This window comes from Pseudophryne corroboree, chromosome 3 (genome assembly GCF_028390025.1).
Source record: "Pseudophryne corroboree isolate aPseCor3 chromosome 3, aPseCor3.hap2, whole genome shotgun sequence".
In the NCBI taxonomy this organism is placed as follows: domain Eukaryota; kingdom Metazoa; phylum Chordata; class Amphibia; order Anura; family Myobatrachidae; genus Pseudophryne; species Pseudophryne corroboree.
The window spans coordinates 161,094,915-161,167,003 of record NC_086446.1 but is presented as its reverse complement, the minus strand read 5'-3'; the positions used below and the strand labels follow the sequence as shown (position 1 = coordinate 161,167,003).

Sequence of the window (72,089 nt, the reverse complement as noted above, 5' to 3'; positions counted from 1 at the left end):
ATATAAAAAGCAAAAAATATTGCAGCGCACATAAGTTGGGCAAAGAGTTTTATTTTCAATTTCTATTATTTACTGATAGTACTATTTCATTCTAAAATGACATTCAAGAATCCAAAACCACCGGCCGGTGAATTTAAATAGCTGATATGCTAAAATTTTTAAAAAAACATAACAGTCTGTTCTTCTAATAAAATATCTTATATGAAAAGATACACTAAAACTTAGTTAATACATCCACAAGGAATCACTCCCACCTAGAATATCTGTCTGAATAAACACAGGAATGTGTAGAGGCTCAGTTAGACATTAGTATCACTAAATCGCTAAAAGAATGTAACAATATGGCACTCTAAACAACTTTCTTTTGTAACTAATAAGTAACAGTCACACTTCTCATGAATAACTTCACAGACACACTAGATTGATCAAACCATTTTAGCACTGGCAGTCCATTAAGTGCTTAATAATGTTATGTCACTATAGCAACATGACATAAAACACACTGATTCCTGCGGCTGGTTAGTGTCCCTGATAGCCGTAATTAGATATTTCTTGAAAACCACGGAAAATGGAACAGTCCGTTTAGCAGTCAATAATCGTCTATAGTGAGCATGAAGAAAATAGACTTATTTAAATCGTCTGGCCAGACAGGATAATTATTCTCACCGCACTCTCCAGCTAGATGTATACACAGGACTCCTCCCGGCTGCTGGTGCTAATAACCTTAGATGGCAGTCATCTCTGGAGGATCAAGTCCATATGTAGATGTGGAACGGCTTGGAGCTGCAATCGTCGGTGAGCGTATCCACTAGCGGTGGTATGGATAAAAGTAACGCGAGTCCTTTTACGCGTTTCTCCGCCTCCCTCCGGGTTCAGCGGCTTCATCAGAGAGTTTTCTGATGAAGCCGCTGAACCCGGAGGGAGGCGGAGAAACGCGTAAAAGGACTCACGTTACTTTTATCCATACCACCGCTAGTGGATACGCTCACCGCCGATTGCAGCTCCAAGCCGTTCCACATCTACATATGGACTTGACCCTCCAGAGATGACTGTCATCTAAGGTTATTAGCACCAGCAGCCGGGAGGAGTCCTGTGTATACATCTAGCTGGAGAGTGCGGTGAGAATAATTATCCTGTCTGGCCAGACAATTTAAATAAGTCTATTTTCTTCATGCTCACTATAGACGATTATTGACTGCTAAACGGACTGTTCCATTTTCCGTGGTTTTCAAGAAATATCTAATTACGGCTATCAGGGACACTAACCAGCCGCAGGAATCAGTGTGTTTTATGTCATGTTGCTATAGTGACATAACATTATTAAGCACTTAATGGACTGCCAGTGCTAAAATGGTTTGATCAATCTAGTGTGTCTGTGAAGTTATTCATGAGAAGTGTGACTGTTACTTATTAGTTACAAAAGAAAGTTGTTTAGAGTGCCATATTGTTACATTCTTTTAGCGATTTAGTGATACTAATGTCTAACTGAGCCTCTACACATTCCTGTGTTTATTCAGACAGATATTCTAGGTGGGAGTGATTCCTTGTGGATGTATTAACTAAGTTTTAGTGTATCTCTTCATATAAGATATTTTATTAGAAGAACAGACTGTGTTATGTTTTTTTAAAAATTTTAGCATATCAGCTATTTAAATTCACCGGCCGGTGGTTTTGGATTCTTGAATGTAATTTTAGAATGAAATAGTACTATCAGTAAATAATAGAAATTGAAAATAAAACTCTTTGCCCAACTTATGTGCGCTGCAATATTTTTTGCTTTTTCTATCTGATTTTCTAAGGTTGAGTAGCCTTAATTTGCTGGCAGCACATGGGTTTGGAGTGACTGAGCGCTTGGCTATATATATTTTTATTTTTTTCTATAATTAGAATCTTCACATATATACAGAGAGCCCGTACCTCATCCAAAGACCTCTCTTTGAAAGACAATTCAGGATAGACAAAAGGCCAGAACCACAATCTCCTGGTCAAGTCAGACAGAAGACACCACCTTAGGTATCTAACCAGGGCGCGGTCTAAGAACCACCCGGTCACAGTGAAAAATCATATAGGGGGACCTACAAGACAAGGCACCCAAATCTGATACCGTCTAGCAGAGGCAATAGCCAGCAGAAACAAGACCTTAAGAGAAAGCCACTTAAGGTCCGCAGATTCAAGAGGTTCAAACGGAGACTCTTGCAAGGCCTCCAGAACCACCGACAAATCCCAAGGAGCTACAGGTGGGACATAAGGAGGTTGAATCCGTAAAACACCCTGAGTGAATGTATGATCATCAGGCAATGTTTCTCTGAAACCATACCGACAAGGCAGAAATATGAACATTGAGGGAGGCCAGCCGAAGGCCCAAGTCCACGCCTTGTTGTAGGAGGTCCAAAAAACTAAATTTATGGTAAGAACTTACCGATGTTAAATCTCTCTCTGCGAGGTATACTGGGCCCCACAGGGAATGACATTGGGTTGTAGAGTAGGATCTTGATCCGAGGCACCAACAGGCTTAAAGCTTTGACTGTTCCCAGAATGCATAGCGCCTCCTCTATAACTCCACCTCTGCGCACAGCAGCTCAGTTTTTGTTAACCACTCCAATGTAGTAGCAGGTAAAAGAGACAACAACCGTTAGTAGCCACATACACCACATTCTCACAACAGGAGAAAGGGTCAGCAGCTAATGCCATACCAACCCAAAGAAGCCAAGTGCGTCAGGGTGGGCGCCTTGTGGAGCCCAGTGTTCCTCGCAAAAAGATTTAACAACGGTAAGTTCTTACCATAAATCATGTTGTTTTCTGCTGTGTGGTACACTGGGCTCCACAGGGAATGACACTGGGGATGTCCTAAAGCAGTTCCTCGTGGGAGGGGACGCACTGTAACGGGCACAAGAACCCGGAATCCAAAGGAAGCATCCTGGGAAGTGGAAGTATTGAAGGCATAGAACCTTATTCACTGAGGACCACATAGCCATCTTGCACAATTGTTCAAGGGTCGCACCACGGCGGGCCACCCAAGAGGGTCCAACAGAATGGGCCTTGATGGTAGCAGGAGCTGGAAGGCCAGCCTGTACATAAGCATGTGTGCAATAATCACCATTCTAATCCATCTGGCCAAGGTCTGCTTGTGAGCAGGCCAGCCATGTTTGTGAAAATCAAACACTGCCTTAGGTAAGTACCCGCGACGTGTTCTAAGTAATGCCCGGTCGCGGTGAAAAATCAGATATGGGGACCTTTCAGACAAGGCACCCAGATCAGACACCCGTCTAGCAGAGGCAATAGCCAGCAGAAACAATACCTTAAGAGAAAGCCACTTAAGATCTGCAGATTCAAGGGGCTCAAACGGAGACTCTCGCAACGCCTCTAGAACCACCGACAAGTGCCAAGGAGCCACAGGCGGGACATAAGGAGGTTGAATCCGCAACACACCCTGAGTGAACGTATGTACATCAGGTAAAGTCGCAATTTTTCTCTGGAACCAGACAAGGCAGAAATATGAACCTTGATGGAGGCCAGACAAAGGCCCAAGTCCAGACCCTGTTGTAGAAAGGCCAAAAGTTTGGCCGTACTAAACTTGTAAGCGTCATGATTAGTGGCGCACCAAGCAAAGTAAGAATTCCAGAACCAATGATAAATCTGAGCACAAGCCGGCTTACGGGCCTTCAACATCGCTTGAATGACCGCCTCAGAAAATCCTTTGGCCCTCAAAATGGAAGCTTCAAGAGCCACGCAGTCAAAGCCAGCCGGGCCAAATCCTGGTAGACACAACGGCCCTGAACGAGGAGGTCTGGTCGTTGTGGAAGCAGAAGAGGACGCTCGAACGATAGACCCTGAAGGTCTGAGAACCAGTGCCGTCTGGGCCATGCTGGAGTGATCAGAAGTAGGATTCCTCCTTCCTTAAATTTCCTTAGTATTCTGGGCAGGAGTGACACCAAAAGGAACACGTAGGGCAGCCGAAAGTTCCATGGAATTGCCAGTGCGTCCACGAACACTGCTTGAGGATCCCTTGTCCTTGCTCCAAAGACTGGAACCTTGTGATTGTGTCGAGACGCCATCAGGTCCACATCTGGGAAGTCTTACTTGTCCACTAGGAGTTGAAATACTTCTGGATGGAGGCTCCACTCTCCGGCATGTACATCCTGATGACTGAGAAAGTCCGCTTCCCAGTTTAGGACCCCCGGAATGAACACTGCCGATATGGCTGCAGATAGCGTTCTGCCCACTGAAGTACTCTTGAAACTTCCCTCATTGCCATGCAGCTGCGAGTGCCGCCTTGATGATTTATGTACGCCACCATGGTGGCGTTGTCCGATTGTACTTAAACAGGTCTGTTCTGTATTAAATGCTGGGCCAAGTTCAGAGCATTGAACACTGCCCGCAGTTCCAGAATGTTTATTGTCAGTAGAGACTCCTCCTTGGTCCACCGACCCTGAAGGGAGTGTTACTCCAACACAGCGCCCCAACCTCTCAGACTGGCATCCGTCATCAGGCGGACCCAGTTGGAGATCCAGAAGAGACGACCCCTGCTCAATCGTTGGTCCTGAATTCACCAGCTCAGTGACAGACGGACCTCTGGAGACAAGGAGATCATGTGAGACCTGATCCAGTGAGGCAGGCCATCCCACTTGGAAAAATAATTAATTTCTGTAGAGGGCAAGAATATAATTGAGCGTACTCCCCCATGTCGAAAGCAGACACCATGAGACCTAGCACTTGCATCGCCGAATGTATCGACACTTGTGGATGAGATAGGAAGTATCAAATCCTGTCCTGAAATTTCAGGACCTTCTCCTGAGACAAGAACAACCGTTGGTTGTGAGTGTCTAACAACACCCCCAGGTGCACCATGCTCTGAACAGGGACCAGGGAAGATTTCTTCCAGTTGATGAGCCACCTGTGGGCTTGCAGAAACTGGAGCGTCAGATCCAGATGGCGTAGGAGAATTTCTGTGGAATTCACCAGGATCAACAAGTTGTCCAGATACAGCAGGATCCTGACCCCTTGACGGCGGAGTACAGCCGTCATTACCGCCATGACCTTGGTGAAGACTCGCAGAGCAGTGGTCAAACCAAAAGGCAACGCCCAAAATTGGTAATGGAGGTTGCCAACCGCAAACCTTAGGTACTGCTGATGCGACACTGCAATGGGAATATGCAGGTAAGCATCCTGTATGTCCAGGGAGACCATATAATCCCCATGTTCCAAGGCCAGAACAATAGACTGAAGAGTTTCCATACAAAACTTGGAGACCCTCACAAATTTGTTCAAGGACTTGGTTGAAAATGGGCTGAGAGGACCCATTCGGTTTCAGGACTAGGAACAGCGGTGAATAGCACCCCTTGCCTCTCTGAGCCAGAGGGACCTCTACTACCACTTCTGTGTTCAGGAGGGACTGTACACCCGAATGAAGAGTTTTTGCCTTCACCTGATCCGAAGGGACGTCCGTCAGGCAAAATCGATGAGGGGGGCGATTCTTGAAGGATACGGCGTAACCTCGAGTGACGACTTCCCCTAGCCAGGCATCGGAAGTGGTCTTCAACCATTACTGGGTAAACACTAGAAGTCGATCCCCCAGAGGGAGCCCCCCCCCGGCATGCAGTAGGCTTGTCAGTTTTGGGAGCAGGCTGACGGGCAGCCCAGGACCATTTATGTTTGGGCTTAGTGGGTTTCGAAGTGCGAGCCTGTTTCAGGTACGCCTGACCCTTTGCTTTCCCTGAAGAACGAAAGGAGCGAAAGGAAGTATTCTTAGCCTTCGGCACTGAAGGAGCAGTACTGGGTAGACAAGCTGTTTTAGCAGAGGCTAAGTCAGCCACTATCTTATTAAGGTCTTCTCCAAAAAGAATGTCTCCCTTAAAAGGGAGCACCTCCAGGGTTTTCTGAGTCCAGATCTACAGACCAGGACCGCAATCAGAGAATCCGGCGAGCCAAAATGGACGTAGAAGCTTTGGCTGCTAGAATACCGGCATCAGAAGCCGCCTCCTTAATGTAATGAGAAGCTGTGATAATATACAATAGACATTGTCTAGCGTGATCAGAAACGTTGGAAGGCAGCTTAGCTTTCAACTCCTGAGCCCACGCTTCAATAGATTCTGCAGCCCAAGTCGCTGCAATGGTGGGCCGATGCGCAGCACCTGCTAAGGTGTAAATCGCCTTTAAACAACCCTCCACACGCTTATCCGTCGCTTCTTTCAGATGGTAGTAACAGGCAGAGCTGAGGATACCACCAGCCGCACCACTTGTCAATCCAATGTCTCCCAATTTTTACTTAGCTCCGCCGCGAGGGGATAGCGATCCAGCATCTTCTTGTGAGGCATGAAATTCTTTCCTGGATTTTTCCAGGATTCCTGACGTATGTCAACTAAATGGTCAGAGTGAGGAAAAACTTGTTTAACCACTTTCTGACATTGAAATCTGTCCGGTTTCTTAGGGGCAGTATCAGGCTCTGGGTCATCAGTAATTTGAAGAATTATCCTGATAGCCTCCAACAAGTCAGGAACATCCACCTGTGAAACAGATTCCAAATCTGTGGGGTCCGTGTATATACGCCATCCTCATCAGACGAGGTGTCTGGGACGTTGGTGGATTGTGAGGAAGTAATAGCCCGCTTAGAGGACCCCTTGGTCTTAGGCAGACGAGGGTGAGATTTGTTTATTCAGTGATTGGTTCAATTGCTGTAACCGAGTAGACAGTTGATCTGCCAATGGCGTATTAACCACAGGGACCATAAGCGGTTGCACTGGCACAGGAGGTCCCATAGGGGCCATAAGTCTAGTTACCAGCATATTCAATAACGTGGTGAGAGTAGCCCAAGGTGAGTCATTATGCACCCTTGTTGCTACTGTCCCACTGGGGGGTAGGGAACGCCCAGAACCTGAACCCTCTGCTGCTACATTTTCCTCAAATGCGTCTGCAGCGTCACCACCACGCACTGTGGGATCAGCCCCAGCTCCGTTGCCCCTTGAAGCGAACATATCTGAAAGCTCAATTCAGGGCAACCTAGTACAATTACAGCAACACAACACCTGACAAGAATACATGTAGAATACTTAAGTGTTCTGTAAAATGCACAGCGCTGACATGCAGGCAGCTTTACAGAGGAGGATTTGCCCAGTCTCAGAATCAGCTCAGCTTGTCCTAATGGTGCCCAAACACAGACAGGGAGTGAGGGAGAGAGAGAGATATGTAGCTCCAGGGCGGGAACATTTACTCTAAATGGCACCCTGGGGCTGGGGGAGGGGCTACAGGTCAGAGCCTTATTCCCTTGCTGGACTTCACCACCGGGTACTGCGGGCCTTAGCAAACGGATTTTTGAGAGAATCCGACCTGTGTCCTTGCCCTGGTGGTCTAGTGGGGCCCTGTACTGCCAGTGTCCACACCAACCGCGCCAGATCGCAATTTCCAGTGGGTCCCGCCTGGGGGACCCACTTACCTCCTCCCTGAGTGCAGCCAGGTGATCCTGGAGAGCTGCGGTGGGGTGTGTGACTGACAGAAAGAAAATGGAGCCTCTGCTGTAAAGTACCCAGCAACCAGGGCGCGGGAGTATACAGCGCCGCTGGGGGAGGTGATTGAGCTGCAGCAGGAGATGTCTGACTAACATCTAACACTCAGTGTCTCTGCTACAGCCCTTGAAGTCTTCATTTTTCACTTAGAAAAGCTTTTCTGAGGGCTGCTGGAGCAGCCCACCTGTTGCATGCCTGCACTGCACTGCACTGCACGGCACCAACTACAAAGCTGAGCTCCTGTGCACGGAGGCAGGGTTATAGAGGAGGTGGCGCTATGCATTCTGGTAAGTCAAAGCTTTTAGCCTGTTGGTCCCTCAGGTCAAGATCCTACTCTACACCCCAATGTCATTCCCTGTGGAGCCCAGTGTACCCCACAGCAGAAATTAGGCCGTACTAAACTTGTAAACGACATGATTGTTAGATGCGCACCAAGCAAAGTAAGAATTCCAGACCCTATGGTAAATCCGAGCAGAAGCCGGCTTACGGGCCTTCAACAGTTTGAATGACCACCTCAGAAAATCCTTTGGCCCTCAGTACGGAAGCTTCAAGAGCCAAGCCGTCAAAGCCAGCCGGGCCAGATCCTGGTAGACACAAGGGCCCTGAATGAGGAGGTCTGGTTGTTGTGGAAGCAGAAGAGGACGCTCCAGCGGGAGACCCTGTAGGTCTGGGAACCAATGCAGTCTGGGTCACGCCTGAGCTATCAGAAGTAGGATTCCTCCTTCATGCTTTAACTTCCTCACTACTCTGGGCAGGAGTGACACCGGAGGGAACACGTATGGCAGCCGAAAGGTACATGGAATTGCCAGTGTGTCCACGAACGCTGTTTGAGGATCCCTTGTCCTTGCTCCGAAGACCAGGAACCTTGCGATTGTGTAGAGATGCCATCAGGCCTACATCTGGTAGACCCCACTTGTCCACTAGGTGTTGAAATACTTTGGGATGAATGCTCCACTCTCCGGCGTGTACGTCTTGACTACTGAGGAAGTACGCTTCCCAGTTGAGGATCCCTGGAATGAACACTGCTAAGATGGCTGGCAGATGGTGTTCCGCCCATTAAAGACTATTTGACACTTCCATCATTGCCATGCAGCTTCAAGTGCTGCCTTGATGATTTATGTACGCTACCGTGGTGGCATTGTCTGACTGCACATGAACAAGCCTGTTCTGTACCAGATGCTGGGCCAGTTTCAGAGCAGGGAACACTGCCCACAATTCCAGAATGTTTCTCAGGAGGAGAGGCGCATCCCTGGTTCACAGACTCTGAAGAGTGTTGCTCCAACACCGCACCCCAACCCCTCAGACTAGCATCCGTCGTCAGGACCCCCCAGTTGGAGATCCAGAAGGGACGACCCCTGCACAATTGTTGGTCCTATAGCAACCAGCTCAGTGACAAATGAACCTCCGGAGACAATGAGATCATGCAAGACCTGATCCGGTGAGGCAGGCCATTCCACTTGGCAAGAATTAGCTTCTGCAGAGGGCGGAAATGAAATTGAGCATACTCTACCATGTCGAAAACAGACACTGAGGCCTAGTACTTGTATCGCCGAGTGTATCGACACTCGCGGGCGAGAGAGGAAGCATTGCATCCTTACCTGAAGTTTCAAGACGTTCTCCTGAGACAAAAATAACCACTGGATGTGTGTCTCCAACAATGCCCCCAGGTGCTCCATGCCCTGAGCAGGGACCAGGGATGATTTTTTCTAGTTGATGTGCCCCCCCCCCCGTGGGCTTGCAGAAACTGGACCGTCTGATCCAGATGACGGAAGAGAACGTCTGGGGAATTCGCCAGGATCAGCAAGACGTCCAGATACGGTAGGATCCCGATACCCCGATGGCAGGGTCGTCATCATCACCGCCATTACCTTGGTGAAGATTCGCGTAGCCGTAGTCACCAAAGGGTAAGGCCCGGAATTTATAATAGAGGTTGCCAATAGCAAACCGCAGGTATAGCTGATGCGACACGGAAATGGGTATATGTAGGTAAGCATCCTGTATGTCCAGGGATACCATATAGTCCCCTGGCCTCAAAGCCAGGACAATAGAGCGAAGGGTTTCCATACAAAACTTGGAGACCCTCACAAACTTGTTCAAAGACTTGAGGTTGAGAATGGGCCGAGGAACCATTCGGTTTCGGGACTAGGAACAGCGTTGAATAGCGAGAGTCAGGATTTTGCTTAGCTAGGTGACTGATGTAATTGCTGTAACCGAGAGAACAGAGTATCTACCCACAGCGGATTAACTGCAGGGACAATATGTGACTAATGGCACAGGAGGTCCCACAAGAGGCGCAAGTCTAATTACTAGTGTGGTCAGTAAATTAGAGAAAAACAGCCTAAGGTGGGTCTTGATTTGCCCCCGTTGCTGCAGACTGACCATGGGGTATAGAACCCCCAGTACCTGAACCCTCAGCTGCTACGTTTTCCTCTGAGAAATCTGTGGCATCAACACTGCATGGTGCAGGATCAGCCATGGATTCACCATCCTGTGTAGCAGACATGATATGCAAGTGTAACCCTAGGGTGTAACACAATATAAGCAGACAAACTACCCGACAAAAATCCCCTGTATGGTGTGACTGCAAGGCAGAGCACAAACAGGATTTCTGAGGTAAAATGTGACAAAAAAAAAAAATCTTGTGAAATACCTATATTATCTAACAACCCTGACGCACGGAGTCCCCTCAGGGTACAGGATATAGGGATATATACGAAATATATTATATATTCGATATATACGAAATAAATACATTAATAAATAAATACAATAGGGATATATACGAAATAAATATATTCGTGAGATACACGAAAGAGAGACCACACAGCAGCCATTGGCACACACTCACATATACAATGCAGAGATTACCAACAATGAAACTGCACTGGACCAGCAATACTGGTAACTATACCACTAAGTAAAGCTATGACATACATACTGCACAGTAAAGACTGTATGTATATCACAGGGTACTTGTACTAAATAACCCTGAATGTATGCACTTGTTCTTAACCAACACTGTCTAGACGACATGTAGAATACTTAAGTGTCCTGTAAATACACAGCACTGATGAAGCAGGCGGTATTACAGAGGAGGTATCGCCCACCAGTCCCAGAATCAGCGCAGCTCTGTGTAATGGCGCCCAAACACTGACAGGGAGTGAGGGAGAGATGCAGCTCCAGGGCAGGAACATTTACTCTAAATGGCGCCCAGGGGCTGGGGGAGGGGCTACAGGTCAGAGCCTGATCTCCTTGCTGGACTTCACCACTGGGTACTGTGGGCCATAATAAAACAGTTAAAATAGCTGACCTGAGTCCCTGCCCTGGTGGTCAAGTGGGGTCCCTGTACCAACACACAGACCACACCAGCACGTGCAGCCCACCTCCTAATGGCTGCGCCGGATATCGATTTTCGGTGGGTCCCATCTAGGGAACCCTCTTACCACCTCCCTTGATGCAGACACACAATCCTGGAGAGCTGTGGCAAGTGTGTGCCCTAGGTGAAGAACCAGAGCCTCCGATGTAAGTGCCCGGCGACCAGGGACATGGGAGTATACAGCGCCGGCGGGGGAGGTGATGGAGCTGCAGCAGGAGATGTCAGAATGACATTTAGCACTAAGAGTGCCTCTGCTGCAGCCCTTGATGTCTATCTTCTTTTAAGAAAGCTCTTTTCAGGGCTGATGGAGCAGCCCCTTTTCCAGAGAACCAACTTACAAACTGAGCTCCTTTGCACAAACGTGGGATTGTAGAGGAGGCGGCACTGAGCATATTGGGAACAGTCAAAGCTTTTAGGCTGTTGGTGACTCAGATCAAGATCCTACTCTACACCCCCAATGTTTTTCCCTGTGGAACCCCAGTGTTCACTGCGGCAGAAAGGTATTTTATGTAATAAAATTTGTTCTACAGTTTATGGCAAGTGTGCTCAGGGAATTAGCTCTCATAAGGTACATAAAAAAGGATTTACCGGTAAGTTATCAAAATCCTATTCTCCTAGTCCGTAGAGGATGCTCGGGACGACCTCAAGACCATGGGGTATAGACGGGATCCACAGGAGACATGGACACTCTAAAGACTTTTCATTGGGTGTGAACTGGCTTCTCCCTCTATGCCCCACCTCCAGACCTCAGTTGTAGGAACGGTGCCCAGGGAGCCCGACATTTCGAGGAAAGGAATTAACTAGTGGTGAGATATCTACCAACTCACACCCTCAACCATGCCGCACACATGGCATTCAACATAACACAACACATGCCAGGCATGAACTAATTGCAGCAACATGCTGAAACCAAGATAACACAACTTGTGTAACTGTAATAACTAAACTGCAGCTAAAAGTACACACTGGGACGGGCGCCCAGCATCCTCTACGGACTAGGAAAAAAATAAGATTTTACTCACCGGTAAATCTATTTCTCGTAGTCCGTAGTGGATGCTGGGACTCCGTAAGGACCATGGGGAATAGCGGCTCCGCAGGAGACTGGGCACAACTAAAGAAAGCTTTAGGACTACCGAGTGTGCACTGGTTCCTCCCACTATGACCCTCCTCCAGACCTCAGTTAGGATACTGTGCCCGGAAGAGCTGACACAATAAGGAAGGATTTTGAATCCCGGGTAAGACTCATACCAGCCACACCGTATAACTCGTGATACTATACCCAGTTAACAGTATGAAATATAACTGAGCCTCTCAACAGATGGCTCAACAATAACCCTTTAGTTAGGCAATAACTATATACAAGTATTGCAGACAATCCGCACTTGGGATGGGCGCCCAGCATCCACTACGGACTACAAGAAATAGATTTACCGGTGAGTAAAATCTTATTTTCTCTGACGTCCTAAGTGGATGCTGGGACTCCGTAAGGACCATGGGGATTATACCAAAGCTCCCAAACAGGCGGGAGAGTGCGGATGACTCTGCAGCACCGAATGAGCAAACTCTAGGTCCTCCTCAGCCAGGGTATCAAACTTGTAGACTCTTGCAAAAGTGTTTGAACCCGACCAAGTAACAGCTCGGCAAATTTGTAAAGCCGCCCAAGAAGAGCCCACTTTCCTCCTTGGAATGGGCTTTTACAGATTTAGGGTGCGGCAGTCCAGCCGCAGAATGTGCAAGTTGAATCGTGCTACAGATCCAGCGAGCAATAGTCTGCTTAGAAGCAGAAGCACCCAGGATAAGTACAGTATGTTTATGTGCAGACGAGTCTCCTGACTTGACCGCAGCACCTGGAAGTTTCTTCCCTGAGTGACTGCCCCCCATCCGCGGAGGCTTGCATCCGTGGTCACCAGGACCCAGTCCTGTATGCCGAACCTGCGGCCCTCGAGAAGATGAGCACTCTGCAGCCACCACAGAAGAGACACCCTGGCCCTCGGGGACAGGGCGATCAGCCGATGCATCTGAAGATGCGATCCGGACCACTTGTCCAACAGATCCCACTGAAAGATCCTGGCATGGAACCTGCCGAAAGGAATGGCTTCGTATGACGCTACCATATTTCCCAGGACTCGTGTGCAGTGATGCACCGACACCTGCTTTGGTTTCAGGAGATCCCTGACATGGGTCACTAACTCCTGAGCATTCTCCTCCGGGAGAAATACCTTCTTCTGTTCTGTGTCCAGAATCATGCCCAGGAAGGGCAGACGCGTCGTAGGAATCAGCTGCGACTTTGGAATATTCAGAATCCAGCCGGGCCATAGCAACACTTCCTGAGAGTGTGCTACGCTGATCAACAACTGCTCTCTGGACCTCGCCTTTATGAGGAGATCGTCCAAGTACGGGATAACTAACTCCTTGCTTCCGGAGTAGTACCATCATCTCCGCCATTACCTTGGTAAAGACTCTCGGTACCGTGGATAGACCAAACGGCAACGTCTGGAATTGGTAATGACAGTCCTGTACCACAAACCTGAGGTACTCCTGGTGAGTTGGATAAATGGGGACATGCAAGTACGCATCCTTGATGTCCAGAGATACCATAAAATCCCCCTCTTCCAGGCTGGCAATGACCGCTCTGAGCGATTCCATTTTGAACTTGAACTTTTTCATGTAAATGTTCAAGGATTTTAAATTTAGAATGGGTCTTACCGAACAGTCCGGTTTCGGTACCACAAACAGTGTGGAATAGTAACCCCTTCTCTGCTGAAGGGGGGGTACCATTATTATCACTAGCTGGAGGTACAGCTTGTGAATAGCCGTCAGGACTATCTCCCTCTCCGTGGGAGAAGCTGGCAAGGCGGATTTTAGGTAACGGTGAGGGGGCGTCACTTCGAATTCCAGCTTGTATCCCCGAGATACAATTTGTATAGCCCAAGGATCCACTTGTGAGCGAACCCACTGGTTGCAGAAATTTCGGACACGCGCCCCCACCACTCCTGGCTCCGCCTGTGGAGCCCCAGTATCATGCGGTGGACTTAGTGGAAGCAGGGGAAGACTTTTGTTCCTGAGAACTGGCTGCGTGGTGCAGCTTTTTTCCTCTGGCAAGAAAGGATGCACCTCTTGACTCTCTTGCTTTTTTGAGAACGAAAGGACTGCATTTGGTAATACGGTGCTTTCTTTGGCTGTGAGGAAACCTGTGGCAAGAAAGTCGACTTTCCAGCCGTCGCTGTGGATACGAGGTCCGAGAGACCGTCCCCAAACAATTCCTCACACTTATAAGGCAAAACCTCCATGTGTTTTTTAGAGTCGGCATCCCCTGTCCATTGCCGAGTCCATAAGACCCTCCTGGCAGAAATGGACATTGCATTTATTTGAGAGCCCAGCAGGCAAATGTCCCTCTGGGCATCCCGCATATATAAGACAACGTCTTTAATATGGCTAAGTGTTAGCAATACGGTATCCCTGTCCAGGGTATCTAAATCCTCTGACAGAGTATCTGTCCATGCTGCAACAGCACTACACATCCAGGCTGAAGCAATAGCAGGTCTCAGTAGAGTACCAGAGTGTGTAAACACTGACTTCAAGATACCTTCCTGCTTCCTATCCACAGGTTCCTTTAGGGCGGCCGTATCCTGAGACGGCAGGGCCACTCTTTTAGATAAGCGCGTCAGGGCCTTGTCAACCCTAGGGGAGGATTCCCAGCGTAACCTATCCGTTGGCGGGAAAGGGTACGCCATTAGTATTCTCTTGGGAATCACCACTTTCTTATCAGGGGAAGACCACGCTTCTTCACATAACTCATTTAATTCATGTGACGGGGGAAAAGTCACTGGCTGCTTTTTCTCCCCAAACATATTTACCCTCTTGTCAGGGACAGGGTCAGCCTCTGAAATGTGTAATACATTTTTCATTGCAATAATCATGCATCGGATGGCCTTAGTCAATTTGGGCTGTAATAGTGCCTCATCATCGTCGACGCTGGAGTCGGACTCCGTGTCGACATCGGTGTCAACCAACTGAGATAGTGGGCGTTTTTGAGACGCTGACGGCCTCTGAGGCGCCTGGGCAGGCCCGGGTTGAGAGCCCGGCTGTCCCCCGGCAGCAACATCATCAAATCTCTTGTGCAATGAGTTTACATTGTCATTTAAGACCTTCCACATATCCATCCAATCAGGTGTCGGCACTCGGCGGCGACACCACATTTATCTGCACTTGCTCCACCTCCACGTAACCCTCAACCATGTCAACACAGCCGTACCGACAAAGCGCACACACACACAGGGAATGCTCTGACTGAGGACAGGACCCCACAAGGTCTATGGGGAGACAGAGAGAGTATGCCAGCACACACCACAGCGCTATATAACACAGGGATACACACCACCAGAAGTGATTTTTCCCAATAGCTGCTGTATAAATACACCTTTTGCCTAAATTAATGTGCCCCCCCCTCTCTTTTTACCCTCTTCGTGCCAGGAGACTGCAGGGCAGAGCCTGGGGAGCGTCCTTCCAGCGGAGCTGTGAAGAGAAATGGCGCTGGTGTGCTGAGGAAGAAGGCCCCGCCCCCTCAGCGGCGGGCTTCTGTCCCGCTGTTTCTGACTAAAAAATGGCGGGGGTTTTACACATATAGTCACAGACTGTATTATGTGTCTTTTTTATGCCGTGGTTACTAGGACCCAGTCCTGAATGCCGAACCTGCATCCCTCTAGCAGGTGAGAGCTGTGCAACCGCCACAGGAGCGAAATCCTGTTTTTTGATGACAGGATTATCTTTCTGTGCATGTGTAAGTGTGACCCCGACCACTTGTCCAACAGGTCCCACTGGAATACTCTGGCATGGAACCTGCCAAACTGTATGGCCTCGTAGGCCGCCACCATATTCCCCAACAACCGAATGCACTGATGGATCGACACACTTGATGGTTTCAATATCCGTTTTACCATTTTCTGGATTTCAAGAGCCTTTTTCAGCGGAAGAAATACTCTCTGAACTTCTGTGTCCAGAATCATCCCGAGGAAAGACCACCTTGTTGTCAGTTCCAACTGTGACTTTAGGTAATTTATGATCCACCCGTGTTGTTGGAGTATTGACAGGGAGAGAAATATGTTTTGTAATAACTGCTCTCTGGATCTCGCCTTTATCAGGTCGTCCAGATAAGGGATTATATTGACTCCTTTCTGACAAAGGAGGACCATCATCTCCGCCATCACCTTGGTGAATACCCTCGGCTCCGTGGAGAGACCAAAAGGTAACGTCTGGAATTGGTAATGGCAATCCTGAAACGCGAATCTCAGATAAGCCTGGTGAGGAGGAAAAAATAAGAATTTACTTACCGATAATTCTATTTCTCGTAGTCCGTAGTGGATGCTGGGGACTCCGTCAGGACCATGGGGAATAGCGGCTCCGCAGGAGACAGGGCACAAAATTTAAAAGTTTGACCACTAGGTAGTGTGCACTGGCTCCTCCCCCTATGACCCTCCTCCAAGCCTCAGTTAGGATACTGTGCCCGGACGAGCGTACACAATAAGGAAGGATTTTGAATCCCGGGTAAGACTCATACCAGCCACACCAATCACACTGTACAACTTGAGATCTGAACCCAGTTAACAGCATGATAACAGAGGAGCCTCTGAAAAGATGGCTTCCAACAATAATAACCCGATTTTTGTAACAATAACTATGTACAAGTATTGCAGACAATCCGCACTTGGGATGGGCGCCCAGCATCCACTACGGACTACGAGAAATAGAATTATCGGTAAGTAAATTCTTATTTTCTCTGACGTCCTAAGTGGATGCTGGGGACTCCGTCAAGACCATGGGGATTATACCAAAGCTCCCAAACGGGCGGGAGAGTGCGGATGACTCTGCAGCACCGAATGAGAGAACTCCATGTCCTCCTTAGCCAGGGTATCAAATTTGTAGAATTTTACAAACGTGTTCTCCCCTGACCACGTAACTGCTCGGCAGCGTTGTAATGCCGAGACCCCTCGGGCAGCCGCCCAAGGTGAGCCCACCTTCCTTGTGGAGTGGGCATTTACAGATTTTGGCTGTGGCAGGCCCTGCCACAGAATGCGCAAGTTGAATTGTGCTACAAATCCAACGAGCAATCGTCAGGAACACCCAGCTTGTCGGATGCATACAGTATAAACAGCGAGTCAGACTTTCTGACTCCAGCCGTCCTTGAAATAAATATATATATATATATATATATATATATATATATATATATATATATATATATATATATATATATATATATATATATTTTTTTTTTTTTAAGGCTCTGACAACGTCGAACAACTTGGCGTCCTCCAAGTCGCTAGAAGCCGCAGGCACTACAATAGGTTGGTTCAGGTGAAACGCTGATACCACCTTAGGGAGAAACTGAGGACGCGTCCGCAGTTCTGCCCTGTCCCAATGGAAAATCAGATATGGCTTTTGTACGAAAAAGCCGCCAATTCTGACACTCTCCTGGCCGAAGCCAGGGCCAGTAGCATGGTCACTTTCCATGTAAGATATTTCAAATCCACCGATTTGAGTGGCTCAACCAATGGGATTTGAGGAATCCCAAAACTACATTGAGATCCCACGGTGCCACTGGAGGCACAACCGGGGCTGTATATGTAGTACTCCTTTGACAAAAGCTTGGACTTCAGGAACTGAAGCCAATTCTTTCTGGAAGAAAATCGACAGGGCCGAAATTTGAACCTTAATGGACCCCAATTTGAGGCCCATAGACAATCCTGTTTGCAGGAAATGTAGGAATCGACCCAGTTGAAATTCCTCCGTCGGAGCCCTCTCCTTCAGGATCCGGCGTTCAACCGCCATGTCGTCAAACGCAGCCGCGGTAAGTCTAGAGGTAGAGTGCACGGATCCTCCGTACGCATCTCTTGAAGTTCCGGGTACCAAGTCTTTCTTGGCAAATCCGGAACCACGAGTATCGTTCTTACTCCCCTTCGCCTTATAATTCTCAGTACCTTGGGTATGAGAGGCAGAGGGGGGAACACATACATTGACTGGTACACCCATGGTGTTACCAACGCGTCCACAGCTATTGCCTGAGGGTCTCTTGACCTGGCGCAATACCTGTCCAGTTTTTTGTTGAGGCGGGACGCCATCCTGTCCACCTTTGGTTTTTCCCAACGGTTCACAATCATGTGGAAGACTTCTGGATGAAGTCCCCACTCTCCCGGGTGGTGATCGTGTCTGCTGAGGAAGTCTGCTTCCCAGTTGTCCACTCCCGGAATGAACACTGCTGACAGTGCTATCACATGATTTTCTGCCCAGTGAAAAATCCTTGCAGCTTCTGCCATTTCCCTCCTGCTTCTTGTGTCGCCCTGTCTGTTTACGTGGGCGACTGCCGTGGTGGTGCCCTACTGGTTCAACACCGGCTGACCCTGAAGCAGAGGTCTTGCCAGGCTTAGAGCATTGTAAATTGCCCTTAGCTCCAGTATATTTATGTGAAGTGAAGTCTCCAGGCTTGACCACACTCCCTGGAAATTTCTTCCCTGTGTGACTGCTCCCCAGCCTCTCAGGCTGGCATTCGTGGTCACCAGGACCCAGTCCTGAATGCCGAATCTGCGGCCCTCCAAAAAGGTGAGCACCTTGCAACCACCACAGAAGAGACCCCCTTGTCCTTGGAGACGGGGCTATCCGCTGATGCATCTGAAGATGCGATCCGGACCATTCGTCCAGCAGATTCCACTGAAAGGTTCTTGCGTGGAATCTGCCGAATGGAATCGCTTCGTAAGAAGCCATCATTTACCCAGGACTCTTGTGCATTGATGCACTGACACTTTTCCTGGTTTTAGGAGGTTCCTGACTAGCTCGGATAACTCCCTGACTTTCTCCTCCGGGAGAAAAACCTTTTTCTGAACTGTGTCCAGAATCATCCCTAGGAACAGCAGACGTGTCGTCGGGCTCAGCTGGGATTTTGGAAAATTTAGAATCCACCCGTGCTGTTGCAGCACTACTCGGGTTAGTGCTACACCGGCCTCTAACTGTTCTCTGGATCTTGCCCTTATCAGGAGATCGTCCAAGTAAGGGATAATTAATACGCCTTTTCTTCGAAGAAGAATCATCATTTCGGCCATTACCTTGGTAAAGACCCGGGGTGCCGTGGACAATCCAAACGGCAACGTCTGAAACTGATAGTGACAGTTTTGTACCACGAACCTGAGGTACCCTTGTTTGAAGGGCAAATTGGGACATGGAGGTTAGCATCCTTGATGTCCAAGGACACCATAAAGTCCCCTTCTTCCAGATTCGCTATCACTGCTCTGAGTGATTTCATCTTGAACCTTTGTATGTAAGTGTTCAAAAGATTTCAGACTTAGAATAGGTCTCACCGAGCCGTCCGGCTTCGGTACCACAAACAGCGTGGAATAATACCCCTTTCCTTGTTGTATTAGGGGTACCTTGACTATTACTTGCTGGGAATACAGCTTGTGAATAGCTTCCAACACCGTCTCCCTGTCGGAGGGAGATGTTGGTAAAGCAGACTTCAGGAATCTGCGAGGAAGAGAAGTCTCGAATTCCAATCTGTACCCCTGTGATACTACCTGCAGGATCCAGGGGTCGACTTGCGAGTGAGCCCACTGCGCGATGAAATTCTTGAGACGACCCCCCCACCGGACCTGAGTCCGCTTGTAAGACCCCAGCGACATGCTGAGGACTTTTCAGAAGCGGGGGAGTGCTTCTGCTCCTGGGAAGGAGCTGCTTGCTGCAGTCTCTTACCCTTTCCTTTGCCTCGGGCAGATATGAATGGCCTTTTGCCCGCTTGTTCTTATGAGAACGAAAGGACTGAGGCTGAAAAGACGGTGTCTTTTTCTGTTGGGAGGTGACCTGAGGTAAAAAAGGTGGATTTTCCGGCTGTTGCCGTGGCCACCAAGTCCGATAGACCGACCCCAAGTAATTCCTCCCCTTTATACGGCAAACTTCCATATGCCGCTTGGAATCCGCATCACCTGACCACTGTCGCGTCCATAAAACTTCTTCTGGCAGAAATGGACAGCGCACTTACCCTTGATGCCAGAGTGCAAATATCCCTCTGTGCATCTCGCATATAAAGAAAATGCATCCTTTAAATGCTCTATAGTCAATAAAATATTGTCGCTATTCAGGGTATCAATATTTCCAGTCAGAGATTCCGACCAAACCCCCCCAGCACTGCACATCCATGCTGGGGCGATTGCTGGTCGCAGTATAACATCAGTATGTGTGTATATACTTTTTAGAGTATTTTCCAGCCTCCTATCAGCTGGATTTTGAGGGCGGCCGTATCAGGAGACGGTAACGCCACTTGTTTTGATAAGCGTGTGAGCGCCTTATCTACCCTAGAGGGTGTTTCCCAGCGCGCCCTAACCTCTGGCGGGAAAGGGTATAATGCCAATAACTTCTCTGAAATTAGCAACTTCCTATCGGGGGTAACCCACGCTTCATCACACACTTCAATCAATTCATCTGATTTCAGGAAAAACTACAGGTGGTTTTTTCACACCCCACATAATACCCATTTTTGTGGTACTTGTAGTATCAGAAATATGTAACGCCTCCTTCATTGCCGTGATTATGTAACGTGTGGCCCTACTGGAAAATACGTTTGTTTCTTCACCGTCGACACTGGAGTCAGTGTCCGTGTCTGTGTCTGTCGACCGACTGAGGTAATGGGCGTTTTAAAGCCCCTGACGGTGTTTGAGACGCCTGGACAGGTACTAATTGGTTTGCCGGCCGTCTCATATCGTCAACCGACCTTGTAGCGTGTTGACACTATCACGTAATTCCATAAATAAAGCCATCTATTCCGGTGTCGACTCCCAAGGGGGTGACATCCCATTACAGGCAATTGCTCCGCCTCCACACCAACATCGTCCTCATACCTGTCGACACACACGTACCGACACACAGCACACACACAGGGAATGCTCTGATAGAGGACAGGACCCCACTAGCCCTTTGGGGAGACAGAGGGAGAGTTTGCCAGCACACACCAAAGCGCTATAATTATACAGGGACCACCTTATAGTAAGTGTTTTCCCTTATAGCAGCTTAATATATAATAATATCGCCAAAAAATGCCCCCCCCTCTCTGTTTTAACCCTGTTTCTGTAGTGCAGTGCAGGGGAGAGCCTGGGAGCCTTCCCACCAGCGGATCTGTGTGGGAAAAATGGCGCTGTGTGCTGAGGAGATAGGCCCCGCCCCCTTCACGGCGGGCTCTTCTCCCGGTTTTTTCTGTAATCCTGGCAGGGGTTAAATACATCCATATAGCCCAGGGGCTATATGTGATGTATTTTTAGCCAGTAAAGGTAATTACATTGCTGCCCAGGGCGCCCTGCACCCTCAGTGACCGCGGTGTGAAGTGTGCTGAGAGCAATGGCGCACAGCTGCAGTGCTGTGCGCTACCTTAAGAAGACTGGGAAGTCTTCAGCCGCCGATTTCTGGACCTCTTCTCTCTTCAGCATCTGTAAGGGGGCCGGCGGCGCGGCTCCGGTGACCCATCCAGGCTGTACCTGTGATCGTCCCTCTGGAGCTAGTGTCCAGTAGCCTAAGAAGCCAATCCATCCTGCACGCAGGTGAGTTCACTTCTTCTCCCCTTAGTCCCTCGATACAGTGAGCCTGTTGCCAGCAGGACTCACTGAAAATAAAAAACCTAACAAACTTTTATTCTAAGCAGCTCTTTAGGAGAGCCACCTAGATTGCACCCTTCTCGGCCGGGCACAAAAACCTAACTGAGGCTTGGAGGAGGGTCATAGGGGGAGGAGCCAGTGCACACCAGATAGTCCTAAAGCTTTCTTTAGATGTGCCCTGTCTCCTGCGGAGCCGCTATTCCCCATGGTCCTGACGGAGTCCCCAGCATCCACTTAGGACGTCAGAGAAATGGGAACATGCAGGTAAGCATCCTTTATGTCCACTGACACCAAGTAGTCCCCCTCCTCCAGACTGGCAATCACCGCCCGAAGTGATTCCATCATGAACTTGAACCTTTTCAGGAAGAAATTCAGATTTTTTAGATTTCGGATAGTCTGACCGAGCCATCCGTAACAAAAAAACAAACAAAAAAAAAAGGCTTTAATAAAAACCCGCCATTGTTGTGACAACAGTACCAGGACTATGACCTGGTCATGACAATTTTTTGTATTGTCGCTGTTACTGCTTCTCTCTGGCAGAGAAGCTGGCAAGGTCGATTTGAAAAATCGGTATGGGGGAACGTCTTGAAACTCTAGTTTGTATCCCTGGGACACTATTTGAACACCCAGGGATCCAGGCCAGACAGAATCCAATCCTGGCTGAAGAGTTTGAGACGTGCCCCCACCCGAGCGGCCTCCCGCAAGGGAGTTCCAGCGTCCTGCTGGGTATTTAGCAGAATTAGGGGTAGACTTTTGCTCTTGGGAACCTGAAGCCAGGGTGGGCTTCTTTCCCCTTCCTGCAAAGAAGGGGGAACCTCTCGTCTTTTTGTATTTATTGGGCCAAAAGGATTGCATTTGCGGGTGATACGTCTTTTTTGCCGATGCAGGTGCAGAGGGCAAAAATGTTGACTTACCTGCTGTAGCCGCCGAGACTAACGCATCCAGGCCATCGCCAAATAAGGCCTCACCTTTATATGGGAGAGCCTCCATGTTTCTTTTGGAATCCATCTGCGTTCTACTGGCGAATCCATAATGCCAGCCTAGCAGATATTGCCATGGTAGCGGCTTGTGTACTCAAGAATCCAATATCCTTCCAGCATGTAGGCGGCAGCGTCCTTGATATTCCCTAACTTGAGTATCTCCTCTATCAATCGTGTCAATTTCTGATGGCACGCTTTGACCATTTTTCAATAGCGCAACTCACCCATGTGCAGGCAATAGTGGGCCTGAGCAGTGTACCATTGGTAACAAATGGATTTCAATTTAACTTCCATTTTGCGGTCTGCTGGCTCTTTAAGAGAAGCCGTGCCAGGAGCAGGGAGATTTAACTTCGTCAACCTGGGAAGCGCACTGTCTAACACAGGGGATGACTCCCATTTTTTTCCTGTCTTCAACCCGGGAAAGGATAAGCTATGTGAATACGAATTTTTTTTTATCAGGATTCACCCACATCCCTTCAAACAGAGCATTTAGTTCGTGTGAAGGAGGGAACGCGACTTTGGATTTCTTTTCCTTACATAAATAAGCTTTCTCCTGAAGTACAGGAGTGCTTTCTGTAACCTTCAACACGTCCCTTATAGCCACAATCATATATTGTATACTTTATGACAATTTGTGATCTCGCTCTGGATTCACTATTGTCGACACAAGAATCAGAATCCATGTCGGTATCAGTGTTTACAACATTTGCAAATGGTCACTTATGTGACCCAGAGAGCCCACCCGCATAAGGAATAACAGCATCCTGAAAAACCACATCTTCCACAGATTTTCTCCAGCATGCAGCCTTAGATTCAGACTTATCCAATCTACGGTTAATCAGATATATACCGTCACATAGCTCTTTCACCCATGCTGGCTCTTGGTGTGCCAGTAGCGTCATCACATTACAACTCTGTGTCCCTAAAATGGCTTCCTCCAGGGAAAAACTCCCTACCTCAGACATGCCTCACACGTGTACACCACAGACACACTGGGACTTATTTTGGGGACAGACCCACAGTAAAATCTATCAGAGGGACACAGGATAGGAGCAGCCAGTTCACAAACCCAGCACCAGTATTGCCTGTAAACATAGTATGTCCACAGCCCAAAAGCACTTTTAAATAGTAATATACACTATCAAATGCACCACAATCGCTTTGTGCCCCCCCTTTATAGCACCCTGTACTTGTCAGAAGTGGAGGAGAGGACCAGCATGTTCTCTGCAGCCTGAGGAGAGAGAAAATAGCACCGAGTAGTGTGCTGGCTGCCTGAGGAAGAAGCTCCGCCCTTTTTACCTCAGAAACTTGTCATTTATACTTGCAGGGGTAGGGCTGTGCCTGGGCATCTTATGCCCCTTTTAGCCAGTTTGAGGCATTTTTCTTGCTGCCCAAGGCACCCCCCACCCTGCAGTGCCTGTGTGCGCAGCAATGACGCGCTGCGCTCCCGCCAGCTGCACCTCAGCCATCACTTACTTGATTGAAGATCATTCTTCTCATACTCCCCTGTTTTCTGGCTGTTAAGGGGGGTGACGGCATGCTGTGGGAGTGAGCATCTAGACAGGGCTAGCGTTCAGTTCCCTTCAGGAGCTAATGGTGTCCTGTCAGCCAGAAGCAGCGCCATGAAACTGAGGAAGATGGTTCTGCTTCCGCCTCCTCAGTCCCACGAAGCAGGGAGTCCGATGCCAGCAGATCTCCCTGAAAATAAAAAAACATAAGTCTTTCCAGAGAAACTCAGTAGAGCTCCTCAGAGTGCATCCAGTCGACCTGGGCACATTTCTAAAACTGAGGTCTGGAGGAGGGGCACAGAGGGAAGAGCCAGTTCACAGCCAATGAAAAGTCTTTAGAGTGCCCATGTCTCCTGTGGATCCCATCTATACCCCATGGTCTTGATGTTGTCCCCAGCACCCTCTAGGACATATGAGAAAATAAGAATTTACTTACCGATAATTCTATTTCTCGTAGTCCGTAGTGGATGCTGGGGACTCCGTAAGGACCATGGGGAATAGCGGCTCCGCAGGAGACTGGGCACATCTAAAGAAAGCTTTAGGACTATCTGGTGTGCACTGGCTCCTCCCCCTATGACCCTCCTCCAAGCTTCAGTTAGGATACTGTGCCCGGACGAGCGTACACAATAAGGAAGGATTTTGAATCCCGGGTAAGACTCATACCAGCCACACCGTACAACTTGTGATCTGAACCCAGTTAACAGCATGATAACAGAGGAGCCTCTAGAAAAGATGGCTCACTACAGCAATAACCCGATTTTTTTGGTAACAATAACTATGTACCAGTATTGCAGACAATCCGCACTTGGGATGGGCGCCCAGCATCCACTACGGACTACGAGAAATAGAATTATCGGTAAGTAAATTCTTATTTTCTCTAACGTCCTAAGTGGATGCTGGGGACTCCGTAAGGACCATGGGGATTATACCAAAGCTCCCAAACGGGCGGGAGAGTGCGGATGACTCTGCAGCACCAATTGAGAGAACTCCAGGTCCTCCTCAGCCAGGGTATCAATTTTGTAGAATTTTACAAACGTATTTGCTCCTGACCAAGTAGCTGCTCGGCAAAGTTGTAAAGCCGAGACCCCTCGGGCAGCCGCCCAAGATGAGCCCACCTTCCTTGTGGAGTGGGCATTTACAGATTTTTGGCTGTGGCAGGCCTGCCACAGAATGTGCAAGCTGAATTGTACTACAAATCCAACGAGCAATAGTCTGCTTAGAAGCAGGAGCACCCAGCTTGTTGGGTGCATACAGGATAAACAGCGAGTCAGATTTTCTGACTCCAGCCGTCCAGGAAACATATATTTTCAGGGCCCTGACAACGTCTAGCAACTTGGAGTCCTCCAAGTCCCTAGTAGCCGCAGGCACCACAATAGGTTGGTTCAGGTGAAACGCTGAAACCACCTTAGGGAGAAACTGAGGACGAGTCCTCAATTCCGCCCTGTCCGAATGGAAAATCAGATAAGGGCTTTTACAGGATAAAGCCGCCAATTCTGACACGCGCCTGGCCCAGGCCAGGGCCAACAGCATGACCACTTTCCATGTGAGATATTTTAACTCCACAGATTTAAGTGGTTCAAACCAATGTGACTTTTGGAACCCAAAAAAACTACATTGAGATCCCAAAGTGCCACTGGAGGCACAAAAGGAGGCTGTATATGCAGTACCCCTTTTACAAACGTCTGAACTTCAGGGACTGAAGCTAGTTCTTTTTGGAAGAAAATTGACAGGGCCGAAATTTGAACCTTAATGGACCCCAATTTCAGGCCCATAGATACTCCTATTTGCAGGAAATATAGGAATCGACCCAGTTGAATTTCCTCCGTCGGGCCTTACTGGCCTCGCACCACGCAACATATTTTCGCCAAATGCGGTGATAATGTTTTGCGGTTACATCCTTCCTGGCTTTGATCAGGATAGGGATGACTTCATCCGGAATGCCTTTTTTCCTTCAGGATCCGGCGTTCAACCACCATGCCGTCAAACGCAGCCGCGGTAAGTCTTGGAACAGACAGGGTCCTTGTTGGAGCAGGTCCCTTCTTAGAGGTAGAGGCCACGGATCCTCCGTGAGCATCTCTTGAAGTTCCGGTTACCAAGTCCTTCTTGGGCAATCCGGAGCCACGAATATAGTGCTTACTCCTCTCCATCTTATCAATCTCAGTACCTTGGGTATGAGAGGCAGAGGAGGGAACACATACACTGACTGGTACACCCACGGTGTTACCAGAGTGTCTACAGCTATTGCCTGAGGGTCCCTTGACCTGGCGCAATACCTGTCGAGTTTTTCCCAACGGCTTATAATCATGTGGAAGACTTCTGGGTGAAGTCCCCACTCTCCCGGGTGGAGGTCGTGCTGAGGAAGTCTGCTTCCCAGTTGTCCACTCCCGGAATGAATACTGCTGACAGTGCTATCACATGATTTTCCGCCCAGCGAAGAATCCTTGCAGCTTCTGCCATTGCCCTCCTGCTTCTTGTGCCACCCTGTCTGTTTAAGTGGGTGACTGCCGTGATGTTGTCAGACTGGATCAACACCGGCTGACCTTGAAGCAGAGGTCTTGCTAAGCTTAGAGCATTGTAAATGGCCCTTAGCTTCAGGATATTTATGTGAAGTGATGTCTCCAGGCTTGACCATAAGCCCTGGATATTCCTTCCCTGTGTGACTGCTCCCCAGCCTCGCAGGCTGGCATCCGTGGTCACCAGGACCCAGTCCTGAATGCCGAATCTGCGGCCCTCTAGAAGATGAGCACTCTGCAACCACCACAGGAGGGACACCCTTGTCCTTGGTGACAGGGTTATCCGCTGATGCATCTGAAAATGCGACCCGGACCATTTGTCCAGCAGGTCCCACTGGAAAGTTCTTGCGTGGAATCTGCCGAATGGGATTGCTTCGTAGGAAGCCACCATTTTACCCAGAACCCTTGTGCATTGATGCACTGAGACTTGGCTCGGTTTTAGGAGGTTCCTGACTAGCTCGGATAACTCCCCGTCTTTCCCCTCCGGGAGACACCTTTTTCTGGACTGTGTCCAGGATCATCCCTAGGAACAGAAGACAAGTCGTCGGAACCAGCTGCGATTTTGGAATATTGAGAATCCAATCGTGCTGCCACAACACTACCCGAGATAGTGCTACACCGACCTCCAACTGTTCCCTGGATCTTACCCTTATCAGGGAATCGTCCAAGTAAGGGATAACTAAAATTCCCTTCCTTCGAAGGAATATCATCATTTCGGCAATTACCTTGGTAAAGACCCAGGGTGCCGTGGACCATCCATACGGCAGCGTCTGAACTGATAGTGACAGTTCTGTACCATAAACCTGAGGTACCCTTGTTGAGAAGGGTAAATTTTGACATGAAGGTAAGCATCCTTGATGTCCCGAGACATCATGTAGTCCCCTTCTTCCAGGTTCGCAATCACTGCTCTGAGTGACTCAATCTTGAATTTGAACCTCTGTATGCAAGTGTACAAAGATTTTAGATTTAGAATCGGTCTCACCGAGCCGTCCGGCTTCGGTACCACAATAGTGTGGAATAATACCCCGTTCCCTGTTGCAGGAGGGGTACCTTGATTATCACCTGCTGGGAATACAGCTTGTGAATGGCTTCCAAAACTGTCTCCCTGTCAGAAGGAGACATCGGTAAAGCCGACTTTAGGAAAACGGCGAGGGGGAGACGTCTCGAATTCTAATTTGTACCCCTGAGATATCACCTGAAGGATCCAGGGGTCTACTTGCGAGTGAGCCCACTGCGCGCTGAAATTCATTGAGACGGGCCCCCCACCGTGCCTGATTCTGCTTGTAAAGCCCCAGCGTCATACTGAGGGCTTGGCAGAGGCGGGAGAGGGTTTCTGTTACTGGGAACTGGCTGATTTCTGCAGCCTTTTTCCTCTCCCTCTGTCACGGGGCAGAAATGAGGAACATTTTGCCCGCTTGTCCACGAAAAGACTGCGCCTGATAATACGGCGTCTTCTCATGTTGAGAGGCGACCTGGGGTACAAACGTGGATTTCCCAGCTGTTGCCGTGGCCACCAGGTCTGAAAGACCGACCCCAAATAACTCCTCCCCTTAATAAGGCAATACTTCCAAATGCCGTTTGGAATACGCATCACCTGACCACTGACGTGTCCATAACCCTCTACTGGTAGAAATGGACAACGCACTTAGACTTGATGCCAGTCGGCAAATATTCCGCTGTGCATCACGCATATATAGAAATGCATCTTTTAAATGCTCTATAGGCAAAAATATACTGTCCCTATCTAGGGTATCAATATTTTCAGTCAGGGAATCCGACCACGCCAACCCAGCACTGCACATCCAGGCTGAGGCGATTGCTGGTCGCAGTATAACACCAGTATGTGTGTAAATACATTTTAGGATACCCTCCTGCTTTCTATCAGCAGGATCCTTAAGGGCGGCCATCTCAGGAGAGGGTAGCGCCCTTACAAGCGTGTGAGCGCTTTATCCACCCTAGGGGGTGTTTCCCAACGCACCATAACCTCTGGCGGGAAAGGATATAATGCCAATAACATTTTAGAAATTATCAGTTGTTATCGGGGGAAAACCACGCATCATCACACACCTCATTTAATTTCTCAGATTCAGGAAAACTACAGGTAGTTTTTCCTCACCGAACATAATACCCCTTTTTGGTGGTACTCGTATTATCAGAAATGTGTAAAACATTTTTCATTGCCTCAATCATGTAATGTGTGGCCCTACTGGAAGTCACATTTGTCTCTTCACCGTCGACACTGGAGTCAGTATCTGTGTCGGCGTCTATATCTGCCATCTGAGGTAACGGGCGCTTTAGAGCCCCTGACGGCCTATGAGACGTCTGGACAGGCACAAGCTGAGTAGCCGGCTGTCTCATGTCAACCACTGTCTTTTATACAGAGCTGACACTGTCACGTAATTCCTTCCAACAGTTCATCCACTCAGGTGTCGACCCCCTAGGGGGTGACATCACTATTACAGGCAATCTGCTCCGTCTCCACATCATTTTTCTCCTCATACATGTCGACACAAACGTACCGACATACAGCACACACACAGGGAATGCTCTGATAGAGGACAGGACCCCACTAGCCCTTTGGGGAGGGAGCGTTTGCCAGCACACACCAAAGCGCGCGCTATATATATATATATATATATATATATATATATATATATATATATATATATATATATATATATACACATACATACATACATACATACATACATACATACATACACAGGGATAACCTTACATAAGTGTTTTTCCCCTTATAGCTGCTGTATTGTTAATACTGCGCCTAATTAGTGCCCCCCTCTCTTTTTTAACCCTTTCTGTAGTGTAGTGACTGCAGGGGAGCTTCCCTCCAACTGAGCTGTGAGGGAAAATGGCACCAGTGTGCTGAGGAGATTGGCTCCGCCCCTTTTTTGCAGACTTTTCTCCTGTTTTTATGGATTCTGGCAGGGGTTAAAATTCATCCATATAGCCCTGGGGGCTATATGTGATGTATTTTCGCCAGCCAAGGTGTTTTTATTGCTGCTCAGGGCACCCCCCCCCCCCCCTGCACCCTCAGTGACCGAAGTGTGCTGAGGAGCAATGGCGCACAGCTGCGGTGCTGTGCGCTACCTTGGTGAAGACAGGATGTCTGCTGCCGCCGATTTTCCGGACCTCTTCTGTCTTCTGGCTCTGTAAGGGGGCCGGCGGCGCGGCTCTGGGACCCATCCATGGCTGGGCCTGTGATCGTCCCTCTGGAGCTAATGTCCAGTAGCCTAAGAAGCCCAATCCACTCTGCACGCAGGTGAGTTCGCTTCTTCTCCCCTTAGTCCCTCGATGCAGTGAGCCTGTTGCCAGCAGGTCTCACTGAAGATAAACCTAAACTAAAACTTTCACTAAGAAGCTCAGGAGAGCCCCTAGTGTGCACCCTGCTCGTTCAGGCACAGAGATCTAACTGAGGCTTGGGGGAGGAGCCAGTGCACACCAGATAGTCCTAAAGCTTTCTTTAGATGTGCCCAGTCTCCTGCGGAGCCGCTATTCCCCATGGTCCTTACGGAGTCCCCAGCATCCACTTAGGACATTAGAGAAATACTTACTGTAATTGGTTACTTCCCATGTTCACCTCTATGCATATGGAGAGCTGACTAAATATAGCTTCCCTTAATACCCTTTCACACCGCACAAACACAGTATCGACCTGGCATATTGCCGGGTTGGCGTGAAAGGGGCATTGCCGAAATCGCGAGTCGCCTGACCCAGCAATTCAACCTGGAAATAAAGCAGTGTTATACCCAGGTTGAATACCGGGTCAGTGGCTGCGTAAACAGGCTCCTGGTTGATGGGACCAGTTTACTAGATAGGGAGAGGCAGCGTGGAGATGATCTCATCTCCCAGCGGCAGCTACGCCCCCACCACCACCATGGCAGCCCGCCTGGCTTATTGCCGGGTCAGGAAAGCCTGCAGCAGCCACCGCCAATGCCAGGTCCCACCCAGGAAGGACCGCTTTCAATTCCCAGGTGGGATCTGGCATTGGCAGCGTGAAAGGGGTATTACTCACATCCAACTCTTCATGATCCAGTCTTCTGTAGAAGACAAAGCAGCAACCTGGCCAAGCAGAGTGTGACACACCTTGCATTACCATTACTGTGCATTATTCAGGTATGTTCGTAAACCAAAGAAAAAGCAACTGGGTGAAACCATGTTATAATGCTGGTGGGGCAGATGGAACATGTGTTGAGAGAATAAGCATTGGGTGGGGTGTGTGCAAACACTAAATTGCAGTGTACAAATTAAGCAGCCAGTATTTACCATATGCAGAAATATAACCCACCCAAATCAAAATCTCTGCACATGTTACATATGCAGTGCAACATGTTTTTGCCCAGAAGCTTGCTAACAAGCGCCACAGTCCTTTATTCCAAATAGCAATCAGATTTACAGATCTGTCCCTGTTTAGGACAAACTAGTACATTTTTACCCCTTTCACACCGCAAATATAACCCTGGATATTGCCGGGTTGAGCCAGTTCAACCCAGGTTGAGGTGCAGTCCAAAAGCACCACTTTTAAGTATCCTGCATTTCAAGCCGGTATAAAAGCAGCATTATACATGGGTTGGACCCAGGTCAATGTGTACTCTAAAGTGTCCATCCGGGGTTATGCATTCATGTAAACGTGCCAATTGGCTGTTCTGTGTGCCTTGATGTCAGCAGCCTAACCTCTGCTACACCGCAAAGATTGCTAGGCAGCTTACTGCATACCTCACAACTTATTAAAAGTACAAAGATGGACCTTGAGGTGCCCCAAAAAGGGGGCGTAGCCTATGTAAAAGGGGCATGGTCTTGTGGCAGAGCTGCAATTGTGAGTCACGCCCCCTTGTACAGTTACTGAGGGGGCATGCCCAGCATTCTGAGCTACTGGCATGTCCCCTCTCCCACCTGTGAATAGACGCTGTGCACATGCAGTGTCAATTCACTGCTGTTCTGCCAAGCAGTGGCACTAGCCTCCCAACTGCGGGGCACTGCGTGACAGTCCAAAAAAAAAAAAACGTGACTGTCCAAAAAAATTGGGACAGTTGGGATGTATGTTACTGGAACAGTTAAAGATGCAATTGTATATAAAACTATAGCTGTCAGCCATGATTCCTGCAATGCTGTGAGCTGTCCCCACCCTCTCATTTTGTCCCCTTCTGACACTCTTCTTTCTGAGCCAAAAATAATCCATTTAAAATGAAATCCATGGTGTTTTAATTGCTGACCTGGGTTGAGCTAAAAACGAGCCAACCCTGCAATAACCCGGGTTGAAAGTGTAGTGTAAAACAGGTTTGACCCGGGTTCAAAATACTGGGTCGGACCTTGGTTTGCATTGTGAAAGGGGTATTTTAGCCATTTGCCACAAATTTCATTGATTCTAGTTTGTTGGATGTGAACACCTGATCAGTGACATTCTATGAATGCATTGTTGCAGCCAAGATTTCCTGGAAATAGCGATGAAAAGTTTGCAAGAATGAAATTTGCCAATTGTCTAAAAACAATACACATTTTGAGCCATGACCTTTAAACCCACTTTATTACCATTACAAGTAATACTCCATTTTCAGTACAGATGTCAATATACATAATTCACACTGTATTAAAGGGACAATTCTATATTAGCTACATGGGCGGCCATAGTTGACACCAGGTACCACAGAATCTGTTGATTTCTACATTTATGAGCCACTGACATTCTAGAATTCTTCACTCTGCCTTCGATTAATTACTGCTTGCCGTTGCCATTGATTTTTCTATTCTTGTGTGCATCACTGGAGAGATAGGCTGCAAGTTTAGGACGGCTGCTGACACGGGTGACATAGGCAGAGAGCAGAGGAAAGCCCGAAAGACAGTCTGGAGCCAATACAAGATGGTTGCGCAGAATATCCACCAAGTTATAGTCCACAAAGGAAATCTGAAAAGATATTACCACAGTAAGTTGGGGGGACAACCATCACTAGTGATAGAAATAGAAATTTGTAGCAGTTTAATGAAGTGTGAGCATCTAGTTTTTATATCCTTTTATAAAGAGTGCCACAGTAAGTTACCTTACAGTTCCATTGTAACTTAGCCATTTACAGTAATGTAAGCAATAAATGAACAGATTTCATGTACTGGAACTAAGACTAAGGGGAAGATGGGGAGGTGTTTGGGGAGAGAAGTAACCTCCACACTGGACTCTTTCCCCAGCTGGTTCTGACTTGGTTTTGAGCACCTGTTCACTCACCCCATAATACCCTGACCCTTAAGAGGTATGGGAGAAAGTGCTATTTAAATTCCTAACCCCCAAACAAAACCCCCAATAACCACACCCTAAAACTGCATACTAGATGGGTGAGTTTAGTTAATGGATTGATTATGTCATCTACTATACAACCACAGTGTCCCAACCAGTTCTCACCTCAGCTCCTACAGTAAAGCCTTTACCACCATTGTTGTTACTAAGGATTTTCTCAAAGTGACCAAAGTCATTAGGCAGAGCCTTAATGTAATCCGCCTTCCCATCATCCTAAAGAGGGAAACAAGAGTAATCAGGAGTAAGCAGCGTTTGGTACATACATTACCCAGGTATTACCAAGATGGTCATACTCACATAGTTCTGGTAGATCAGACGCAGGTATTTCAGCCTGAGATCTTCCACCCCATCGTTTACCATGTCTATGAGCGTTGCCTCGTCTGAATTTTTGCCATAGAGACCTGAAACATTAAAATTGGTGACACTGGTGCAGCAAAGTATAGAGATCTAGTGGGGTGGGGAGAAGAGGTATCAAAAGCTGAGAAAGTAGAAAAGTTGACCACTGCAAACAGTCTGCTTGCAAGTCATTTTATAGACTGATCAAGGATAGCTGGAAGCTCATTGGTTGTGGGCAACTTCTCCACTATCTCACAAAGTTTTGCTCTCCCCCAGTGTGCATCATGTATCTCATGAAGGAGGGAAAATAGTCATACCATGATTCCTGCCAAGGTAGCGCAAGATTGCATTTGACTGGTACAGCGTGAGATCACCATTTTTGAAAGCTGGAAGTTGACCAAACACCTGTGAGGAAAAAGATAATTAGCATCGATTATAGAGATCCAGGCAATCAGATGTGAAGAAAATAAGAATTTACTTACCGATAATTCTATTTCTCATAGTCCGTAGTGGATGCTGGGGACTCCGTAAGGACCATGGGGAATAGCGGCTCTGCAGGAGACTGGGCACATCTAAAGAAAGCTTTAGGACTATCTGGTGTGCACTGGCTCCTCCCCCTATGACCCTCCTCCAAGCCTCAGTTAGGATACTGTGCCCGGACGAGCGTACACAATAAGGAAGGATTTTGAATCCCGGGTAAGACTCATACCAGCCACACCAATCACACCGTATAACCTGTGATCTGAACCCAGTTAACAGCATGATAACAGAGGAGCTTCTGAAAGATGGCTCACAACAATAATAACCCGATTTTTGTAACAATAACTATGTACAAGTATTGCAGACAATCCGCACTTGGGATGGGCGCCCAGCATCCACTACGGACTATGAGAAATAGAATTATCGGTAAGTAAATTCTTATTTTCTCTAACGTCCTAAGTGGATGCTGGGGACTCCGTAAGGACCATGGGGATTATACCAAAGCTCCCAAACGGGCGGGAGAGTGCGGATGACTCTGCAGCACCAAATGAGAGAACTCCAGGTCCTCCTCAGCCAGGATATCAATTTTGTAGAATTTTACAAACGTATTTGCTCCTGACCAAGTAGCTGCTCGGCAAAGTTGTAAAGCCGAGACCCCTCGGGCAGCCGCCCAAGATGAGCCCACCTTCCTTGTGGAGTGGGCATTTACAGATTTTTGGCTGTGGCAGGCCTGCCACAGAATGTGCAAGCTGAATTGTACTACAAATCCAACGAGCAATAGTCTGCTTAGAAGCAGGAGCACCCAGCTTGTTGGGTGCACACAGGATAAACAGCGAGTCAGATTTCCTGACTCCAGCCGTCCTGGAAACATATTTTCAGGGCACTGACAACGTCTAGCAACTTGGAGGCCTCCAAGTCCCTAGTAGCCGCAGGCACCACCAATAGGTTGGTTCAGGTGAGACGCTGAAACCACCTTGGGGAGAAACTGAGGACGAGTCCTCAATTCCGCCCTGTCCGAATGGAAAATCAGATAAGGGCTTTTTCAGGATAAAGCCGCCAATTCTGACACGCGCCTGGCCCAGGCCAGGGCCAACAGCATGACCACTTTCCATGTGAGATATTTTAACTCCACAGATTTAAGTGGTTCAAACCAATGTGACTTTTGGAACCCAAAACTACATTGAGATCCCAAAGTGCCACTGGAGGCACAAAAGGAGGCTGTATATGCAGTACCCCTTTTACAAACGTCTGAACTTCAGGGACTGAAGCTAGTTCTTTTTGGAAGAAAATTGACAGGGCCGAAATTTGAACCTTAATGGACCCCAATTTCAGGCCCATAGACACTCCTGTTTGCAGGAAATGTAGGAATCGACCCAGTTGAATTTCCTCCGTCGGGCCTTACTGGCCTCGCACCACGCAACATATTTTCGCCAATTGCGGTGATAATGTTTTTGCGGTTACATCCTTCCTGGCTTTGATCAGGATAGGGATGACTTCATCCGGAATGCCTTTTTTCCGTCAGGATCCGGCTTTCAACCGCCATGCCGTCAAACGCAGCCGCGGTAAGTCTTGGAACAGACAGGGTCCTTGCTGGAGCAGGTCCCTTCTTAGAGGTAGAGGCCACGGATCCTCCGTGAGCATCTCTTGAAGTTCCGGTTACCAAGTCCTTCTTGGCCAATCCGGAACCACGAATATAGTGCTTACTCCTCTCCATCTTATCAATCTCAGTACCTTGGGTATGAGAGGCAGAGGAGGGAACACATACCCTGACTGGTACACCCACGGTGTTACCAGAGCGTCTACAGCTTATTGCCTGAGGGTCCCTGGACCTGGCGCAATACCTGTCGAGTTTTTAATCATGTGGAAGACTTCTGGGTGAAGTCCCCACTCTCCCGGGTGGAGGTCGTGCTGAGGAAGTCTGCTTCCCAGTTGTCCACTCCCGGAATGAATACTGCTGACAGTGCTATCACATGATTTTCCGCCCAGCGAAGAATCCTTGCAGCTTCTGCCATTGCCCTCCTGCTTCTTGTGCCACCCTGTCTGTTTACGTGGGTGACTGCCGTGATGTTGTCCGACTGGATCAACACCGGCTGACCTTGAAGCAGAGGTCTTGCTAAGCTTAGAGCATTGTAAATGTCCCTTAGCTTCAGGATATTTATGTGAAGTGATGTCTCCAGGCTTGACCATAAGCCCTGGATATTCCTTCCGTGTGTGACTGCTCCCCAGCCTCGCAGGCTGGCATCAGTGGTCACCAGGACCCAGTCCTGAATGCCTAATCTGCGGCCCTCTAGAAGATGAGCACTCTGCAACCACCACAGGAGGGACACCCTTGTCCTTGGTGACAGGGTTATCCGCTGATGCATCTGAAGACGCGATCCGGACCATTTGTCCAGCAGGTCCCACTGGAAAGTTCTTGCGTGGAATCTGCCGAATGGGATTGCTTCGTAGGAAGCCACCATTTTACCCAGAACCCTTGTGCATTGATGCACTGAGACTTGGCTCGGTTTTAGGAGGTTCCTGACTAGCTCGGATAACTCCCTGGCTTTCTCCTCCGGGAGAAACACCTTTTTCTGGACTGTGTCCAGGATCATCCCTAGGAACAGAAGACACGTCGTCGGAACCAGGTGCGATTTTGGAATATTGAGAATCCAATCGTGCTGCCGCAACACTACCTGAGATAGTGCTACACCGACCTCCAACTGTTCCCTGGATCTTACCCTTATCAGGGAATTGTCCAAGGAAGGGATAACTAAAATTCACTTCCTTCGAAGGAATATCATCATTTCGGCCATTACCTTGGTAAAGACCCGGGGTGCCGTGTACCATCCATACGGCAGCGTCTGAACTGATAGTGACAGTTCTGTACCATAAACCTGAGGTACCCTTGGTGAGAAGGGTAAATTTTGACATGAAGGTAAGCATCCTTGATGTCCCGAGACATCATGTAGTCCCCTTCTTCCAGGTTCGCAATCACTGCTCTGAGTGACTCAATCTTGAATTTGAACCTCTGTACGTAAGTGTTCAAAGATTTTAGATTTAGAATCGGTCTCACCGAGCCGTCCGGCTTCGGTATCACAACAGTGTGGAATAATACCCCGTTCCCTGTTGCAGGAGGGGTATCTTGATTATCACCTGCTGGGAATACAGCTTGTGAATGGTTTCCAAAACTGTCTCCCTGTCAGAAGGAGACATCGGTAAAGCCGACTTTAGGAAACGGCGAGGGGGAGACGTCTCGAATTCTAATTTGTACCCCTGAGTTATCACCTGAAGGATCCAGGGGTCTACTTGCGAGTGAGCCCACTGCGCGCTGAAATTCATTGAGACCGGCCCCCCACCGTGCCTGATTCTGCTTGTAAAGCCCCAGCGTATACTGAGGGCTTGGCAGAGGCGGGAGAGGGTTTCTGTTCCTGGGAACTGGCTGATTTCTGCAGCCTTTTTCCTCTCCCTCTGTCACGGGGCAGAAATGAGGAACCTTTTGCCCGCTTGTCCACGAAAAGACTGCGCCTGATAATACGGCGTCTTCTCATGTTGAGAGGCGACCTAGGGTACAAACGTGGAATTCCCAGCTGTTGCCGTGGCCACGAGGTCTGAAAGACCGACCCCAAATAACTCCTCCCTTAATAAAGCAATACTTCCAAATGCCGTTTGGAATACGCATCACCTGACGTGTCCATAACCCTCTACTGGTAGAAATGGACAACGCGCTTAGACTTGATGCCAGTCGGCAAATATTCCGCTGTGCATCACGCATATATAAAAATGCATCTTTTAAATGCTCTATAGGCAAAAATATACTGTCCCTATCTAGGGTATCAATATTTTCAGTCAGGGAATCCGACCACGCCAACCCAGCACTGCACATCCAGGCTGAGGCGATTGCTGGTCGCAGTATAACAGCAGTATGTGTGTAAATACCATTTAGGATACCCTCCTGCTTTCTATCAGCAGGATCCTTAAGGGCGGCCATCTCAGGCGAAGGTAGAGCCCTTACAAGCGTGTGAGCGCTTTATCCCCCCTAGGGGGTGTTTCCCAACGCACCCTAACCTCTGGCGGGAAAGGATATAATGCCAATAACATTTTAGAAATTATCCGTCGTTATCGGGGGAAACCCACGCATCATCACACACCTCATTTAATTTCTCAGATTCAGGAAAACTACAGGTAGTTTTTCCTCACCGAACATAATACCCCTTTTTTGGTGGTACTCGTATTATCAGAAATGTGTAAAACATTTTTCATTGCCTCAATCATGTAACGTGTGGCCCTACTGGAAGTCACATTCGTCTCTTCACCGTCGACACTGGAGTCAGTATCCATGTCGGCGTCTATATCTGCCATCTGAGGTAACGGGCGCTTTAGAGCCCCTGACGGCCTATGAGACGTCTGGACAGGCACAAGCTGAGTAGCCGGCTGTCTCATGTCAACCACTGTCTTTTATACAGAGCTGACACTGTCACGTAATTCCTTCCAACAGTTCATCCACTCAGGTGTCGACCCCCTAGGGGGTGACATCACTATTACAGGCAATCTGCTCCGTCTCCACATCATTTTTCTCCTCATACATGTCGACACAAAAGTACCGACATACAGCACACACACAGGGAATGCTCTGATAGAGGACAGGACCCCACTAGCCCTTTGGGGAGACAGAGGGAGAGTTTGCCAGCACACACCAGAGCGCTATATATATATATATATATATATATATATATATATACACACACATACATACAGGGATAACCTTATATAAGTGTTTTTCCCCTTATAGCTGCTGTATAGTTAATACTGCGCCTAATTAGTGCCCCCCTCTCTTTTTTTAACCCTTTCTGTAGTGTAGCGACTGCAGGGGAGAGACAGGGAGCTTCCCTCCAACGGAGCTGTGAGGGAAAATGGCGCCAGTGTGCTGAGGAGATAGGCTCCGCCCCTTTTTCGCGGACTTTTCTCCTGCTTTTTTTATGGATTCTGGCAGGGGTTAAATGCATCCATATAGCCCAGGAGCTATATGTGATGCATTTTTTTGCCATCCAAGGTGTTTTTATTGCGTCTCAGGGCGCCCCCCCCCCCCAGCGCCCTGCACCCTCAGTGACCGAAGTGTGAAGTGTGCTGAGAGCAATGGCGCACAGCTGCAGTGCTGTGCGCTACCTTGTTGAAGACAGGACGTCTTCTGCCGCCGATTTTCCGGACCTCTTCTGCCTTCTGGCCGGCGGCGCGGCTCTGGGACCCATCCAAGCTGGGCCTGTGATCGTCCCTCTGGAGCTAATGTCCAGTAGCCTAAGAAGCCCAATCCACTCTGCACGCAGGTGAGTTCGCTTCTTCTCCCCTTAGTCCCTCGATGCAGTGAGCCTGTTGCCAGCAGGTCTCACTGAAAATAAAAAACCTAATCTAAAACTTTCACTAAGAAGCTCAGGAGAGCCCCTAGTGTGCACCCTTCTCGTTCGGGCACAGAGATCTAACTGAGGCTTGGAGGAGGGTCATAGGGGGAGGAGCCAGTGCACACCAGATAGTCCTAAAGCTTTCTTTAGATGTGCCCAGTCTCCTGCGGAGCCGCTATTCCCCATGGTCCTTACGGAGTCCCCAGCATCCACTTAGGACGTTAGAGAAATGGATATACAATTAAACATGGAGTTTCTCTGTAAAGCATTTTTGAAGACCTCAAATACCCAGCTGGATTGTGGTAAATGCACATTAGAGAATGAGCTGAGTCAATCTGACAAGGGGATTAGTGGGAGATGTACTAAGCAGTGATACAAGTGTAGAAGTGAGCTAGTGGAGAAGTTGCCCATGGCAACCAATCAGCATTGATTTAACATTTATAATTTGCATAGTATATAAGTATACAGTGCAGCTGATTGGAGAAGTTGACCATGGAATCCACTTTTATCACTGCTTGGTACATCTCCCCCACAATCTAATACAACTGTAAAGATGCATATACACTGGGCGTTTGTCTAGCAAGGATATCTGGGCTGATCATTGCTCAGTGCACAGTGATTTTCCCCCTGCCCAGCGATGTCAGCAGGGGTGAACGGCTTTCCATAGCAGGACGCTATGGAAAGCCACCCACCTCGCCGTTCCTTTGCTGGTGATGCCAGCAGATGAATGGCGGCAGCCAGCAGTGAAACAGGGACGCGCATCAGCGCCGGGGCATACACACTGGGTGGTTTTGAGCTGAAAGCAGCTCAAAACACCAAAAGAGAGTTGCTTTCAGCTCAAAGTTGCCCAGCGAGTATGTGCCTTAAGTCATAGAGATCCATATACATGTGAAAATTGACTAAACAAATGCAAGACAAGAATTTAAAATGGCAAAACCAGTTAAATGAACATTTAACCCTCTGGCCAGGGGATACAGGAAGCAACCACAGACATTTTATATTGCACACGTGTTCCACAGCACTGTACAAAGGCTAACCCTAATGCATAAGCAGGACACAAGTAACAATGAGCACTATAGACCTCAGTACACAATACATAATAGTAAACAGCTAAGGCAGGACATAAAAATTGATGGCGACACTAGTAACTTAAGAGCTGGTGGAAGGGATAAGCTGTTGCAGGTATGCAGAATTCTGGGAAACAGTCAGGGTGTGGGTGAGGGCTGCAAATTAAGTGCAAAAGAGGGCCAAGTGAAAAGTAGGGAGGAGGACCTTGTTCCTAGGAGCTTACTGTACCTCTAAGGGGAGGGGAGACCACCAGACGACATGAGGATCATATACAGTAACAATGTCATGGACTGGTCACTGCCACAGACTGAGGTCCGTGTAAGTGAGCAAATGGACCCCTACACACACACACACACACAAACCTTCTAAGTAGTGGCAAAGTGTACACTTTGAGAAATGCCCATAGCAACCAGCTTCTATTCTAGAATGTACTTGAATGCCATTTAGAAAATGGCTGTTTGCTATGGGCAACTAGTCCCTCTGTAGAAGATCTGATTATTTTCCCTCAATCAGAAGACAGCTGGAGTTAAGCCCTACACACTGGCCGATTTGTTAGAAAGATATGAACGATCTCGTTCATAAATAAACAAGAACTCGTTCATATCTTTCAGTGTGGAGACTCCAGCGATGAACGATGTGCGGCCCTGCGCTCGTTCATCGCTGGTCCCCCGTCGGCTGTGCATGCAGGCCAATATGGACGATCTCGTCCATATTTGCCTGCACTTCAATGGAGCCGCGTGACGGGGGGAGTGAAGAAACTTCACTGACCCCCCCCCCCTCACCGGGTTGCTCGTCGGTCATAACCGCCGCCGGGCGGGTCGGCCAGTGTGTAGGGCCCCTAAACCTAAGGCTAGCTGCTCCCTAGTCTATGCTACACACATGGCCAGATAGGGAATTAGAATGCCCAATTATGTTGTTTTGTAGTCATTACAGCTGTCCCAAGTATTAAAATAGTCATATTGTGAACTGAAGGTACAGTTTATGATTAGCTACAATAGATTATAGGGATTAATTTTGAAAATTATATTACAGATCGTACCAGTATGGCATTAGCATCTGGCTATATGTTCATTAGAAAATAAAAAAGTAGGCTGGAAAAATGTTTAAATGCACAACTAATTTTTCCAGTAGACTCAAGTCTAAACCAACAGTCATCTATAAACCTTTCAGTAAAAACCCCATCATTTCCTTCAGTATTTATATTTGGTGTGGGGTGTTATCAGATGGCACTCATACCTCTGCAAACATATTTAAACACAATTATATACTCATTATACCAGGCGCTCTAAAATGTGTAAATTGAGGTCAGTCACAACTAAAAATATACAGCTCCCATAGGTATTCTGCAGTACCACTTGTGCTACAAAAGTTAATTTAAGAACAAAGGAAGAGCATAAACACTCAGTTAAAAATAAGAATTTACTCACCGGTAATTCTATTTCTCGTAGTCCGTAGTGGATGCTGGGGACTCCGTCAGGACCATGGGGAATAGCGGCTCCGCAGGAGACAGGGCACAAAATTTAAAAGTTTGACCACTAGGTGGTATGTACTGGCTCCTCCCCCTATGACCCTCCTCCAAGCCTCAGTTAGGATACTGTGCCCGGACGAGCGTACACAATAAGGAAGGATTTTGAATCCCGGGTAAGACTCATACCAGCCACACCAATCACACCGTACAACTTGTGATCTGAACCCAGTTAACAGCATGATAACAGAAGGAGCCTCTGAAAAGATGGCTCACAACAATAAACAACCCGATTTTTTTGTAACAATAACTATGTACAAGTATTGCAGACAATCCGCACTTGGGATGGGCGCCCAGCATCCACTACGGACTACGAGAAATAGAATTACCGGTGAGTAAATTCTTATTTTCTCTGACGTCCTAGTGGATGCTGGGGACTCCGTCAGGACCATGGGGATTATACCAAAGCTCCCAAACGGGCGGGAGAGTGCAGATGACTCTGCAGCACCGAATGAGAGAACTCCAGGTCCTCCTTAGCCAGGGTATCAAATTTGTAGAATTTTACAAACGTGTTCTCCCCTGACCACGTAGCTGCTCGGCAGAGTTGTAATGCCGAGACCCCTCGGGCAGCCGCCCAAGATGAGCCCACCTTCCTTGTGGAGTGGGCATTGACAGATTTAGGCTGTGGCAAGCCTGCCACAGAATGTGCCAGTTGAATTGTGCTACAAATCCAACGAGCAATCGTTTGCTTAGAAGCAGGAGCACCCAGCTTGTTGGGTGCATACAGTATAAACAGCGAGTCAGATTTTCTGACTCCAGCCGTCCTTGAAATATATATTTTCAATGCCCCGACAACGTCCAGCAACTTGGAATCCTCCAAATCGGTAGTAGCCGCAGGCACCACAATAGGCTGGTTCAGGTGAAACGCTGAAACCACCTTAGGCAGAAAGTGAGGACGCGTCCGCAGTTCTGCCCTGTCCGAATGGAAAATCAGATATGGGCTTTTATACGATAAAGCCGCCAATTCTGACACTCTCCTGGCTGAAGCCAGGGCCAGTAGCATGGTTACTTTCCATGTAAGATATTTCAAATCCACAGATTTGAGTGGCTCAAACCAATGGGATTTGAGAAAATCCAAAACTACATTAAGATCCCACGGAGCCACTGGAGGCACAACCGGGGGCTGTATATGTAGTACTCCTTTTACAAAAGTCTGGACTTCAGGAACTGAAGCCAATTCTTTCTGGAAGAAAATCGACAGGGCCGAAATTTGAACCTTAATGGACCCTAATTTGAGGCCCATAGACAATCCTGTTTGCAGGAAATGTAGGAATCGACCCAGTTGAAATTCCTCCGTCTGGGCCTTCCTGGCCTCACACCACGCAACATATTTTCTCCAAATGCGGTGATAATGTTGTGCAGTCACCTCCTTCCTGGCTTTTACCAGGGTAGGGATGACCTCTTCCGGAATGCCTTTTTCCCTTAGAATTCGGCGTTCAACCGCCATGCCGTCAAACGCAGCAAGTCTTGGAATAGACACGGTCCCTGCTGAAGCAGGTCCCGTCTTAGAGGTAGAGGCCACGGATCTTCCGTGAGCATCTCCTGAAATTCCGGGTACCAAGTTCTTCTTGGCCAATCCGGAGCCACGAGTATCGTTCTTACTCCCCTTTGCCGTATAATTCTCAGTACTTTTGGTATGAGAGGCAGGAGGAGGAAACACATACACTGACTGGAACACCCACGGTGTTACCAGAGCGTCCACAGCTATTGCCTGAGGGTCTCTTGACCTGGCGCAATACCTGTCCAGTTTTTTGTTGAGGCGGGATGCCATCATATCCACCTTTGGTTTTTCCCAACGGTTCACAATCATGTGGAAGACTTCTGGATGAAGTCCCCACTCTCCCGGGTGTAGATAGTGTCTGCTGAGGAAGTCCGCTTCCCAGTTGTCCACTCCCGGAATGAACACTGCTGACAGTGCTATCACATGATCTTCCGCCCAGCGAAGAATCCTTGCAGCTTCTGCCATTGCCCTCCTGCTTCTTGTGCCGCCCTGTCTGTTTACGTGGGCGACTGCCGTGATGTTGTCCGACTGGATCAACACCGGCTGACCCTGAAGCAGGGGTTTTGCCAGGCTTAGAGCATTGTAAATCGCTCTTAGCTCCAGTATATTTATGTGAAGAGACATCTCCAGGCTTGACCACACTCCCTGGAAGTTTCTTCCCTGTGTGACCGCTCCCCAGCCTCTCAGACTGGCATCCGTGGTCACCAGGACCCAGTCCTGTATGCCGAATCTGCGGCCCTCTAACAGATGAGCACTCTGCAACCACCACAGAAGAGACACCCTTGTCCGTGGAGACAAAGTTATCCGCTGATGCATCTGCAGATGCGATCCGGACCATTTGTCCAGCAGATCCCACTGAAAAGTTCGTGCGTGGAATCTGCCGAATGGAATCGCTTCGTAAGAAGCCACCATTTTTCCCAGGACTCTTGTGCATTGATGCACAGACACTTTTCCTGGTTTTAGGAGGTTCCTGACAAGTTCGGATAACTCCCTGGCTTTCTCCTCCGGAAGAAACACCTTTTTCTGAACCGTGTCCAGCATCATTCCCAGGAACAGCAGACGTGTCGTCGGGGTCAATTGAGATTTTGGAAAATTCAGAATCCACCCGTGCTGTTGCAGCACTACTTGGGTTAGTGCTACTACGTCCCCCAGCTGTTCTCTGGACCTTGCCCTTATCAGGAGATCGTCCAAGTAAGGGATAATTAATACGCCTTTTCTTCGCAGAAGAAACATCATTTCGGCCATTACCTTGGTAAAGACCCGAGGTGCCGTGGACAATCCAAACGGCAGCGTCTGAAACGGATGACAGTTTTGCACCACGAACCTGAGGTACCCTTGATGTGAAGGGCAAATTGGGACATGCAGGTAAGCATCCTTGATGTCCAGGGACACCATAAAGTCCCCTTCTTCCAGATTCGCTATCACTGCTCTGAGTGACTCCATCTTGAACTTGAATTTTTGTATGTACAGGTTCAAAGATTTCAGATTTAGAATAGGTCTTACCGAGCCGTCCGGCTTCGGTACCACAAATAGTGTGGAATAATACCCCTTTCCCTGTTGTAGGAGGGGTACCTTGACTATCACCTGCTGAGAATACAGCTTGTGAATGGCTTCCAATACCGTCGCCCTGTCTGAGGGAGACGTTGGCAAAGCAGACTTTAGGAACCGGCGAGGGGGAGACTTCTCGAATTCCAACCTGTAACCCTGAGATACTACCTGCAGGATCCAGGGGTCCACCTGTGAGTGAGCCCACTGTGCGCTGAAATTCTTGAGTCGACCCCCCACCGCCCCTGAGTCCGCTTGTAAAGCCCCAACGTCATGCTGAGGGCTTTGCAGAAGCCGGGGAGGGCTTCTGCTCCTGGGAGGGAGCTGCTTGGTGCACTCTTACCCTTTCCTTTGCCTCGGGGCAGATATGACTGTCCTTTTGCCCGCTTGTTCTTATAGGAACGAAAGGACTGTGGCTGAAAAGACGGTGTCTTTTTCTGTTGGGAGGGGACCTGAGGTAAAAAGGTGGATTTCCCGGCTGTTGCCGTGGCCACCAAATCCGATAGACCGACCCCAAATAATTCCTCCCCTTTATACGGCAATACTTCCATATGCCGTTTGGAATCCGCATCACCTGACCACTGTCGCGTCCATAAACTTCTTCTGGCAGATATGGACATCGCACTTACTCTCGATGCCAGAGTGCAAATATCCCTCTGAGCATCTCGCATATAAAGAAAAGCATCCTTTAATTGCTATAAAGTCAATAAAATACTGTCCCTATCCAGGGTATCAATATTTTCAGTCAGGGAATCCGACCAAACCACCCCAGCACTGCACATCCATGCAGAGGCGATGGCTGGTCGCAGTATAACACCAGTATGAGTATATACTTTTCAGGGTAGTTTCCAGCCTCCTATCAGCTGGATCCTTGAGGGCGGCCGTTTCAGGAGACGGTAACGCCACTTGTTTTGATAAGCGTGTGAGTGCCTTATCCACCCTCGGGGGTGTTTCCCAGCGCGCCCTAACCTCTGGCGGGAAAGGATATAATGCCAATAACTTCTTTGAAATTAGCAGTTTTCTATCGGGGTTAACCCACGCTTCATCACACACTTCATTCAATTCCTCTGATTCAGGAAAAACTACAGGTAGTTTTCAGACCCCACATAATACCCCTTTTTGTGGTACTTGCAGTATCAGAGATATGCAAAGCCTCCTTCATTGCCGTGATCATATAACGTGTGGCCCTACTGGAAAATACGTTTGTTTCTTCACCGTCGACACTAGATTCGGTGTCCGTGTCTGGGTCTGTGTCGACCGACTGAGGTAAAGGGCGTTTTACAGCCCCTGACGGTGTCTGAGACGCCTGGACAGGTACTAACTGGTTTGCCGGCCATCTCATGTCGTCAACTGATTTTTGTAACGTGCTGACATTATCACGTAATTCCATAAACAAAGCCATCCATTCCGGTGTCGACTCCCTAGGGGGTGACATCACCATTACCGGCAATTGCTCCGCCCCCACACCAACATCGTCCTCATACATGTCGACACACATGTACCGACACAGCAGACACACAGGGAATGCTCTTATCGAAGACAGGACCCCACTAGCCCTTTGGGGAGACAGAGGGAGAGTTTGCCAGCACACACCCAAGCGCTATAAATATATAGGAACAACCCTACAGAAGTGTTGTTTCCTTTATAGCAGCTTAATATATCAATATCGCCAAAAAAGTGCCCCCCCTCTCTGTTTTTTTACCCTGTTTCTGTAGTGCAGTGCAGGGGAGAGTCCTGGGAGCCTTCCTCGCAGCGGAGCTGTGCAGGAAAATGGCGCTGAGGAGATAGGCCCTGCCCCCTATTTCGGCGGGCTCTTCTCCCGGTGTTTGTGAGACCTGGCAGGGGTTAAATACATCCATATAGCCCCAGGGGCTATATGTGATGTATTTTTAGCCAGAACAAGGTATTATCATTGCTGCCCAGGGCGCCCCCCCCCAGCGCCCTGCACCCTCAGTGACCGCTGGTGTGAAGTGTGCTGACAACAATGGCGCACAGCTGCAGTGCTGTGCGCTACCTCATGAAGACTAAAAAGTCTTCTGCCGCCGGTTTCTGGACCTCTTCACTTTTCGGCATCTGCAAGGGGGTCGGCGGCGCGGCTCCGGGACCGGACTCCATGGCTGGGCCTGTGTTCGATCCCTCTGGAGCTAATGGTGTCCAGTAGCCTAAGAAGCCAATCCATCCTGCACGCAGGTGAGTTCACTTCTTCTCCCCTAAGTCCCTCGTTGCAGTGAGCCTGTTGCCAGCAGGACTCACTGAAAATAAAAAACCTAATTACTTTTTCTAAGCAGCTCTTTAGGAGAGCCACCTAGATTGCACCCTGCTCGGACGGGCACAAAAACCTAACTAAGGCTTGGAGGAGGGTCATAGGGGGAGGAGCCAGTGCACACCACCTAGTCCTAAAGCTTTTATTTTTGTGCCCTGTCTCCTGCGGAGCCGCTAATCCCCATGGTCCTGACGGAGTCCCAGCATCCACTAGGACGTCAGAGAAATAGAAGTCACTGATACATACACTAGTAGTCATTATGTGACAGTATCTTGTTCTTTGTAAACTTACTGCTTGTTTTTTCAGGTCCCCTTTCATCCAGTTATCAAAGGTCACCACCTCTTCCTTCCAGTCCAAGCCCTGGTCTGCCAAGAGCATCCGCATGGCTTCACAGCGACCTGGGAAAGATCAATAACCATCAAGTAATATATTGGTGTTTGGCCATGAGTGGATGTGGAATCTATGGTAAGCTAATTTCATTTAAAACCTCTGTATGGTTCATACAGAAACAATTCCACATTCCAGGATGTCATGTAAAATAGTTTAATTTTTTAAGCCACAACTGAGACAGCAAACATAGTATACTAGATAAATACAGAGAAGGACAATTTGATTGGTGCTGAAAGCAGTCACCATCTGACCCCTTGTGTACATGTAAAGGGATGCTATAGAATACCTCATTTCTGGGCGATTTAATGAGTGGGCACAACTGCATGGCGTGCCCGATACTTTAGAAGGTGGCCTTGTTGACTACATGTATTTGTTCCAAGACAGGGACCAGCAAATTTGTAACACCCAAGATGACATTATAAATTGTTTCCTCCCCAGTCTAGGATATGGGGGAATCAGTCAGGGAAATAGCAAGACTGCGTAGCTACATTGTATTATAGGTTTGCCCCTTTAAAGACAAACGAGACATGCCCTCACCAACTACCATCTCATAGGACTATTGAAATGCTTCAGATTCTAGTCCCAAAACCTGCAAATACTTCACCATACAGTCTCCCAGGATTTGCAGCTATTAGGGCTTGGTTCCACAGGGTCACATGTTTGGCCTTATGCCTAGAGGTACTAAGTCACCTGAGCTCAAGCAGGCCTATCCTTAAAACCATGACTAATGGCGGACTTTGGTAGACTCTACAACCTGTATATTATTTGGGCATGAAAGCCAGCCGCACTTAGAGACATGGTCATACACTCAGTTTCCATTAAACCTTACCACAGCTCTGAAGAGAGGAGCTGGTTTTAATCACCAATCGAACAAAGTTCTAGACATTAGACACTTTGACAGGTGCGACACTGTATAGCAACAGTCAGGATGCTGGCAGTCATGACAGACACTGGCATCCCAGAGTTCATTATCCCGTGTAATACCCTCCTCCCAAGTGCAGACTATCCTCACTTTCCCTGCAGCCAGAACCTAGGACTCCACAGCATACGTATGTTCGTGATGTCAGCGGTAAGGACTCACAGTATTTTGAGCACTAGCATCCCTCTTCGACAAGCGTAAAACAGAACACATGTACCAACAGTCCTTAATAGCTTTGCATGTTTTAACAGTAATGGGGAAGTTTACTTCATAATTTGTTCCCAATCTCCAGTCCAAACATAGGAGCAAGCTTTTAAAGAGGTATTGGTGGGATACTCTTCTCACCACATTAAAATTAGAAAGACAGAAGCAAGCGACATGGGTGGACCTTGTTACTTACCATTGACATCAAAATAGATTATTGTGTAGTTAGGCACTGAAAAAAGGAAGAACAGAAAATGTAAGCTGAAATAAGCAGTACAATCACTTTGACAGGACAGATCCTACATATTTATATATTTGAGATATCGGATAAGAGGATCCATCAACCTATGTGGGGCCTCTAACGCATGTTTAGTTTCACCAATTGAAGTACACACAACACAAAATCATGTGTAGTAAGTATACCATGTAGCCAGGAAGTTTAACACTGATGTTTCACATATGGAGACTATTTGCATACAAACATTTGAGATTTTTTTTTTTTTTTTTTTTTACTAGACTGACAGTTTAGAGCCATCACCTGGTGGTTAAAGCTTTTATTGCAAAATCCATAAACCAGCAGCTAGATTGTCAGGTCTCTAGCGCAAGATTAATTAATGACCACTCTTCCATCATTTTAAACTATCTACTGCCATTTATGTCCTTCTGAAATGGATTCAGTATGGGATACAGGCAGTCAGGAGACTGACACCGGAATCCCAAAAGTAAGCGCAGAGTCCCCTTGCCACCACCCGAAGGGGAATAGAACAGTGTGGCGAGCAAAGCTCACCATCGGGCCCAAATCACAGCAAGAGCAGTGTGCCCACAAGGGAGAATACCAGGCTTTTGTTGGGATTCTGGGCGCTGGCATTTACACACCTGTCAGGATTCCAGCATCAGGATCCCGACAGGCAGTATATTGACCACAGAGAATCAAAAAGGGCAGTTACTGAAGTGAGGTTTTACAAAACCCACATGATTTCAGAGCACCAGTTCTGAAACTAGCAACGTAAACTTTACTTGCATACACAAAATAATAAAAATATGCACTAATGGCAAGAAAGGGTGTGGATCATTGAGTTGACCACTATTGGTCATGAGGTAAACATGGAAAGAAGGTTGACACTATTTTTTTGGTTGTCATTTTCTTTGTAAAGTGACAGAGAACCCAAATTAGTGCATAGTGTCCTCTCACATGGCTTTGGTCACAGGTTACCATTTCCAATCATGGATAGTAAAGTAAGGGAGTGGAAAAAAAAAAAAAAAAAAAAATAGATTTTACTCACCGGTAAATCTATTTCTCGTAGTCCGTAGTGGATGCTGGGGACTCCGTAAGGACCATGGGGAATAGACGGGCTCCGCAGGAGACTGGGCACTCTAAGAAAGAATTAGGACTACTGGTGTGCACTGGCTCCTCCCTCTATGCCCCTCCTCCAGACCTCAGTTAAGGAAACTGTGCCCGGAAGAGCTGACATTACAAGGAAAGGATTTTGGAATCCAGGGTAAGACTCATACCAGCCACACCGTATAACTTGTTATAACATACCCAGTTAACAGTATCAACAACAGAGCATCAAACAAACGGATGCCCACATAACCCTTTGAGCAATAACTATATACACGTATTGCAGAAGAAGTCCGCACTTGGGACGGGCGCCCAGCATCCACTACAGACTACGAGAAATAGATTTACCGGTGAGTAAAATCTTATTTTCTCTAACGTCCTAGTGGATGCTGGGGACTCCGTAAGGACCATGGGGATTATACCAAAGCTCCCAAACGGGCGGGAGAGTGTGGATGACTCTGCAGCACCAAATGGGCAAACACAAGGTCCTCCTCAGCCAGGGTATCAAACTTGTAGAATTTTGCAAAAGTGTTTGAACCCGACCAAGTAGCTGCTCGGCAAAGCTATAATGCCGAGACCCCTCGGGCAGCCGCCCAAGAAGAGACCACTTTCCTTGTGGAATGGGCTTTTACCGATTTTGAATGCGGCAATCCAGCCACAGAATGAGCCTGCTGAATCATGTTACAGATCCAGCGAGCAATAGTTTGCTTTGAAGCAGGAGCACCCAGCTTGTTGGATGCATACAGGATAAACAGCGACTCAGTTTTCCTGACTCCATAAATCTTCAAAGCCCTGACTACATCAAGTAACTTGGAATCTTCCAAGTCACGAGTAGCCACAGGCACCACGATAGGTTGGTTCAAATGAAAAGATGACAACACCTTCGGCAGAAATTGCGGAGGAGTCCGTAATTCTGCCCTGTCCATATGGAAAACCAGATAGGGGCTTTTACATGACAAAGCCGCCAATTCTGACACACGCCTAGCCGAAGCTAAGGCCAATAGCATGACCACTTTACACGTGAGATATTTTAACTCAACGGTCTTAAGTGGCTCAAACCAGTGAGATTTCAGGAAACTCAACACCACGTTAAGATCCCAAGGTGCCACAAAAGGGGGCTGAATATGCAGCACTCCCTATACAACGTCTGGACTTCAGGAAGAGAAGTCAGATCTTTTTGAAAGAAAATGGATAAGGCCGAAATCTGGACCCTAATGGAACCCAATTACAGGCCCAATGTCACTCCCGACTGTAGGAAGTGAAGGAAATGGCCCAGCTGGAATTCCTCCGTAGGGGCATTCCTGGCCTCACACCAAGCAACATTTTTTTTTCCGCCATATACGGTGATAATGTTTAGCCGTCACCTCCTTCCTAGCCTTTATCAGTGTAGGAATAACCTCATCCGGAATGCCTTTTTCTGCCAGGATCCGGCGTTCAACCGCCATGCCAACAAACGCAGCCGCGGTAAGTCTTGGAACAGACATGGCCCCTGCTGCAACTAGTCCAGTCTGAGAGGCAGAGGCTATGGGTCCTCTGAACATTTCTTGCAGATCTGGATACCAAGTCCTTCTTGGCCAATCCGGAACAATGAGTATTGTTCTCACTCCTCCTTTTCCTATGATTCTTAGCACCTTTGTTATGAGAGGAAGAGGAGGAAACACAAACCGACTGGAACACCCACAGTGTCACTAATGCGTCTACAGCAATCGCCTGAGGGTCTCTTAACCTGGCGCAATCTCTGTAGCTGTTTCCACCTGTGGCAGTTCCCACCGACTTGCAATCTGCGTGAAGACTCCTTGATGAAGTCCCCACTCTCCCGTGTGGGGGTCGTGCCAGCTGAGGAAGACTGCTTCCCAGTTGTCCACTCCCGGAATGAACACTGCTCACAGTGCTCTTACGCGATTCTCCGCCCATCGAAGAATTCTGGTGGCTTCCGCCATCGCCACTCTGCTCCTTGTGCCGCCTTGGCGGGTCACATGAGCCACTGCTGTGATGTTGTCTGACTGAATCAGCACCGATTTGTCGCGAAGCAGGTTCTCCGCTTGACTTAAGGCGTTGCATATGGCCCTTAATTCCAGAATATTGATGTGAAGGCAAGTCTCCTGACTTGACCACCGCCCTTGGAAATTTCTTCCCTGTGTGACTGCCCCCACCGTCGGAGGCTTGCATCTGTGGTCACCAGGACCCAGTCCTGAATGCCGAATCTGCGACCTTCTAGAAGGTGAGCACTCTGCAGCCACCACAGGAGAGACACCCTGGCCCTGGGGGATAGGGTGATTAACCGATGCATCTGAAGATGTGATCCGAACCACTAGTCCAGTAAGTTCCATTGGAAGGTCCTCGCATGGAACCTGCCAAGGGGAATGGCCTCGTATGATGCCACCATCCTTCCCAGGACTCGAGTGCAGTGATGCACTGACACCTGTTTTGGTTTTAATAGATTTCTGACCAGTGTCACGAGCTCCTGAGCTCTCTCTATCGGGAGATAAACCCTTTTCTGGTCTGTCTAGGATCATGCCTAGAAGAGGCAGATGAGCTGTAGGAACGAACTGCGACTTTGGAATACATAGAATCCAGCCGTGTTGCCGTTACACTTCCAGAGAAAGTGATACGCTGTTCAGCAACTGCTCTCTTGATCTCGCTTTTATGAGGAGATCGACCAAGTACATGATAATCGTGACACCTTGCTTCCGCAGGAGCACCATCATTTCCGCCATTACCTTGGTGAATATTCTCGGGGCCGTGGACAGACCAAACTGCAACGTCTGGAATTAGTAATGACAATCCTGTACCACAAATCTGAGGTACTCCTGATGAGGTGGATAAATGGGGACATGCAGGTATGCATCCTTTATGTCCAGAGACACCATAAAATCCCCCTCCTCCAGGCTTGCGATGACCGCTCTGAGCGATTCCATCTTGAACTTGAACCTTTTCAGGTATATGTTCAGGGATTTTAAATTCAATATGGGTCTGACCGAACCGTCCGGTTTCGGTACCACAAACATTGTCGAATAGTAACCCTTTCCCTGTTGGAGGGGAACCTTTACCACCACCTGCTGGAGATACAATTTGTGAATTGCAGCTAACACTATTTCCCTCTCTATGGGGGAAGCTGGCATGGCCGATTTGAGGTAACGGTGAGGGGGCATCACTTCGAATTCCAGCTTGTATCCCCGAGACACAATCTCTATAACCCAGGGATCCACCTGTGAGTGAACCCACTTGTGGCTGAAATTTTGGAGACGCGCCCCCACCGGGCCTGGCTCCGCCTGTGGAGCCCCAGCGTCTTGCGGTGGATTTAGTGGAAGCCGTGGAGGACTTCTGTTCCTGGGAACTAGCTGTATTGTGCAGCTTTTCCTTTACCCTGGCTTGAAAGGACGCACCTCGGACTTTCTTGCTTTTGTGATCAAAAGGACTGCATTTGGTAATACGGTGCTTTCTTAGGTTGTGAGGGAATATATCACAAAAAAATTGACTTTCCAGCCGTAGCTGTGGAGACCAGGTCCGAGAGACCGTCCCCAAACAATTCCTCACCCTTGTAAGGTAAAACCTCCATGTGCCTTTGAGTCAGCATCGCCTGTCCATTGCCGAGTCCACAGGACCCTTCTGGCATATCGACATTGCATTTATTCTAGAGCCCAGTAGGCTAATGTCTCTTTGGGCATCTCTCATATATAGGACAGCATCTTTTATATGCCCCAGGGTCAGTAATATAGTATCCTTGTCCAAGGTATCAAGTTACTCAGATAAGGTATCTGTCCATGCTGCTATAGCACTACACATCCAGGCCGACGCAATTGCCGGCCTTAGTAGGGTACCTGAATGTGTATAAATGGACTTCAGGATACCCTCCTGCTTTCTATCCGCAGCATCTTTTAGGGTGGCCGTATCCTGTGACGGCAGGGATACCCTCTTGGATAAGCGTGTTAAAGCTTTGTCTATCCTAGGGGAGGATTCCCAGCGTAACCTGTCCGTTGGCGGGTAAGGATACGCCATAAGCATTCGTTTGGAAATCTGCAGTTTTCTATCTGGAGATTCCCAAGCTTTTTCACATAACTCATTTAACTTATGTGAAGGGGGAAAGGTCACCTCTTGCCTTTTTTCCCCATACATATAAACCCTCTTGTCAGGGACTGGGGTTTCCTCTGATGTGCAACACATCCTTCATTGCTATAATCATGTAGCGGATGGCTTTAGCCATTTTAGGCTGCAACTTTGCACCATTGACACTGGAGTCAGAATCAGTGTCGATACCTGTCAACAATTTGGGATAGTGGGCGCTTCAGAGACCCCGACGGCCTCTGCGCTGTAGTATCAGGCATGGGTTGAGACCCCGACTGTCCCAAGGCTTCAGCTTTATCCAACCTTTTATGCAAGGAATTATCATTTAAAACCTTCCACATATCCATCCAATCGGGTGTCGGCGCCGCCCCCACATTCATTTGTACCCGCTCCGTTTCCACATAGCCTTCCTCGTCAAACATGCCGACACAAGCGTACCGACACCACACACACAGGGGATGCTCTATTTGAAGACAGTTCCCCCACAAGGCCTTTTGGAGACAGTATGCCAGCACACACCCCAGTGCTATATGACCCAGGAATCACAGTAACTTAGTGTTAACTAAGTAGCTGCTGTATATACTGTTTTTGCACCAAATTGATGTGCCCCCCCTCTCTTTTTACCCTCTTTCTACCGTGATTCTGCAGGGGAGAGCCTGGGGAGCTTCCTCTCAGCGGAGCTGTGGAGAGAAAATGGCGCTGGTGAATGCTGAGGAAGAAGCCCCGCCTCCTCAGCGGCGGGCTTCTGTCCCGCATTTTGTGTGTAAAATAATGGCAGGGGCTCATGCATATATACAGTGCCCAACTGTATATATGCTGCTTTTTGCCAAGCGGTTACCAATTGCTGCCCAGGCCTCCCCCCCTGCGCCCTACAGTGACCAGAGTGTGTGGGTTTAGTGTGGGAGCAATGGCACACGGCTGCAGTGCTGTGCGCTACCTCATATGAAGACAGGAGTCTTCTGCCGCCGATTTCGAAGTCTTCTTGCTTCTCACGCCGGCTTCTGTCTTCTGGCTCTGCGAGGGGGACGGCGGCGTGGCTCCAGGATCGGACGACCAAGGGTGCGTTCCTGTGTACGATCCCTCTGGAGCTAATGGTGTCCAGTAGCCTAAGAAGCAGGACCTATCTTCAGTGAGTAGGGCTGCTTCTCTCCCCTCAGTCCCACGTAGCAGAGAGTCTGTTGCCAGCAGATCTCTGAAAATAAAAAATCCTAACAAAATACTCTTTTTAGCAAGCTCAGGAGAGCTCACTAAGGTGCACCCAGCTCATCTGGGCACAGATTCAAACTGAGGTCTGGAGGAGGGACATAGAGGGAGGAGCCAGTGCACACCAGTATCCTAATTCTTTCTTAAAGTGCCCCGTCTCCTGCGGAGCCCGTCTATTCCCCATGGTCCTTGCGGAGTCCCCAGCATCCACTAGGACGTTAGAGAAATAGAGCATTAAAATGGGCACAGGCACCAGATCTTATCATTTTGACTAGTCAGCTGTAGTTGTGCCTTGGGCAACAAATTTGATACTTGAAATCCATAGAGGGTAGCCCCCTACATTTAACTCTTGTGCAAGCTATTAAAGTCAATAAAATTAGTACCTGTGCCCACTTCACTGCCCTATTTCTTGCAGCAGGGCATAGTTAGCCATGTCTTCTGGCTGACCTTGGCAATGCCTTCTAGTTGGCACTGTTGCAACGACAACAAAAGCACCCGAATCAGGCATACATACTGCTCAGTGTTCAGATATGCCCGTAAATTACAAAATCGGGCCAATATTGGTGTGTGTACCCAGCCTAAGGAGCCTGTATGGAAAGTGTGATTACAACCCTTTTAAATGCATATACAGTATAGCCGATTAGGTCTAGATTGAGGTCTGGTTTGTTTTATAAGGAGCTTCCAATCTAAGCTGTAAAGGGATATCAAAACCTTTACTTCCTTATATATGCAGAAGCATCTGTGTTTCACCATAAAGTGGGTGTTTTGACAGTATAGGGGGCAGGCCATATTTGCACACAACTCATGAGCTGGGAGGTATGCACGTTCCCTTGGAGGTTCAACTTAAAGTTATTTATTAAGCTCAAACATTTACTGAATGGAGTAAAATTAATGTTAGCAAAGTCATTACATACAAAAGCTACAAGCTCACTTGGGGTGGGGGGGATTTAACTTTTGCAGCTTACTTTCTTTTAAGCTACTAGTAACACAACCATGCACCTTTGTACATTGCAACAGAGAAACCAGATTTACTGGTCCAAACCAGAGTGTAACTTGCCCTATAGCTACACTTGCCATACTATCCCTTTAACACAGAACACTCAATTAACACAGTACACTCATGAATTACACAGGTTCAGTGGCTGGCTTAAACTCTGCATTTCACCTAGTTTTAATCAGCCACAGAACCTGTGTAATTTATGAGTTTACTAGGTATAGGAAAGCCTACCTAGAACAGATGGATAATACCACACTTTAAAGATTAGCACTATAAACAGATATGTTGAGGTACTGGAAGGCATTTTAAACTACATTAGAAGTGGGGGGAGGGAGGGAACCCACACATTTTACAGATCATGTCTTGCCAGTATATTAAGGAGCAACAATAATGTTCTGCAACCTCATTAAGTTATTCATGTGTGCAGAAGCTGCCAAGCAACAAGTGCAGCAATAACTCAAGCCAATATGTGGCCAGTTTTATTAGGCATAAATTCTCCTGTAGCAGAAACGTGATCCTGAAAAGGCAACACTCCCACAGAGACCAACAGATATTTATCAAACTATTACAACAGCATTGTCTGACAGAGTGCAACACAGGAGTAATAAGGAAATAAAACACAATATAGTTATATACAATACAGGAACCCACCAGACACACATACTACTAGCAAGCAATAACTGGGCAGCCCGATCCCGGGAAGAAAGAGACTCTTACTTTTGCTGGTGTGATGATGGAGACAAACGCAGCAGCACAGAATCAGATGCAGACAGAGAGACAGCTAGGCCAAACCTTCTCTTTTATACGTTGTGTGGCGTGATAGGGTCGGGGGCCTATGAGGTGTCACTCCCCCGACCCGTGGGCGTGCATATCCACAGGGGGTCATCAAAAGGGGAGTAGGATGTCATGTGACTATCTCACTGACAGTGGCCGGTGCTGAGTGCAGATATTGGCCCTCATTCCGAGTTGATCGGTCGCAAGGCGAATTTAGCAGAGTTACACACGCTAAGCCGCCGCCTACTGGGAGTGAATCTTAGCTTCTTAAAATTGCGACCGATGTATTCGCAATATTGCGATTACTAACTACTTAGCAGTTTCAGAGTAGCTCCAGACTTACTCTGCCTGTGCGATCAGTTCAGTGCTTGTCGTTCCTGGTTGACGTCACAAACACACCCAGCGTTCGCCCAGGCACTCCCACCGTTTCTCCGGCAACTCCTGCGTTTTTTCCGGAAACGGTAGCGTTTTCAGCCACACGCCCCTGAAACGCCGTGTTTCCGCCCAGTAACACCCATTTCCTGTCAATCACATTACGTTCGCCGGAGCGAAGAAAAAGCCGTGAGTAAAAATACTTTCTTCATAGTAAAGTTACTTGGCGCAGTCGCAGTGCGAACTTTGCGCATGCGTACTAAGCGGATTTTCACTGCGATGCGATGAAAAATACCGAGCGAACAACTCGGAATGAGGGCCATTGTTGTTTTATTTTATACTACTAAAAAAATCATCATCACAAGCTCACACAGTGAATAAGCAATAATCTCTGGTCAGCTTTGTACCTTCTATGGTTGCTTTCTATGGTTTCCTTAGTTGCCATTTGAAACTGTACTATGCATAAACAGAAATATGATGCATGACCGAGGTTCCTTATAAATTAGTGTTAAAATTCTACATATTAGAGGCGATACTGCAATGCACATTAAGCCCATGTAAATGTACATGGCTTAAGTTTTCACAATGGTTGTTAATTATATATATATATATATATATATAGTGGTGGGATTCAGCCGGTACGCACCGGATCTTCAGAACCGGTATCTAAAGTTAGGTATGGTTCTTAGAACCGGTTGCTAATTGCGTGGGTGCTCCCGGGCCCGAGCACCCATGGACCGCGAGGAGCACCCATGGAATCCGCCGCTGCCCCCGCTGTAGATTGAGACACGCTGGGGGCTGCGGAAGTGCTTCTGTACCATAGCAATGTAAAAAAAAACAACCAAAAATGGCTGCCGCCAAGGAGGAGACAGATGCTAGAGGTCACATTTGACCTCTAGCACCTGTCTCCTCGGCGGCGGGCATTTTAAGAGGGTGTTTTTTTTTACACTGCTGTGACTGCTATGGTACAGAAGCGCTTCCGCAGCCCCCAGCACGTCCCAATCTACTGCGGGGGCTAGCAGTAACCACTGAAATCCGCACCCACCCTTCTCAACTTTACTGGGGGCAGCGGCCAGGAGATACCTGGCAACACGCAGGAAACACCTGACAACGCACAGGAGACCCCTAGCAACGCGCATGAAACCCCTGGCAACGCACAGGAGACCCCTAGCAACATGCATGAAACCCCTGGCAACGCACAGGAGAACCCTAGCAACATGCATGAAACCCCTGGCAACGCACAGGAGACCCCTAGCAACGCGCATGAAACCCCTGGCAACGCATAGGAGACCCCAGGCAATGTAAGTGGCATTATTGTGTGTGGGCATAAAATGGTGTCAGGACCATAACTGTGTGTATCATAATATGTAATTGGCATTACAGTGTGTGGCATAACGCATAATGGATGTTATTTGAGTATTAAATGCATGAATTATTAAACTACCTTTCGGTATACTTAAAATGGTCATTAGGACATAGAACCGGTTGTTTATTTATTTGAATCCCACCACTGTGTATGTATATATATATGTATATGTATATATATTATAAGGGCACGGTCGTGCCCTTATATTAAGGCTGAATCGAACAAACGGAATTCTCCCATAGGGAACTTCTGAGATGGGGGCATGGTGTTTGAGGGGCTACACCTCAAAACTGATTGGACGTACCGAGCTGAAATTTGGCATGGACGTGTAGAATCGTCACCCGCTGCTGCATGCCAAATTTCAGGGCAAAATAATAAAAAATGAGGAATTGAGAGTAAGCTAAAGTTCCAACTGTCAGTTTTTTTCTGCCACTCCCTCAGTGGCTTTTTGACACCGTTTTCCTATAGAGTGAATGAAGATTTTTTTGGGAAGGCATAACTCAGGATAGAGGACAAATTAAGACCTGGGGTTTGTTTTATTAGATAGAGTATGTCCCAGTGTAGTGCCTTTTGGGGTTGTGGTTTTTCAAAAAGTTATAGTTTTTTTTTAATTAAGTAAAATATGCCCCATTTTAAAGATAGGGCTTTTCAATTTGTGGCCGCCAGCAGGGGGTGAACATAGATGAGCTTGTCAAGTTGTGCATGAGGAGAACGCGGGAAGCAGTGTCTCGTGCATGACGAGGACAGCTGCAGGCGGCGGGAGGACGAGAAGGAGGGAGCCTCTACAAGACCCGGAGGAGATCGCGGGACGTGAGCGATGGAGGGAGCCTTACTGGGAGAGGAGAACGACGGAGCAGTCACACGGAGAGAGCCGGAGGAAGCCGGGTCCCCTTCAGGAGTGTCAGCGGGAGGAGATAGCCGCAGCTCGGAGGAAGCCGGGCCCACTTAACTCAGCGTCGGCAGGATGTATGCCATCCTTTCTTATTTTTCTTATACTTCTCCCGCCCGCCCTGCTGTGTCCACCCGGCCGCCCTGCTGTGTCCGCCCGGCCAACCTGCTGTGTCCGCCCGGCCTGCTGTGTCCGTCCCCCGCCCGCCCTGCTGTGTCCGCCCGGCCGTGTCCGCCCGGCCTGCTGTGTCCGTCCTTCGATGCTGTGTCCGTCCTCCGATGCTGTGTCCGTCCTCCGATGCTGTGCCCGCCCGCCCTGCTGTGTCCGCCCTCCCTGCTGTGTATGCCCACCCCCCCCACCCTCCCTGCTGTGTATGCCCCCCCCCCCCACCCTCCCTGCTGTGTATGCCCACCCCCCCCTCCCTGCTGTGTATGCCCACCCCCCCCACCCTCCCTGCTGTGTATGCCCACCCCCCCCCACCCTCCCTGCTGTGTATGCCCACCCCCCCACCCTCCCTGCTGTGTATGCCCACCCCCCCACCCTCCCTGCTGTGTATGCCCATCCCCCCCCCACCCTCCCTGCTGTGTATGCCCATCCCCCCCCACCCTCCCTGCTGTGTATGCCCACCCCCCCCCACCCTCCCTGCTGTGTATGCCCATCCCCCCCCCACCCTCCCTGCTGTGTATGCCCATCCCCCCCACCCTCCCTGCTGTGTATGCCCATCCCCCCCACCCTCCCTGCTGTGTATGCCCATCCCCCCCCCTCCCTGCTGTGTATGCCCATCCCCCCCCACCCTCCCTGCTGTGTATGCCCATCCCCCCCCCACCCTCCCTGCTGTGTATGCCCATCCCCCCCCCCTCCCTGCTGTGTATGCCCACCCCCCCACCCTCCCTGCTGTGTATGCCCACCCCCCCACCCTCCCTGCTGTGTATGCCCACCCCCCCCACCCTCCCTGCTGTGTATGCCCACCCCCCCACCCTCCCTGCTGAGTATGCCCATCCCCCCCCCACCCTCCCTGCTGTGTATGCCCATCCCCCCCCACCCTCCCTGCTGTGTATGCCCATCCCCCCCCACCCTCCCTGCTGTGTATGCCCACCCCCCCCCGCCCTCCCTGCTGTGTATGCCCATCCCCCCCACCCTCCCTGCTGTGTACGCCCACCCCCCCCACCCTCCTTGCTGTGTACGCCCATCCCTCCCTGCTGTGTACGCCCATCCCCCCCTGCTCTCCCTGCTGTGCACGCCCATCCCCCCCGCCCTCCCTGCTGTGTACGCCCACCCCCCCCGCCCTCCCTGCTGTGTATGCCCATCCCCCCCGCCCTCCCTGCTGTGTATGCCCATCCCCCCCGCCCTCCCTGCTGTGTACGCCCATCCCCCCCGCCCTCCCTGCTGTGTACGCCCATCCCCCCCCCGCCCTCCCTGCTGTGTACGCCCCCCCCCACCCTGCTGTGTACGCCCCCACCCTGCTGTGTACGCCCATCCCCCCCACCCTCCCTGCTGTGTACGCCCATCCCCCCCACCCTCCCTGCTGTGTACGCCCATCCCCCCCACCCTCCCTGCTGTGTACGCCCACCCCCCCCCCACCCTCCCTGCTGTGTACGCCCACCCCCCCCACCCTCCCTGCTGTGTACGCCCACCCACCCCCACCCTCCCTGCTGTGTACGCCCATCCCCCCCCACCCTCCCTGCTGTGTACGCCCATCCCCCCCCGCCCTCCCTGCTGTGTACGCCCATACCCCCCCCCACCCTGCTGTGTACGCCCCCCACCCTGCTGTGTACGCCCACCCCCCCCACCCTGCTGTGTACGCCCCCCACCCTGCTGTGTACGCCCATCCCCCCCGCCCTCCCTGCTGTGTACGCCCATCCCCCTCGCCCTCCCTGCTGTGTACGCCCATTCCCCCCCCCCGCCATCCCTGCTGTGTACGCCCATTCCCCCCCCGCCCTCCCTGCTGTGTCCGTCCATCCCCCCCCCCGCCCTCCCTGCTGTGTCCGTCCATCCCCCCCCGCCCTCCCTGCTGTGTCCGTCCATCCCCCCCCGCCCTCCCTGCTGTGCCCGTCCATCCCCCCCCGCCCTCCCTGCTGTGTCCGTCCATCCCCCCCCGCCCTCCCTGCTGTGTCCGTCCATCCCCCCCCGCCCTCCCTGCTGTGTCCGTCCATCCCCCCCCGCCCTCCCTGCTGTGTCCGTCCATCCCCCCCCGCCCTCCCTGCTGTGTCCGTCCATCCCCCCCCGCCCTCCCTGCTGTGTCCGTCCATCCCCCCCGCCCTCCCTGCTGTGTACGTCCATCCCCCCCCCCGCCCTCCCTGCTGTGTCCGTCCATCCCCCCCCGCCCTCCCTGCTGTGTCCGTCCATCCCCCCCCGCCCTCCCTGCTGTGTACGCCCATCCCCCCCCACCCTCCCTGCTGTGTACGCCCATCCCCCCCCGCCCTCCCTGCTGTGTACGCCCATCCCCCCCGCCCTCCCTGCTGTGTACGTCCACCCCCCCCGCCCTCCCTGCTGTGTACGTCCATCCCCCCCCGCCCTCCCTGCTGTGTACGTCCATCCCCCCCCCGCCCTCCCTGCTGTGTCCGTCCATCCCCCCCCGCCCTCCCTGCTGTGTCCGTCCATCCCCCCCGCCCTCCCTGCTGTGTCCGTCCATCCCCCCCCCGCCCTCCCTGCTGTGTCCGTCCAACCCCCCCCCGCCCTCCCTGCTGTGTCCGTCCATCCCCCCCGCCCTCCCTGCTGTGTCCGTCCATCCCCCCCGCCCTCCCTGCTGTGTCCGTCCATCCCCCCCGCCCTCCCTGCTGTGTCCGTCCATCCCCCCCGCCCTCCCTGCTGTGTCCGTCCATCCCCCCCCGCCCTCCCTGCTGTGTCCGTCCATCCCCCCCCGCCCTCCCTGCTGTGTCCGTCCATCCCCCCCCGCCCTCCCTGCTGTGTCCGTCCATCCCCCCCCGCCCTCCCTGCTGTGTCCGTCCATCCCCCCCCGCCCTCCCTGCTGTGTCCGTCCATCCCCCCCCGCCCTCCCTGCTGTGTCCGTCCATCCCCCCCCGCCCTCCCTGCTGTGTCCGTCCATCCCCCCCGCCCTCCCTGCTGTGTACGTCCATCCCCCCCCCGCCCTCCCTGCTGTGTCCGTCCATCCCCCCCCGCCCTCCCTGCTGTGTCCGTCCATCCCCCCCCGCCCTCCCTGCTGTGTACGCCCATCCCCCCCCACCCTCCCTGCTGTGTACGCCCATCCCCCCCGCCCTCCCTGCTGTGTACGCCCATCCCCCCCGCCCTCCCTGCTGTGTACGTCCATCCCCCCCCGCCCTCCCTGCTGTGTACGTCCATCCCCCCCCGCCCTCCCTGCTGTGTACGTCCATCCCCCCCCCGCCCTCCCTGCTGTGTCCGTCCATCCCCCCCCGCCCTCCCTGCTGTGTCCGTCCATCCCCCCCGCCCTCCCTGCTGTGTCCGTCCATCCCCCCCCCGCCCTCCCTGCTGTGTCCGTCCAACCCCCCCCCCCGCCCTCCCTGCTGTGTCCGTCCATCCCCCCCGCCCTCCCTGCTGTGTCCGTCCATCCCCCCCGCCCTCCCTGCTGTGTCCGTCCATCCCCCCCGCCCTCCCTGCTGTGTCCGTCCATCCCCCCCGCCCTCCCTGCTGTGTCCGTCCATCCCTCCCCGCCGTCCCCAGACGCAGCACCTCACACTCACACGGACCTGACACACACGCACACATTCACACGCAGCGCCTGACACACACAGTCGCGCAGCGCCTGACACACACAGTCGCGCAGCGCCTGACACACACAGACGCGCAGCGCCTGACACACACAGACGCGCAGCGCCTGACACACACAGACGCGCAGCGCCTGACACACACAGACGCGCAGCGCCTGACACACACAGACGCGCAGCGCCTGACACACACAGACGCAGCACCTGACACACACACACACACGCAGCACCTGACACACACACGCAGCACCTGACACACACACACGCAGCACCTGACACACACGCAGACACGCAGCACCTGACGCAGACACGCAGCACCTGACACACACACACATGCAGCACCTGACACACACACGCAGCACCTGACACACGCAGCACCTGACACACGCAGACACGCAGCACCTGACACACGCAGACACGCAGCACTTGACATGCAGCACCTGACACACACACACACGCAGCACTTGACACACACACACACACACACAGCACCTGACATTCAGACATGCAGCGCCTGACACACACACACACGCAGACATGCAGCGCCTGACATGCAGCACCTGACAGACACACACACACCCACACACACAGACATGCAGCACCTGACACACACACACACACACACACACATACACACACAAATATGCAGCACTTGACACACCCACACACATACAGACATGCAGCACCTGACAAACACACACACACACACAGACGCAGCACATGACACTCACACGGACCTGACACACGCACACACTCACACGCAGCACCTGACACACACACACAGACGCACAGCGCCTGACACACACAGACGCGCAGCGCATGACACACACACACAGACGCGCAGCACCTGACACACACACACAGACGCGCAGCACCTGACACACACACACAGACGCGCAGCAGCTGACACACACACAGACGCGCAGCACCTGACACACACACACACAGACGCGCAGCACCTGACACACACACACACAGACACGCAGCGCCTGACACACGCAGCACCTGACAGACACGCGCACTCACACGCAGCGCCTGACAGACACGCGCGCACGCACTCACACGCAGCACCTGACAGGCACACGCACTCACACGCAGCGCCTGACACACACGCGCACTCACAGGCAGCGCCTGACACACACGCGCACTCACAGGCAGCGCCTGACACGCACACACACTCACACGCAGCGCCTGACACGCACACACACTCACATGCAGCGCCTGACACGCACACGCACATACTAGTGATGAGTGGGTTCGGTTCGTCGGAATCCGGACCCCCCGAACTTCACCCATTTTACACGAGGCAGGCTCGAACCTTCCCGTCTTGCTCGGCTAACCCAAGCGCGCCCGAACGTCATCATCCCGCTGTCGGATTCTCACGAGATTCGGATGTCTGCATTCGTGGAAAGGGGTCCCATGTGTAAACATGGGACCCCTTTCAGTCCGTCTGGTCCGGGTGTTCGGTTTTATTGTTTTGCCAAGTACGTGGATTTAATCTGGAACCTGGATCAGGTGAGTATAATTATCTTTTATTTTCAGGTACCCGTGGATTCTACTTGGAGAAGAGGACCGACTGCTTCGTGTCAACATAGGTAAGTATGTGTGTGTCGGCAGGTGTGAAATAAAGTTATACTTTCACGGTGTCTGTGTCCTGTTTTTATTTGGGTATTTTTTTTCCAGTAGAACTACAGGTACCAGCGGGCCCGTTTTTCTCCCGCATGCTGGTACTTCTGGTTCTCAAAGTACCAGCTTGCGGGGGAGGCTTGCTGGGACTTGTAGTACTACTGGAAAAAACTATATTATTTCAATTTTCTCAAGGCTATCAGCCTCCCATCCGCAGCCCTTGGATGGGGGGGACAGCCTCGGGCTTCACCCCTGGCCCTTGGGTGGCTGGGGGGGGGACCCCTTGATTGAAGGGGTCCCCACTCCCCCAGGGTACCCCGGCCAGGGGTGACTAGTTGGATATTTAATGCCACGGCTGCAGGGCACTGTATAAAAGTGACCCCCGGCTGTGGCATTATCTGTCCAGCTAGTGGAGCCCGATGCTGGTGTAAAAAATACGGGGGACCCCTACTCTTTTTGTCCCCCGTATTTTTTGCACCAGCACCAGGCGCAGAGCCCGGTGCTGGTTTTAAAAATACGGGGGATCCCCTGTCCGTTTTTCCCCCGGATTTTTAGAACCAGGACCGGCTCGAAGAGCCCGAGGCTGGTTATGCTTTGGAGGGGGGACCCCACGCAATTTTTTTTTCCGGGTTTTTTACATTCCATTTAAAAAAAAAAATCTTTTAAAAAATATATAAATAATACTTGTGCCTCCAAAAAAGACAAACCAAGTACCTAATCCCTTCTAATATAGATATGCTATTACCAAAAAAAACAACAACTTTTATTTATTAGATTCCGCCTGCAAAGTGTGGCGGATTGAAAATGACGAATTTACTGTTTAAAAGCACTGTTGTCGAATTTACAAACTTCAATTGAATATACTTTTGTCGAATTGCTGCATTTGTACCATTGCAGAAAAGTCGAATTTGTCAAATGTCGAATTTTAAAAAGTCGAATTTTGAAAGTCTGTAAGAATAGGCCCCGTCCCCTTCTTCACATGAGCCGTCCCCTTCTACCCCTGTACCTTGCTCTCTCCTGTCTGTGTTCTCTCCCGTCTGTAGGACTTGGCCCCGCCCCCTTCTTACCCTCCAGTGACTGCTCTCTCCTGACAAGTGGACCAGGCCTGCCCCCTACACGCTGCTGGTGTCTTCATTGTTACTTGGTCTGGAGCTCCGTTGGGGAGAGAACTCACGTGAGCTCATTAAGAATGAGGAACTGGGATGTTTTAATTTTATTGTGAGTAGTGTAGTGTGGTGATGTAGTATGTTGTATGGGGGGTATAGTGTAATTATGAAGTGCAGCATATGGGAGGGCTATAGCATAGTGATGTAGTGTGGCATATGGGGGGTGGTAGCGCATAGGCGTGCGTACAGGGGGTGCCTGGTGCGCACAGGCACTCCCTAATGTCCAGCACCGCTACACGCCACGCTTGCTGTAGCACAGTGATCGCTGAGTGTGTGATCGGTGGAGCCTAGCCTGCAGCCGGCCACCCCCCTCCCTGCCGTGTGTCCGGCCACCCTCCCCTCCCTGCCATGTGTCCGGCCACCCTCCCCTCCCTGCCGTGTGTCCGGCCACCCTCCCCTCCCTGCCGTGTGTCCGGCCACCCTCCCCTCCCTGCCGTGTGTCCGGCCACCCTCCCCTTCCTGCCGTGTGTCCGGCCACCCTCCCCTCCCTGCCGTGTGTCCGGCCTACCCCCCTCCTCCCTGCTGTGTGTCCGGTCACCCTCCCCTCCCCTGCTGTGTATTCGCCCAGCCCCACTCCTCCCGCTATGTCCGCCCCTCCCCTCCCTGCTGTGTGTCCGGCCACCCTCTCCTCCCCTGCTGTGTGTCCGGCCACCTCCCCTGCTGAGTGTCCGGCCACCTCCCCTGCTGAGTGTCCGGCCACCTCCCCTGCTGAGTGTCCGGCCACCCTCCCCTCCCCTGCTGTGTGTTAGGCCACCCTCCCTCCTCCCTGCTGTTTGTCCGGCCACCCTCCCCTGCTGTTTGTCCGGCCACCCTCCCCTCCCCTGCTGTGTGTTCGGCCACCCCCCCCCTCTTCCCGCTGTGTCTGGACACTCCCTACCCCCTCCCCTCCCTGCTGTGTGTCCGGTCACCCTCCCCTCCCTGCTGTGTGTCCAGCCGCCCCCCCTTCCCTCCCTGTTGTGTGTCCGGCCACCCCTCCCTGTTGTGTGTCCGGCCACCCCCCCCCCTCCCTGTTGTGTGTCCGGCCACCCCCCCCCTCCCTGTTGTGTGTCCGGCCACCCCCCCCCTCCCTGCTGTGTGTCCGGCCACCCCCCCCCTCCCTGCTGTGTTTCCGGCCACCCCCCCAGACATGCAGCGCCTGACACACACGCAGCACCTGACACACACAGACACAGCACCTGACACTCACACGGACCTGACACACACGCACACGCAGCACCTGATGCACTCACATGCACCTGACACTCACACGCAGTACCTGACACACGCAGCACCTGACATAATCACACGCAGCACATGACACGCAGACACGCAGCACCTGACACACACGCAGCACCTGACACACACGCAGCACCTGACACACACGCAGTACCTGACACACACGCAGCACCTGACACACACACACGCTGCACCTGACACACACGCAGACACGCAGCACCTGACACACACGCAGACACGCAACACCTGACACACACACACACGCAGCACCTGACACACACGCAGCACCTGACACACACGCAGACACGCAGCACCTGACACACACGCAGCACCTGACACACACGCAGCACCTGACACACACGCAGCACCTGACACACACGCAGCACCTGACACACACGCAGCACCTGACACACACGCAGACACGCAGCACCTGACACATGCAGACACGCAGCACCTGACACACGCACACACGCAGCACCTGACACACACACGCACACACGCAGCACCTGACACACACACACACACACACACACAGCACCTGACACACAGACATGCAGCGCCTGACACACACACGCAGACATTCAGCGCCTGACACACACATGCAGCACCTGACAGACACACGCACACACAAAGACACCTAGCACCTGACACACACACACAGCACCTGACACACACACGCAGACATGCAGCACCTGACACACACATGCAGCACCTGACAGACACACCCACACAGACATGCAGCACCTGACACACCCACACACACAGACATGCAGCACCTGACACACCCACACACATACAGACATGCAGCACCTGACACACACACACAGGCAGCACCTGACATATATACATGTGGCATTTAACGCACACAAGCACAGCACCTGACACACAATCATATACACACGCAGCACCTGCTACTCACACATATATACACATGCAGCACCTGCCACTCCCACATACATGAACAGCACCTAACACACACATATATACATGCAGCACCTGACGCACACATACACGCGCAGCACCTGACAGTCGCACACATACAGATGCGACACCTGACACAAACACATACACGCTCAACACCTGACACCCACGTGGCAGCTGACGCATACAAATGCAGCACCTGAGATACACACATATACACGTGCAGCACCTGAGACACACACACACACACATGTATGTACACGCGCGGCTCCATGCACACACACACGTACGTACGTACGTACGTACGTACGTACGTACGTACGTACGTACACACGTGGCACTTGATACACACACGTACACGCGCGGCACCTGACACACACACACACACGTATGCACACGCGTGGCTCCTGACACACATACACACATGTACGTACACGCGCGGCTCCTGACACACACATATATGTACGTATACGCGCGGCACCTGACACCTACACGTATGTACGTACACGCGCGGCTCCTGACACCCACACACATGTACATGCGCGGCTCCTGGCACACACACACGTACACGTGCGGCACCTGACACATACTCGCGTGTACGTACACACATGCACAGCACCTGACATACACACATGTAGGTACGCGCCACCTGACACACACACGCATGACACCTGACACACGTACGTACACGCACGGCACCTGACACACATACGTACATGCATGCACGGCACCTGACGCACACGTACATACTAGTGATGAGTGGGTTCGGTTCGTTGGAATCCGAACCCCTCGAACTTCACCCATTTTACACGGGTCCGAGGCAGGTTCGAACCTTCTCGCCTTGCTCGGCTAACCCGAGCGCGCCCGAACATTGTCATCCCGCTGTCGGATTCTCGCGAGATTCGGATGTCTGCATTCGTGGACATGGGACCCCTTTCAGTCCGTCTGGTCCGGGTGTTCGGTTTGTTGTTTTGCCAAGTACGTGGATTTAATCTGGAACCTGGATCAGGTGAGTATAATTATCTGGATTCTACTTGGAGAAGAGGACCGACTGCTTCGTGTCAACATAGGTAAGTATGTGTGTGTCGGCAGGTGTGAAATAAAGTTATACTTTCACGGTGTCTGTGTCCTGTTTTTATTTGGGTATTTTTTTTCCAGTAGAACTACAGGTACCAGCGGGCCCGTTTTTCTCCAGCATGCTGGTACTTGTGGTTCTCAAAGTACCAGCTTGCGGGGGAGGCTTGCTGGGACTTGTAGTACTACTGGAAAAACCAATATTCTTTCCATTTTCTCAAGGCTATCAGCCTCCCATCCGCAGCCCTTGGATGGGGGGGACAGCCTCGGGCTTCACCCCTGGCCCTTGGGTGGCTGGGGGGGGGACCCCTTGATTGAAGGGGTCCCCACTCCCCCAGGGTACCCCGGCCAGGTGTGACTAGTTGGATATTTAATGCCACGGCCGCAGGGCACTGTATAAAAGTGACCCCCGGCTGTGGCATTATCTGTCCAGCTAGTGGAGCCCGATGCTGGTGTAAAAAATACGGAGGACCCCTACTCTTTTTGTCCCCCGTATTTTTTGCACCAGGCGCAGAGCCCGGTGCTGGTTTTAAAAATACGGGGGATCCCCTGTCCGTTTTTTCCCCGGATTTTTAGAACCAGGACCGGCTCGAAGAGCCCGAGGCTGGTTATGCTTTAAGGGGGGACCCCACGCAATTTTTTTTCCGGGTTTTTCACATTCCATTTAAAAAATAATAATAATCTTTTAAAAAATATATAAATAATACTTGTGCCTCAAAAAAGACAAACCAAGTACCTAATCCCTTCTAATATAAATAGATATGCTATTACCAAAAAAGAAAACTGCAAAAAAAACATGTTTTTAAATTTTTTTATTAGATTCCGCCAGCAAAGTGTGGCGGATTGAAAATGACGAATTTACTGTTTAAAAGCACTGATGTCGAATTTACAAACTTCAATTGAATATACTTTTGTCGAATTGCCGCATTTGTACCATTGCAGAAAAGTCGAATTTGTCAAATGTCGAATTTGTAAAAAAATCGAATTTTGAAAGCCTGTAAGAATAGGCCCCGCCCCCTTCTAACCCTGTACCTTGCTCTCTCCTGTCTGTGCTCTCTCCCGTCTGTAGGACTAGGCCCCGCCCCCTTCTTATCCTCCAGTGACTGCTCTCTCCTGACAAGTGGACCATGCCTGCCCCCTACACGCTGCTGGTGTCTTCATTGTTACTTGGTCTGGAGCTCCGTTGGGGAGAGAACTCACGTGAGCTCATTAAGAATGAGGAACTGGGATGTTTTAATTTTATTGTGAGTAGTGTAGTGTGGTGATGTAGTATGTTGTATGGGGGGTATAGTGTAATTATGAAGTGCAGCATATGGGAGGGCTATAGCATAGTGATGTAGTGTGGCATATGGGGGGTGGTAGCGCATAGGCGTGCGTACAGGGGGTGCCTGGTGCGCACAGGCACTCCCTAATGTCCAGCACCGCTGCACGCCACGATTGCTGTAGCACAGTGATCGCTGAGTGTGTGATCGGTGGAGCCTAGCCTGCAGCTCATTTCCGTACCTCCCACCACCGATGCACCCGCCCCCCCTCTGCCTGCTGCTAATACTATGCTGAGTGCATTCGTCGGCGGCCTCACTGGGGGGACTGGCGTCACCTTGCAATGTGACGTGGTGATGTCCGCCCATGCTCTCCTCCCGCCCACCTGTGCTTTCCTCCCGCTGCGGTCTCTCAGTCCTAGTGTGCCGCGGCTGCCACACCACTGGGGACTGGGAGCCGCCGGCAGACACATTCTGCTGAGACTTACTTGTCAGTGCGGGTTCCGGACGGCAGGCGGCGGGTGGGAGGGCAGACGGGGAGCAGGTGTCACAAGGAGTGTGTGGGTAACTAATTCACAATACTTCCGCTCAACTTGGCACTGCTGGTCCTTCATCTCCCATGTCTCTTCACCAGATGGCGGGCGGCCCGGAAATTAAGTGATGTGTTGTGCAGCAGTCAGTGTGAAGTGACTGTGAGTAACACTGGTGGTGCTGATGATGCTGCTGCAGAATCGGGAAGCAATTAATTCATAAATATAATGTACTCTATCAATGTATTATACATACATAAACATGGACATTCGTGTATTTGTGTATACATGTATATACATGAGTGTGTGTGTGTGTGTATATATAGATATATATGTATATGACTTGGGGTTTGTTTTATTAGATAGAGCATGTCCCAGTGAAGTGCCTTTTGGGGTTGTGGTTTTCCAGAAAGTTACAGGTTTTTAAAAAAAAAGAGAAATATGCCCCATTATAGAGATCGGGCATTTCAAATTGTTGCGCCTGCACAGTGGCCGCCAGCAGGGGGTGTATTAGAGTGCCTTCACTTGAGAGCCGCAATATGGCCCCCTTATCCCCGGTTATTCTGTAAATAGGAAAATAACCTCACAGGTTAACATAGGGCAGAGTTGCCACCACTAGTGCAGGGCTGTAACGTACAGTACTAAGGAAAAGCCATATACTAAAGCGGCACGGTGACCTCACCCCTCTCAGAGACACCAGGGCGCAGCACACTGTACGGGGTACACTTGGTACACACACCTGTTAGCTCAGGGCAGCACTATAGGACCCTCCTGTAATGCTGTGCTGGCGGCGTGTAGTGATCAGGGCACTGGGAGACTGGCTGGCTGGTCTCAGTCTCTGCTCCTGGCTGGCTGGTCTCAGTCTCTGCTGCCTATAGAACTTCCACCTCGTTATATATCAGGGCTGCTCTCCTGTGTGTTCTCTTCCTCTCCTACCTCACACTGGAACTGGCCGCCCAGAGAACGAGAGGGCAGCGGCTGACATCAGAGAGGGTGCAGCAATCTATGTGGGCAGAGCCCCTCACAGCAAGGTGTCCTTATGCTGTGCCCCATGTAATCACTGTGATCGATACAGACTCTCACCCTGGTATGCTCTCTATTTATTATTTATTTTTGTACACTGCAGCATGCTCGAGGGAAGGGAGCAGGCACCCCCACCCCACCGCCACTACTCCTCCGTCAGCATCACTGCCGAGCCGGTC

At 50.1% G+C, this 72,089-nt stretch overlaps 1 protein-coding gene across 1 annotated transcript; it reads right to left on the bottom strand.

The window, feature by feature from the left end:
• Positions 1-32,024: 32,024 nt before the first annotated feature.
• On the bottom strand, positions 32,025-56,833 carry LOC135054995 (glutathione S-transferase P 1-like). The gene is made up of 7 exons (XM_063958533.1): positions 56,730-56,833; positions 48,602-48,637; positions 47,184-47,290; positions 33,456-33,543; positions 33,100-33,203; positions 32,908-33,015; positions 32,025-32,421 (listed from the first exon to the last, which is right to left on the bottom strand). Coding segments are annotated over exons 1-7 (633 nt in total). The 5' UTR covers positions 56,731-56,833; the 3' UTR covers positions 32,025-32,232.
• Positions 56,834-72,089: the final 15,256 nt, after the last annotated feature.

Excerpts from the sequence above, each read along its gene's own strand:
- LOC135054995 (XM_063958533.1), bottom strand. Across the intron at positions 33,016-33,099 it reads GTCTGATCTACCAGAACTAT|GATGATGGGAAGGCGGATTA; the intron begins GTGAGTATGACC and ends TTCCCTCTTTAG. Across the intron at positions 32,422-32,907 it reads GCTTTACTGTAGGAGCTGAG|ATTTCCTTTGTGGACTATAA; the intron begins GTGAGAACTGGT and ends ATATCTTTTCAG.